Raw genomic sequence first — 56,833 nt, 5'->3', positions numbered from 1 at the left:
CCAATATGTGGTGGGAGATGCAAAACTGAAGGTTAGGAGAGAGGTTAGGGCTGGACAAATAGAATTGAGAATAGTTGGTATAGAGGTGATTCTTGAATCCATGGGATCTGATGAGATCATCAAGTGAAATCATATAGAAAGGAAAAAGGTCCTAGGATAGAATAGTGGCAGATACCCATGGTTAGCAAGAAAGACTGTATGAAGATCCAGCAAAGGAAACTGAAAAGAAGCAGTCAGGTAGAAGAAGTCAATCTTAATGCACTTTTTTTTCCAGCCAAAGATAGCATTTATTAAAGATCTGCCATATTGGCTAGACTCTTAAGGAATCTAAGCATTTGTATTGCTAGTGCAAGTGGGCAAGATCTGAAGAATCTGAGCCCTTCACTAGACTCTTAAAGAATCTGAGCGCCTTAATAGAGGCCAGATGGACCTTATATACAGAAAGACTGTGGGAGAGATCTAGAAATGGCCAAGTAGTCTAGGGTCACTGTGAGGTAATAGAACACCAGGGACCTGCACCAGAATGGAGCCTAGATAGGATTGAGGGTGGGAAGTGGCCAGGGGCCATAGGGAGGTATGACAATGGAGAGCAAGGAACAGAGAACTGGGAGATTGGGTTTAGGTGATAATGACAGGCCAGTTGATAGGATTATAGCCTCAGAGATTTGGCCTTGTAGGAAAATTCAGAGCTTTTCTTTTTTGGGGGTCCAGATCCCAAAGACATGGTCTTTTCCTCTTAGGGGTTCAGATTCCATCCCCCTCATTCCCTTCCTCAAACAAATAGGACCAGATTCTTTTGGGGTTGGGGGGGGAAGATCTTGGCTTCTGAAACTGCTTCCTGTTGGCAAGGGGCATAGAGCTGTTCCTGGCTCGAGGGGGCCCCAAAGGGGAGGTTGACTGGTCAAAAAGGAGGACTGAGAAAAGGTCAGTAGATTGGGTTATTAAGGAGTCATTGGTAACTTTGGAGGGAGAAGTGTCAGTTTAAATGATAAGGCTGAAAGCCAGACTGTAGAGATCTATTGAAAGAGGAAAGGAAATTGGAGCATAACTATAGATGGCTTTCACAAGGACTTAGGCACAACAGAGAGAAGAGATTTAGGCAAAGGTGTGTTGGAATGCTTGAACCCACTCATGAGAGGAAATTTTAAAATGTGCAGTTCGAGCATTTACACCTTGGAAATTGATATGTACTACAAATCAAGGCTTAACTTATTACTTTCTTGGTTGATTGTCAGGACTTAATAAAGTGATGCAGACAATGTTAATAATGCAGATTAAACTTAAAAGTGTGTTGTATGTTTTTTCCCTCAGAAAGCCTGTTGTTAAACATTTGCCAGCATACCCCTGAATATAGGACAATGTGCAGATTTAGTGAGGATTGGGAAGATTTGGGTGTGTTTGTAGTAAGCAGCCACAGCCATTAACAGCCATTAGTAGACAGAGAGAAAGAGAGGGAGAGGGAGAGGGAGAGGGAAAGGGAGAGAGAGAGAGAGAGAGAGAGAGAGAGAGAGAGAGAGAGAGAGAGAGAAGAGAGAGAGAGAGAGGAGAGAGAGAGAGAGAGAGAGAGAGAGAAAGGAAGTAATCTGCTGGGAAAGGTGGGATGTAATGGAATCACTTGTGCACACAGAGAGGTTTACTTTATCAAGGAGAAGGGGCAGCTCTTTATGGGAGAAAGGTGAAGCAGGGTATAGTGAAAGAAGGGAGCTGATTGATATGAAACAAGAGAGAAGAGGGAGATTTCACCAAATGGCTTCAATTTTTGCAGTGAAATAGGAGGCAAGGTTCTCACCAAAAAGGGTGAGTTCAAGGAAGGGTAGCCACGGGAAGTTTGAGGAAGGATGAAAAGGTTTCAAAAAGCTGGTGATCAGGATAGTGAATGATTAGGGAGGTATAAAAGGATTATCTTGCCATAGTGAAGACCCAGTTCAGATTCTGTAATAAATTTGTAATGGACCGAGTCAGCACAGTTTCATGATTCTTTTCCAGCTCTGTCCAGCAGATGGTGGGAGTAATCCAAGGCTGAACTTTGTCAGGGTAAGATCTTTGATAGCATAAGGAAGCAAGAGGTTTCAAAGAAGAGGGCAGTGTAGAGTTGAGCTAGTTCACCAAGGTGTCAAGGGGAAGGAGGGAAAATTTCCAGTACACCACCTGGGAAAGAACTGAAAGATAGAAGGAGGGATTGAATGTCATGATGAAGATGAAGAACAGGGTTAGGGGATGCAAGGCAGAAGGAGAAATAGAAAGACAACAGGTGATGGTCAGATCCAAGGAATTTCTGAGTTCATGAAAAAGGAAGCTGAACACTTGTGAACAAGATTATGACCATCTGTGTGTAGCTGAAGTGGGGTGGAGCAGTAGGTCACAGGAAACGATTGCTACCAGTAAAGCTCATCAGAGACAAAGGGCTTAGAATCCAAATCTGGTGGTTCTGTAGATATTGGAGATGAATGAAAATGTTGTGGTTTTTTAAATAGTGATCTCGACAGATCTGATTTAGTTTAAGTTTGCTCCTTTTCCTTTTTTTTCCAGCTTCATCTGTAAAGGTTCTTAGTGGGATGTGACATAGTTGTATATCACATCAAGCTTTCTGCTGATTCATTGTTCTACCATTCCCAATGACATCTTGTGCATATAAGCTACCACCCATTTCTTTCTCTATAAGATTTTGCAAACAAATTTATATTCTAAATTGGTATCACCCTTGGTTACCAGGTATCTGGTTGACAAAAAGATAAAGTGTTTCTGGAGATTATTGATTTCTAGACCCCTTTGGTTCCTTCGTGGTGATTGCTTTACGCCAGATAAAGAGCTATGGGAAATAGGGAGCTGGAGTTGATAATTTTTCTTTATCAATTTCTACCTCCCCTCTCTCTCTTTTTTTTTAAGCATCAATAGCTTGTTTGAATAGGTCACATTACACCATTGTTGTGATCATATGCTATGTGTTATCTTTATCTTTTCTTCTAATTTGTAGCCTCAGCTGAGAGGTGTCTATAGTTTTTATACAAGACCAAGAAAAATGGTAAAATGAAACTAAGAAAACCACTGGGTCTGATATACTATTCAACATTCCGCACCACACCCCACTTCCTTTCTATAAAACACCTCAAGGCCCCCCAAAACCCTTCCATTAATGACTTTCTTTAACACAGTCATTTTTAGAAATGGGGTTACCTCCTCTCCCTCACTGAAACTTCTTTTATGTATGTAACCTGACTCTCACCAAAACTAGAGGGAGGAAAGGACAGCTCTCTGCTGCATGCTAAATCTAAAACAAGACTCTGGATTGGTAGAGAGAACACTTTTTTAAAAAAATTCAGCACTTTATAATTTTTTCCCATGTTCACACAAGAAGGAGATTCAATATGAAACTATGAATCTCCATTTCACACTGTTTACTTTTTTAAAAACTATGTGATAAACATTATAAATTACTTTCAAAACTACCCTGCTTTTCTATGCTTCCTTCTGAGTGTTCTTTTGTCCTCTGCTGTGCACTTTCTATTTTGTTTTTCTCCCCTCCTCCCTCCCTCCTTACTCTACACCAGAGAAGGCTATCATTAGACACACACACACACACACACACACACACACACACACACAAAACTATACTATACATACTGCTGTTTATCAGTTCTTTCTCTGGAGATAGATAGCAGCTTCCTCCATAGATCCTTTGTAGTTGATTTAAATATGTATAATACTCAAAATAACTTAGTTATTCAAAGATATTCTTTGAATGATATTGCTGTTACTGTATATAGCATTTTCTTGATTCTGCTCATTTCACTTCATTATTTCATGGAAGTCTTTCCATGTTTTTCTAAAATCAACCAGTGGTGTTTCTTTTTTTTTTTAAACTTTATTTTGATTTATCAACAATCACTTCCATAAGCTTTTGAGTTTTAAATTTTTCTATCCCTTCCTCCTCATCTCCCTCCCCAAAATGGCACACAATCTGATATAGTCTATACATATACATTCCTATTAAACATATTTTCACAGTAGTGATGTTGTAAGTAAGAATTAGAACCAATAGGAAAAGCCACTAGAAAGAGGAAACAAAACACATAAAAAAATAGCAAATAGTATGTTTCGATCTGCATTCAAATTCCATATTTCTTTCTTTGGATGTGGATAGCATTTTCCATCATGAGGCCTTTGGGGATGTCTTAGATCCTTTTATTGCTGAGAAGGGTTAAGTCTATCAATATTAGTCATCTCACAATGTGGCTGTTACTGTGTATAAAATCTGATAAGAGTAAGGTTCAAACAATGCTCATCTCCCTCCTTTCTCTCTACTGTAATAGGTTTTTGTACCTTTTCCTGTACTGTAATTTACCCTTGTCTGCCTCCTCCTTTCCTTTTATCTCAGCACATTTTCTTAGTTAGATCAGATTAATCCACTTACTTGGCTCCCTTTAACCCACTTGATTAGATTTTTTTTAATCATTACATCAAGGTCAACTTATACCCACCCCCCTTATGCATACTCCTTTAACATGGTGTAATAACTCTTGAATAGAGTTCTCAAGGGTTCCAAGTGTCATCTTCCCTTGCAGGGATGTAAGTAGTTTGCCCTTATTAATAACATGTTGTTTCTGTTCTGTTTACCGTTTTTAGGTCTCTCTTGAGTCTTGTATTTGATGACCAAATTTTCTGTTGAGCTCTGGTTTTTTTATCAGGAAGGTTTGGAAGTCCCCTATTTCATTGAACATCCATCTCCTCCCCTGAAAGATCACTGGGTATCAACCAGTAGTATTTCACCACAATCATATATCACAACTTGTTTAGCCATTCCCCAAGTGATAGGCATCCTTTCAGTTTCCAGTTCTTTGCCACCATAGGGAGCTACTATAAATACTTTTGGAAGGTTCTTTTCCTTTTTCCCTGGTCACCAGTTTAATAGTGCTATTGCTGGGTCAAAGGGTATTTATAGTTTTATAACTCTTGGGGCATAGTTCCAGATTGCTCTCCAAAATGGTTGGGGCAATTCACAGTTCCACCAACAGTATATCAGCATATGTCAATTTTTCCACATTCCTTACAACACTTGTCATTTCCCCCTTGTATTATTTTAGCCAATCTGATACATATCAGATGATATCACAAAGTTTTTTTAATTAGCATTTCTCTGATCAATGATTCAGAGCATTTTTTCATATGACTATATATAGTTTTCATTTCTTCATTGAAAAACTGCCTATTTGTATCCTTTGACCATTTATCAACTGGGGAATGACTTGTACGATTATAAATTTGATTTAAAAATCTATATATTTGAGATATCAACCCTTTATCTGAGAACTATCTATAAAGTCCCCCCCCCACAATGTTCTGCTTTCCTTCTAATCTTGGCTACATTGGTTTTATCTTTACAAAACCTTTTTAATTTAATGTAATCAAAATTATACATTTTATGCCTCACACTGCTATCTCTTATTTATTTGTAAATTCTTCTCCTATCCATAAATCTGATAAGTAATATGTTTCATTGTCTTCTACTTTTCTTATGACATCTGCCTTTGTCTTGAGATCATGTATCCACTTTGACCTTACCTTGGTAAATGGTAAAAAGATATTGGTCTATGCCCAATTTCTGCCATACTGCTCTTCAGTTTTCCCAACAATTTTTTTTAATCAAATAGTGAATTCTTATCCCAAAAGCTTGAATCTTTTGTTAAACACAAGGTTACTATAATAATTTACTACATATTATATTATATGTATTATTCTTATACATATTATTATATGTATTGGTGTATTATATGTCTACTCTGTTCCAGTGATATACCTTTCTATTAGTCAGTACAAAATAGTTTAGGTAATTACTGCCTTATAATCTAGTTTAAGATCTGGTACTGCTAAAATTCCTTCCTTTACTTATTTTCATTAATTCCTTTTATATTCTTGATCTTTTGTTATTCCAAATGAATTTTGTTATTGTTTTTTCTATCTTAATAAAATACTTTTTTTGATAATTTGATTGGGATGGCATTGAATAAGTAGATTAGTTTAGGTAGAATTATAATTCTTATTATATTGGCTCTGCACACCCATAAACAATTAATATTTCTCCAAGTGTTTAAATCTCCAATTTCTATTGTTTATTGGTATAAAAACTGTTTTATGGTTATGTTCATGTAGTTCCTTGGTTAGTCTTGTCAGGTATGCTCACAGGTATTTTACACTGTCTACAGCTATTTTAAATGAGGTATCTTTTACTATCTCTTCTTGCAAGATTTTGTTGGTGTTATATTGAAATGTTGATGATTTATAAGGGTTTATTTTATATGCTGCTACTTTGCTAAAATTATTAATTCTTTAGTAATTATTAATTGTTTAATCTTTAGTAAGATTTTCCAAATACATCATCATACCATCTGCAAAAAGAAAGTTTTATTACCTCATTGCCCATTCTGATTTCTTCAGTTTTTTTCTTCTCTTATTGCTATTGCTAGCATTTCTAATACAATATTGAATAATATTGGTGATGATGGGCTTCCTTGTTTCACTCCTGATCTTATTGGGAAGGTTCTCACTTATTCCCATTGCTTTCTGATGGTTTTAGGTAAATGCTTCTTATCTTTTAAGAAAAAAATCCATTTCATATGTTTTTAATAGGAATGAATGTTGTATTTTGTCAAAAAAAAATTCTGCATCTATTGATAAAATAATATTATTTTTGCTACTTTTGTTATGTGGAGAAAACATTTAAGTGAGGCTGTAGACCAACATGAAGGGCAGAGCATGCTCCAGACATTGTTTGGGAGGGCCCCTGTGATTCCAGACATTCTTCAGAATCGACTCCAAAGGAGAGAAAGAGAAAGACTTTAGAAGTTGCAGGCATGTAGGGGAAGCTGTCTTGGCAACATGTTCCTGATTTCCAGCTTGACTTCCTAGAGACTTAGAAGACTGAATTTCCCCCTTGGTAAAACCAGGTTTTCTCTCTCCTTTTCTCAACTGAGACATTATCTTGCTTCTATCAGAAGAGCTAATTAACTTGTTTATTTTTCTAGCATGTTCTAATATAGAGCTATTCAAAAGAAGAAGGAACTGCCTAGAAAGGTTTGTGGGTTCTCTTGCTATGCTATTGAGTCATTTCCAACTCGTTATGACCCCATTTGGGGTTTTCTTGGCAAAGATATTAGAGTGGTTTGCCATTTCCTTCTCCAGCTCATTTTATAGATGAGGAAACTGAGGCAAACAGGGTTAAATGACTTGCCCACAGTCACATAGCTTAGTAAGTGTCTGAGGTCACATTTGAACTCAGGAAGATGAGTCTTCCTTACTCCAGGACTGGTGCTCTATCCATTGCACCACCTAACTGCCCCATTCAATATAGTATTGTTATGTAAGGAACAGCAAATAAACCAGTGTAACTGGATAGAGGGGAGTTAAGTATATAGAGGAAATAAGATGTAAGAAGACTGGAAAAATAGGACGGATCAGCTTATGAAGAGCTTTGAATGCCAAACAGAGGACTTTACATTTGATACTGGAGTTTATAGGAAGCCATTGGAGTTTCTTGAGTGAGGGTGACATGGTCAGACCTGTTGGGTTTTTGGTTTTTTTTTTTAGAAAAATCTCATTGACAACTGAGTGATAGACTAGAGTGGGGAGAGAAATGAAATAGGTAGAACATTTAGAAGGCTTTGTATAATTCAGGCAAGAGGTGATGAAGGCCTGAACTATGGCGACTGTATGAGTAGAAAGAAGGAGATACATATTGGAGATACTGAATTGAAAACTTATTTGTGAAATTGTGACACGAGGGCAGGCACACCCAGTTCTTTGGATACTTGCCAGGAAAGATCACAATGGCAGCAAGAAATGGGTTGACAATCACACTTTAATAAGGCACAGAGGGCATGGGGGCAAACAACACAGAAAAGACAGATGAGTGGCAAAGGGGGTTCAAAAGCAGTTGGCATGAGGAAAGAGGATGGGATGGTGAAGGAAGGCAGGCAGCAGTGGGGAAGAAAGAAGAGAAGCACAGAGAATCCTTCACATAACCGTGAATTCGAGTTGGGAGCACTCGGCAGCATGGACCCAACGGAGCTGGCAGAGTGCTGAGGAGGCAGGAGTTTGGGGTCTCATTTCTACAGAGGTCTTTTTGTGGGGGGGACAGGCTAACTCATATGTGCTGCATCCAAATTATTTCAAAGTTGTCAGTAAAATGTACAAGTTAATATGTTGACATCATCTCAAAATTATCAGCACCATTTGGTGATTTGCTGGTCCTTAATGCAGAGGTCGGGGATTTGTCTGAGATTTCATGTCATAGGACCAAAAGGTCCTGACAGCAAAGTCTAGATGGCTTCCCCTGAGCCAGCACATGTTACCAGGATATGCTTTTTCATTCATTGTGCTCTTTGATCCTTGGGATGGTTATACATGACTGTTGGGGATCTGTAAGGATGTAGAGGGCCACAGGCTGTTCATGAGGTCTCACTGATGGGCGGAGGCCCCTCTCGGGTGATTGATCTATGAGCAAAGGTTGCCTGGTTCGGTGCTCCATTCTATGCATCTCTAACTTCCCTAGTTACTCATTAGTCATTAACAGTGTATTTGTGATTGGTGGTAGGTAAGTGCACGGACTATGCATGCACTGTCCTGGAGCACACAGCATAGGTTATACGTCATTATAACTTGAGAAAGAGTTCCTGTTATTTTACTATATAAGTAAGTGATTTGCTAAAAATAAACAGAGTCGCTGCCATCTTTTCTCCCGCCTCATCAATGCAGGCTCGGATTGAAAGATCAAGCTGGTCTTGATTCTTCAGGTGACTGGGAAATCCTAGGTCCTAGGTAGGCTCTGTAGCCTAGTGAACTAGTTGTACACAACACATGACTTCCAGGATCCCCTTTGCAATCTTACTTCCTACTATTGCTATTTATAAACCTATTTATTATACTGACTAGAAGGGGTGGGGGAGACCGGAGGACCAGAAGATGCAATTTTGAAACATCTTGTAAAGGTAGAAATGACAAGATTTTGTAACAAGTTAATATGTGAGAGTGAGGAATTGAGGACTGCACAAAGGTTGTGTGCCCAGATGACTGGGTGGATGGTGGTACCTTTGACCATAATAGGGAAATACGGAAGAGGGGGGCAACTGGAGGGAAAGATAAGTTCAGTTTTTGACATGTTAAGCATGAGATTCCCTGAAGACAGTGATGCATAATTATAGTCCAGGAGAGGCTAGGGCTGGATATATAGATCTGGGAACCATCTTCTTAGAGCTGATAATTGAATCCATGGGAACATCAGCTGAAATCAGATGATAATGCAGAGGGAGAAGAGAAGAAAGGCCAGGACAGACCCTTGGGGGACACCCATGGGTAATGGGCCAGCAAGGGAAACTGAGAAGTCATGATCAGACAGATAAGAAGACTACCAGAAAAGGGAAAGGAAGAATGGGGGAAATTATATTACTTATAAGAAGTGTGTAAAGAAAAGTTTATATGATGGAGGGGAAAATAAAGGAGAGGGGAGTGGGCAGCACTTGAACCTTACTCTCATCTGAACTGGTTCAAGGAGGGAAAACTATATACACACATATAGTTGGGTATAGAAAGTTATCTTATGCAACAGGGAATTAGAAGGGGAAGGGGCTAAGAGTCAGGGAAGAGGCATAAAAGGGAGGGTAAATTAAGGGAGGCAGCAGTCAGAAGCAAAACAGACTTTTGAGGGGGGAAAAAGGGTTAAAAAAAGGATAAAAGAAAATAGGTTGGAAGGAAATACATAGTTACAAATCATAATTGTGAATGTGAATAGAATGAACTCACCCATAAAATGGAAGCAGACAGCAGAATGGATTAGAACAGAGTCCAACAATAAGTTTTTTACAAGAAACATACTTGAAAAAGGACACAAAATTAAATATAAAGTTAAACTAAAGGGCTGGAGCAGATTATTATGCTTCAGTTGAAGTAAAAAAAAATGCAAAGGTAGAAATCATGATTCCAGACAAAGCAAAAGCAAAAATAGAGCTAAGTAAAAGATACAATCGGGGAAAAACATTTTACTAAAAGGTACCATCAATAATGAATTAACATCCATACTGAACATAAGTGTACCAAATGGCATAGAAGCCAAATTCTTAAAGGAAAAATGAAATGAGATTCCAGAGAGAATAGATGGTAAAATTATAATAGTAGGGGACTTCAATTTACCCCCTCTTGGACCTAGACAAATCTAACCATAAAATAAGCAAGAATGAAGTTAAGGGCATATGTAGAATTTTAGAAAAATTAGACATGATAGACCTCTGGAAAATGCTGAATGGGAATAGTAAGGATTACACCATTTTCTCTGCTGTACATGGTACCCTCACAAAAACTGACCATGTATTAGGGCATAACTACCTTAAAAACAAATGCAAGAAAGCAGAAATATTAAATGTACTTTTTTCAGATTATAACAGAATGACAATTACATTCAATAAAGGCCTTTGAAGCATAGATAAAAATTAATTGGAAATTAAATAATCTAAAAAGTGGGTCAAAGAACAAATCATAGAAGCAATCAATATTTTCATTAAAGATAATGACAATAATGAGATACCTTACTAACATTTTTGGGATATAGCCAAAAGCAGTACTTAGGGGAAATTTTATATATCTAAACAGATTAATGAATTGGGCATGTGACTAAAAGAATTTGAAAAACAACAAAATTAAAAATCCCCAATTAAACACCAAAATAAACATTCTGAAAATCAGGGGAGAGATTAACAAAGTTAAAAGTAAAAAAAAAATTGAACTAATAAATGAATTGAACTAATGAACTAATGAACTAGGAGCTGGTTTTATGAAAAAATAAACAATAAAATAGACAAACCATTGGCTAATTTGATTTTTTTGAAAGAAGCAAACCAAATTATCAGCATCAAAAATGAAAAGGGTGAATATACAACCAATGAAGATGAAATTAAAACAATTATAAGGAGATATTTTACCCAAATATATGCCAACAGAACTGATCATCTAAATGAAATGGATGAATGTTGTCAAAAATATAAATTGTCCAGATGGACAGAAAAGGAAATAGAATACTGACATAACCTTAATTTAGGAAAAGAAATTGAGCCAACTCATAAATTGTCTCTTTAAAAAAAATATCAGGACTATATGGATTTACAAGTGAATTCTACCAAGCATTTAAAGAACAATTAATTCCAATGCCATATGAAGTATATGAACAAAAAATATAGGTAAAGAAGGAGTCCTACCAAATTCCTTCTATGACACAAATATGGTTTTGTACCTAAACCAAGGAAAATAAAAACAGAAAAAGAAAACTATAGAACAATCTCCCTAATGAACATTGATGCAAAGATTTTCAGTAAAATTCTGACAAGGAAATTACAGCAATATATCACAAAAATAGTACGATATGACCAGGAGTGCAGGGCTGGTTCAATCTTAGGGAAACCATAAGCACAATCAACCATATCAATAAGAAAAACAACAAAATCATGTGATTATATCAATAGATGCAGAAAAGGCTTTGACAAAATACAACATCTACCAAAAACAGTAGAAAGTGGAGCAGCTAGGTGGCACGGTGGATAGAACACTGGCTCTGAAGTCAGGAGGACCTGAGTTCAGATCTAGCCTCAGACCAAACATTTGACACTCACTAGCTGTGTGACCCTGGGTAAGTCACTTAACCTCAATTGCCTAAAAAACAAATGAACACCCCCCCCCCCCAAAGTCATTAGACAGCCTAAGACCAAGTGGAGCTTTTATTTTTTTTAAATGATGAGCAGTATTTGTCTAAAACCAAAAGCAAGCTATATCTGTAGTGGGGATAAACTAGAAGCTTTTCCAGTAGAATCAGGGGTGAAGCAAGGATGTCCATTACCACCATTATTATTCACTATTGCACTAGAAAGGCAATGACTGGGAAAAAGTATTACTTTTTTTTCCCTTCTTTAAAAGTTTTTTTTTGTAGAACTTTATTTGATTACTTCTTTCTTCTTCATACTTCTTTCATTTTAATCACAATGTTCTAAAATTGGGGTGTTGAAATTTTCTATTATTTTTTTCAAAATGTTTTATTAATTTATTTTGATTTATCAACAATCACTTCCATAAGATTTTGAATTGTAAATTTTTCTCCCCCTCCCTCCCTCCCCAAGATGGCATACAATCTGATATAGGCTATACATATACATTCCTATTAAACATATTTTCACATTAGTGATGTAAGTAAGAATTAGAACTAATAGGAGGAACCACCAGAAAGAGGAAACAAAACACAAGAGAAGGAAAAAAAAGCAAATAGTATGCTTTGATCTGCATTCAAACTCCATAGTTCTTTCTTCGGATGTGGATAGCATTTTCCATCATGAGGCCCTTGGAGATGTCTTAGATCCTTGTATTTCTGAGAAGGATAAGTCTATCAAAAGTCAGTCATCACTCAATGTGGCTGTTACTGTGTACGATGTTCTCCTGGTTCTGCACGTTTCACTCAGCATGAAACTATACGAGTCTTTCCAGGTTTATCTGAAGTCTGCCTGTTCATCATTTCTTATAGCACAATAGTATTCCATTACATTCATATATCACATTCACAGTTATGATTACTATCTGTGTCTTTCTCTCTAGCCTTGCTTTCTCCCCTCCCCTGCCCCATTTATGCTTTTCTTTCTCCTTTCTCCTTTTCCCTCCTCACTAATGTTTTGCTTTTGACTGCCACCTCCCTTAGTTCACCTCCTTTCTATTAGCTCCCTCCCTTTTCTTTCCCCTTTTCTTTCCTACTGCCTATAGGGCATGTTAGATTTCTATACACTAACTGATTGTGTTATTCCCTTCTTGAGCCAAATCTGATGAGAGTAAGGTTCAAACAATGAATGCTCATCTCTCTCCCTTCTTTCCCTCTGCTGGAATAAGTTTTTGTGCCTTTTCCTGTGATGTAATTTACCCTTGTCTTGCCTCCTCCTTTCCTTTTCTCTCAGTACATTTTCTTAATTAGATCAGATTAATTCACTTACTTGGATCCATTTGACCCACTTGATTAGATTTTTTTCATTATTACATCAAAGTCAGTTTATACCCATCCTCTTTATGTATACCCCTTTAACATGGTGTAATAACAATACAGCTCTCAAGAGTTACAAGTGTCATCTTCCCTTGTAGGGATGTAAACAGTTTGCCCTTATTAATAACATGTTTCTTTCTGTCCCGTTTACCTTTTTATGTCTCTCTTGAGTCTTGTATTTGAAGGTTAAATTTTCTGTTAAGCTCTGATCTTTTTATGGGGAAGGTTTAGAAGTCCCCTGTTTGGTTGAATATCCATCTCCTCCCTTGAAAGATCGTGCTCATTTTTGCAGGGTAGTTGTTCCTTGGTTGTAATCCAAGCTCCTTTGCCTTATGGAATATCATATTCCACACCCTATGGTCTTTTAATGCAGAAGCTGCAAGGTCCTGTGTAATCTTGACTGTGGTTCCATGATATTCAAATTGTTTCTTTCTGGCTGCTTGCAGTATTTTCTCTTTGACCTGGTAATTTTGGAATTTGGTTACTATATTCCTTGGTGTTTTCAATTTGGGATCTCTTTCAGGAGGTGATCAGTGGATTCTTTCCACGGCTATTTTACCCTCTGGTTCTAGGACCTCAGGGCAGTTTTCCTTTATGATTTCCTGAAAGATAATGTCCAGGCTCTTTTTTTCCAAAGTGATTTCAGGTAGACCAATAATTTTTAAATTATCTGTCCTGGATCAATTTTCCAGGTCAGTTGTTTTACCAATGGGATATTTTATGTTTTCATCTATTTTTTCATTCTTTTGTTTTTGTTTGACTGATACTTGCTGTCTCATAGAGTCATTGGCTTCCATTTGCTCAATTCTAATTTTTAATGAGTTGTTTTCTTCTATTAGATTTTGCACCTCCTTCCCCATTTGGCCAATTGTACTTTTTATTTTCAGGGACTTGTTTTCGTCAGTGTACTTTTTTTTTCAGTTGGCCAATTGTATTTTTTAAGGACTTGTTTTCTCCAGTTGATTTTTGTCCTTCCTTTTCCAAGCTATTGACTCTCTCTTGCATACCTCTCATCTCTTTTCCCATTTTTCTTCCACCTCTCTCATTTGACTTTTAAAATCCTTCTTGAGCTCTTTTTTTCCCACTGAACATTTTATTTTTTTTAATTTTTATTTTTCAACATTTACTTCCACAAGTTTTTGAGTTCCAAATTTTCGCCCCATCTCACCCCTCCCTCCACCCCAAGATGGCATGCATTCTGAATATCCCTTCCCCTAGTCTGTCCTCTCTTCTATCTCTCCCCCCTTCTCTTATCCCCTTCCCCTTCTATTTTCCTGTAGGGCAGGATAGACTTCTATACCCCATCTCCTGTATTTCTTATTTCCCAGTTGCATGTGAAAACATTTTTTTAAACATATGTTTTAAAAACTTTAGGTTTCAAATTTTGTCTCTTCCTCCCTCCCCATCTACCTTCATTGAAAAGGCAAACAACTCAATATAGGTTATGCAGTTATGCGAAACACTTCCATAGTAGACATGTTGTGAAAAACTAACTCTATTTCCCTTAATCCTATCCTGCCCTCCCATTTATTTTATTCTTTCTTTTGACCCTGTCCCTCCTCAGAAATATTTCCTTCTGATTACCCCCTTTCCCAATCTGCCCTCCTCTCTATCATCCCCCTGCTCTCTTGTCCCCTTCTCCCCCTGTCTTCCTGTAGGGTAAGACAGATTTCCATACCCAATTAAATGTGTATGTTATTCCCACCTTAAGCCAAATCCTATGAGAATAAGATTCACTCATTCCCTCTCACCTTCCCGTGCTTCCCCTGTAAGAGACTGTAAGAGATAATTTACCCCATTGTACCTCTCCCTTTCTTCTTCTCCAAGTATCATCCTCTCTCATCCCTTAATTTTATTCTCCAGATATGACCCCTTAATCTTCAACTCACCCTGTGCCCTCTATCTATCTGTCTATCTATCTGTCTGTCTATCTATCTATCTATCTATCTATCTATCTATCTATCTATCTATACACACATATAATTTTTTTCCTTCAACTACCCTAATACTGACAAAGGTCTCATGAGTTATAAATATCATCTTTCCATGCAGGAATGTAAACAGTTCAATCTTAATAAGTCTCTTATGATTTCTCTTTCCTGTTTACCTCTTCATGTTCCACTTGAGTCCTGTATTTGAAAGTCAAATTTTCTATTCAGCTCTGGTCTTTTCATCAAGAATGCTTGAAAGTCCTCTATTTCACTGAATGACCATTTTTTCCCCTGAAGGATTATACTCAGTTTTGCTGGGTAGGTGATTCTTGGTTGTAATCCTATCTCCTTTGCCCTGGAATCCTTTAATGTAGAAGCTGCTAAATCTTGTGTTATCCTGATTGTGTTTCCACAGTACTTGAATTGTTTCCTTCTGGCAGCTTGTAATATTTTTCCTTGACCTGGGAACTCTGGAATTTGGCTATAATATTCCTAGGAGTTTTCCTTTGGGGATCTCTTTCAGGAGGAGATTGGTGGATTCTTTCAATTTCTATTTTGCCCTCTGGTTCTAATATGTCAGGGCAGTTTTCCTTGATAATTTCTTGAAAGATGATGTCTAGGCTCTTTTTTTGATCATGGCTTTCAGATAGTCCAATAATTTTTAAATTCTCTCTCCTAGATCTATTTTCCAGGTCAGTTGTTTTTCCAATGAGATATTTCACATTGTTTTCTAATTTTTCATTCTTTTAGATTTGTTCTACTGTGTCATGATTTCTCATAAAGTCACTATCTTCCAATTGGTCTATTCTAATTTTTAAGGAAGTATTTTCTTCAGTAATCTTTTGGACTTCATTTTCCATTTGGCTAATTTTGCTTTTTAGGGCATTCTTCTCCTCATTGGCTTTTTGGACCTCTTTTGCCATTTGGGTTAGGCTATTTTTTATGGTGTTATTTTCTTCAGTATTTTTTTGGGTCTCCTTTAGCAAGCTGTTGACTTGTTTTTCATGATTTTCTTGCATCACTCTCATTTCTCTTCCCAGTTTTTCCTCTACTTCTCTTACTTGCTTCTCAAAATCCCTTTTGAGCTCTTCCGAGGCCTGAGACTGATTCATATTTTTCTTGGAGGCTTTGGATGTAGGAGCTTTGACTTTGTTGTCTTCTTCTGGTTGTATATTTTGACCTTCTTTTTCACCAAAGAAAGATTCTATGGTGTGACTCTTTTTGTACTGCTTGCTCATGATCCCAGCCAGTTACTTGAGTTTTAAACTCTTTGTTAAGGTAAGAGTCTGCTTCCCATGTGGAGAATGTACTGTCCCAAGCTTAGGGGTTTGTACAGCTGTTTTCAGAGATACTTGTAGGGACCTGCAAATTTTCAGTTCTTCCAAGGTGGTATGATAAGGGGCGAGGTGTTTACTCCTTTCCTGACCTGTGACCACAAGTACTCCTTTCTGTCCTGTAACTGTGAGGAGGGGCTCCTCTCCAGAGCCACCACAAACTCCTCCACGTCAGCACTCCTTCTCACGTCAGCACTCCTCCTTACCCCAGCACTGCTGCCCAGAACTGTGACCCAGATCCAAAAATGGGCAAAGCAAGAGATTTCTGCCTCAGCACTGACAAAGAAATCCCTGCAGTCCCTCTCTGATCAGCCACTGGATTCCCCCTCAGTCTGTGGGCTGGAACCTCAGGAAGCAGCTGCCCCACCCCCCCGCCGTGCTTTTGGGGAATGGAGCTGAGACTCAGTATTCCCTCTCAGCACTGCAGAAACAGAGTTTTCCCACTGATCTTTGGCATTTGTTGATTGAGGAGTCTAGAAACCTCCACAGCTGCCTGCGATTCAGTCCTCTGAGGCCTGCTCCAGGTTCGCTGTGGCCTGCAGGCCCATGCCATGCTGCACTGGGCTCCACCTTTCTGATCAATCATCCAGGTTGTCTTGGCCTGGAGACTTGTTTCACTCTGTCTTTTTGTGGGTTCTGCTGCTTCAGAATTTGTTTAGAGCCATTTTTTATGAGTATTTGGAGGGGTTTGAAGGAGAGCTCAAGCAAGTCACTGCTTTCACTGCACCATCTTGGCTCTACCCCCCTTGAGCTCTTCTAAGAAGGCTTTTTAGGCTTCAGACCAGTTTATATTCCCTTCTAATGTTCCAGATGTAGGTTTGTTGACAATGTTGTCCTCTTCAGAATTTCTGTCTTGATCTTCACTCTTCCCATAATAAGAATCTATCATACGTTTCTTTTTACTCATCGTGTTTGCTTATTTCCTGGCTTTTAAAGAGACTGGGTTCTCCTGCTGGGGAGCAGAGGGCACTGAACCAAGCTTCTTGTGCTGGGAGCTGAGAGCCTGGTCATGGCTTTGTGTGCTGGGGCCTCCTGTGTTGGCAGTTGGAGGCTTTAGGATTCCAGCAGCTTACCTGGTGTTGGGCTGGAATCAGCAACACTGGAAGTCTAGGAGGAGGATTGGGTAGTGTGGCTCCTGGAGATTTCCTGCTCACCCAGTCCTTTCCTTTCTTTTGGTTTCTTCAGCTCCTTTCAGATGGATGTTGTAGGGTGTTTATCTGCATAGGGGCCCTTGGAGCACTGCTTCCCTTAGTTTTGCTGAGGCACTGGGAAAGCTGGTTGCTGTAGAATGCAGAGGCACCTAGCGGTTTTCTGAGCTGGTTTCCACCAGTTCCCCCATCCTCAATGAGGCACTTGGGGGTCCAAGTGTTAGTGTTTCCCTGCTCCATCACCTAGGCTTCAGGATCTCCTCCTGGTATGCTGAGATGGGGTTTTTTGCTAGCTTGCTGGGACACCGCTCATTCTGTACTGCTCCCCTTCCCCCAGGGTAATAGGCATCTTTCCAGTTAATCCCTCAAACTATCTGGGCTACTGGACTGCTGCTCCACATCTTTCTTCTGGTTCAGCTGTTCCAGAGTTTTTCCTGGGGTGATACTTTCTGGATTTTCAAGGGTTAATAAGGGAGGGTAAGAGAGACTCACCTCTTACTCTGCCTTCTTGTCTCCCAAAAAAGTATTACTTTTTACAGATGATATGGTTACTTAGGGAAACCAAGAGAGTCTACTAAAAATCTAGTGAAAACAATTGTAACACTTCAGCAAAGTTGCAGTATATAAAACAAACCCATGGAAATAACCAGCATTTCTATATATTACCAACAAAATCCAAAAGGAAGAGATAGAAAAACTTCATTTAAAATAATTGCAGAGAGTATAAAATACTTGGGAATCTATCTGCCAAGACACACAGGAATTATATAAGTTAAATTAGAAAACACTCTTCACACGATTATAAAGATAGATTTAAATAATTAGAGAAATATTCATTGTTCTTTTGTGGGCTGAGCCAATATAATAAAAATGAAAATGCTACCTAGGTTAATTTGCTTACTCTTCAATGCCATATCAAATAAATTACCGAAGAACTACTTAATTGATCTAGAAAAAATAATAACAAAATTCATCTGGAGGAAAAAAAGGTCAAGAATATCAAGGTAATCAATTAAAAAATATGAAAGAAGGCAGCCTAACAGTGCCATATTTCAAACTATACTACAAAACAGTAATCATCAAAACAATATGGTAGTGGATAAAAAATAGAATGGTTGGCTAATGGAATATATTAGATATACAGCATACCGAAGAAAATGACCATGTAACCTAGTGTTTGATAAACTCAAAGATCTCAGCTGTGGGGCAGGAACTTAGTATTTAATAAGAACTTCTGGGAAGTTCTTGGAAAGTAGCTTGGCAGAAACTAGGCATAAATCAGCAACTCACATTGTACACCAAGATAGACTCAAAATGATTTAGACATAAAGGATGATGTCATAAGCAAATTAAAGAGCATAAAAGAAATTATCCGTCAGATCTTTACTTAGTGGAAAAGGTCATGACCAAACAAGCAAGATAGAGGTTTATAGGAGGTAAAATGGATAATTTTGATTCCATAAAATTAAAAAGTTTTTGCACAAACAAAACTGGTGTGGCCAAAAAAAGCAGGAAACTGGGGGAAATTTTACAGCAAGTTTCTCTGATAAAGGTCTCATTTCTCAAATATATAAAAACTGAACTAAATTTATAAAAAAAAATATAAGCCATTTCCTAACTGATAAATGGCCAGAACTCAAAAAATATAAACAAGCAGTTCTCAGAAAAAGAAATCCAAGTTTCAAATAAAAGAAATAAAATAAAAATCATATGAAAAATGTTTTAAATCATTAATAATTAGAAAAAGGCATATTAAAATAACTCTGAGTACTACTTCTCACCCATCAGATTAGCTAGAATAACAGAAAAGAAAAAGGACAAATACTGGAAGGAATGTGGGAAAATAAATACACTAATGGAACATTGGTGGAACAGTGAACTAGTCCAATCGTTCTGGAGAACAAATTGGAACTATGACCAAAGGGCTATAAAACTGTGCTTACCTTTTGACCAACCCAGCATTACCACTATTAGGTCTGTTCCCCAAGGAGATCAAAGAAAAAGGGAAAAGATCCATATATGCAAAAATATCTATAGCAGCTTTCTGTGATAGCAAAGAATTAGAAAATGAGGGAATGCCCGTAAATTGGGGAACAGCTGAACAAGTTATGGTATGGATATACACATGCCATAACTATATGAGTGTGTGTGTGTGTGTGTGTGTGTGTATGTGTGTGTATAGATATAGATATAGATGATGGCATAGTATTGTGCTATAAGAAATGATAAAGGGAATGGTTTCAGGAAAACCTTTGAAGATTTGTATGAGCTGAGGCAAAGTGAAGTCAGCAGAACCAGGAGAACAATGTACCCAGTAACAGCAATAACGTAAAGAAATGCAATCCTGAAAGACTTAGTAACTGATTAGTTCAACAATCCATCACAGCTCCAATGAAGCCCAGTGTAGTAGTGGTGTTTACCATAATGATGTCAGCATATTCTGCTGAGAAAAATATGGTGGCTAGTTGTGTGGCATATTCTACTTAAAAGTCAGATACTAATTCAGAATTCCCCCGTGCTTGGTTAGTTTCAGCTAGAGTAGAAATAAACATTATTGCAAGAAGTCACAAGATGGTTAATCCTATGTATTCTTGTGTGATAATCAAACTTATTAGAGTAAGGGAGCCATAAGTGAGCGTGTTTGGACAAAAGGATAATTACTAAGATGACTTCACATGAAATTGTTTGGTCAATTGCCCATAGGGTGCTTAATAGTGTGTATCCAGAGTGTAGAGGCTTACCCTGCTCATAGAGTTGGGTAGGTGGATAGTCCTGAAATACCATGCAATCACACCAGTTAAACACCAGCTTTTTAAAGCTAGGTTTTCGTATAGGGAAGCAGTTTGGAATCTTTCAAAACACCCAGCAGTTTCCTAAGTCATCCAATGCTCATAAAAAGTTGGCAACATTTTGATCCATGTTTCTGACAAAGTATTTTGAGATGGAAACACTTAAATTCAAATCATGAAACAAAGGCGAATTTAAGTATCTCCCTTAAAATACTGTTTCAGAAACATGAATCAAAATGTTGCCAAATTCATATTGCAAGAAGTAAGAGTGCTACAGATCCAGTCAGTGAAAGGAGGGTCTATAGGAACGACTATATTTTAAGTGAACGATGACTTTGGAAGATGAAAATTCACCTTTGTTATTGACTCCTTTACTTATTTGTATGTATCCTAGCTCTTTCTGTTCATACAAATACAAGACTCTAAGCTTCCTAAGGATAAGGACTACATACTAATTAGCTTTGAATCATCCCCTCCCCCATAGCACAATGAATTGCAGAATCAGCTTTTCTCCGTTTGTGGAATTGATTTAACAAGTTAGTGAATCTTCGGATACCCCTGTAGGCATAGTGGTTCTGCACAATTTCTTTCTTGCTATATTTTGATCTGAAGTGTAATAAAACTGGCTTATTTTCCTTCAGGGCCTAAGCTCTGGATATCAGTCTTGAATATAATAGGTTGTGTTATTTATTTTTATTTGACTTTACTTTGCATTTGGGGAGATAATCTGGTGGTCGTAATTTATGAGATCCTGTTTGCTGAGATTAGTGTTTTGTAGCACACTTTGAATCAGAGGACATGGGTTTGAATCTTTCCTCAGACATTTAATGATTGTGTGACTCTGGGCAAGTCACTTAACCTTCAATTTCCTAATTGGTATAGCGAGGACAATAACATATACTTCAGAGTTGTGAGAATCAGATCAAGTGGGATATGTAAAGTGCTTGGCACACCTTAAGGTGCCTTATAAATGTTAGCTATCATCTGTTTCACCTTGGGCAGGTCTAAACCTCTCTGGGTTTCATTTTGCTTATTTCTAAAATGACAATTGAGTGCTGGACTTGGAGTCTAGAATACCTGGGTTCAGATCTCACCTTTGCCATTTATTGTGAACTGTGTGACCCTAGGCAAGTCACTTCATTTCTCCGTTGTTCAATTTTCTCATCTATAAAATAAGGCAGTTGGACTGTCAGAAAGCATTTATTAAGGGCTTACTATGTATCAAGCACTGTGTTAAATAGTGAGGATACAAAGAAAGGCAAGAACAGGGTCCCTTAAGGAGAGACAACATGTAAAAACTATATACAAACAGGATATATACAGGGTAAAGAGAGGTAATCACACCAATCTCCAGACTCTGGGTACTTTCACTGGCCAGCCCCCATGCCCATTACCTTTCTTCTTCCTTATCTCTATGTCCTGGCTTTCTTCAAGTCTAAGTTAAAATCCTACCTTTCTACGAGAAACCTTTCATGCCCTAATCTTAATGCCACCCCTCTGAGATGATTTTTTTTATCTTGTCTGTATTTTATCTCCTTCATTAGACTGTGAGCTTTTGAAGGTAAGAGGCTTTTTGCCTCTTGGAATTCTCAGAGTTTAGCACACAGCCTGGCGCATAGTAGGCTCTTAATAGATGTTTATTGATTCTTGGATTATTTGTACATAGTTGTTTGCATGTTGTCTTCCCCATTAGATCATGATTCGAGGGAAAGAAGTGCTTTAATTTTGCCTTTTTTTGTAGCTCCAGAACGCAGTGCCTGACACATGGTAGGCACTTACTAAACACTTACTGATTTAATCTAAGAAGAAAGACACTAGTATTAAGGAGGGGCTTAGGAAGGTTTCTGGACTGGATGACTTTTTTATTTTTAATTGGACGATTTTCACTAACAACAACATCAAAAAACAGTAATAACAACCAGCATTTACTTAGGGCAAAGCACTTTACACGCGCTAACTCATTTGGTCCTCACAACAACCCTAGAAGTAGGGGCTACAATTACTCTCATTTTACAGATAAGGAAACTGAGGCTGAGAAGGCCAAAGTGATTTGTCCACGGTCACGCGGATGGAGTCTGAAGCAGGATTTGAACTCAGCTTTTTGACCCCAAGTCCACAGCGTCACCAGGACGCCTTTACAATTTCCTTCCACCACCAAACGGAGATGCCTCTGGGTCAGGGAAGGTGCACGCAGGAATCCAGCTTTGCCTAGTCGCCTTTAGTGGCGCGCCTGCGCGCAGCGCTCCTTCTGCCCAATCAAGGGTGAGGCGCGCGTGCGCGTGCGCGGGTGCGTGGTGCGGGAGGGGAGTGGGGGAGGAGGAGTTCTTCCCTGCGCCTGCGCGTACTCCGGCTCTGGCTGGCCTCGCGCTCGCGCTCCCGTTCGGCTCGGCTCGGCTCGGCTCGGCTCGGCTCGGCTCGGCTCGGCTCGGCTCGGCTCGGCTCGGCTCGGCTCGGCTCGGCTCGGCTCGGCTCGGCTGGGGCTCGGCTCGGCTCGGCTCGGCTCGGCACACGCAGCTGCACGCCGCCGGTCCCGGCCTTACCCTGCTCTGCTTAGTGTCAGGCTGAGCGGCGGCCGCTGCGGCACCAGGACGATGAGGTTCTTGCTGCTCCTGCTCATGGCGGCGGCGGCGCTGCGGGTCGAGGCCTCGGCCAACACGGGCGGCGTGCCGGGCAAGCGGCTCAAGATGCAGTACGCCACGGGGCCGCTGCTCAAGTTCCAGATCTGGTGAGCGCGGTGAGGGCCGGGGGCGGCCGCGGAGCCGGGCGAGGCCGGGGCTGTGCGGCCTAGTGGGGGCGGGGGGGGGGCGGCGGAGGAGAACGCGGGTGGGGGAGGGGGCCCGGCTGCCGGCGACACCCACGTGCAGCGGAGGGGAGGAGGGGGATGGGGGGGACGCCTCCAAACTTTGACAGTTGGTTCCCTGAGCGAGTGATGCTCCTCGGACCAGCCCTAGCCCTGCTGCCAGGGGGCCCTGGGTTCGAATCCCGCCCGCGGCCTTGGGTCCCCGCTTCGCCAATGCAGGGCCCGGTCTGGGTGACCCCCGGGGTCCTGCCCAAGGCCGCCCTCCCCACGCGGGGCTTCCGAACCTGGGCACCTTGGCCTTGAAAAAAGGCATCCCGAGCTCCTGTAACTGCTTTGGGGTCCCTGGTGCATTCAGTGCCTTCCTCCAGAAAGGACCTCCCCAAGGGGGCCCGTGACCCCCAAAGACCCCCAAAGACCGAGAACCCCGGGAATAAAGGGAATGAATGGGGTGCAGAGGCAGAGCTGGAAGGCAGCAGAGAGGGCACCAGCCCAGCCCCCTCATGCTACAGATGCCAAGGGATGAGGGAGTCGAGGGCCTGGGACCCAAATGACTGACTTAGCCAAGGTCACCCAGGTAAACCAAGCCTGGCATCTGAACCGCCTTGGTTCTTTGACTCTAGATCCAGGCTCATTCCGCTGGGCACGGAAAACAAAACCAACCTTGTACATTTTGTTAAAACCTCGAACCAAGGCGGCTTAGAGTTTTTTTGGCTTTTCTCATGGATGACTTAGAAAATTACAATACTTAGCATACTAAAATAAGATTCAGTTGGGAAAACAAAGGGCATGAAACCAGAGGAAACAAAACGCAACTTGCAAACTGCAGTCTCATTCATTCACATTATGTCCATCAGTGTCTATCATTTCAACCTTCACCCCCGGAGAATGCTTTCTAATAAAAATGTCACCTAATAGAAACGCTCACTTTACTCTTTCTGAATACAACTTATATGCAAGTCCCCACCCCCCTCCTCCTAGAAATGCTCAAATGACATAGATCCTGAGGGATCTCTTTTTCTGCTCTTCAGAAACTTGAGATATCCCAAAGAACAAGGGCCCAGGAAAGGCAAAATCGCGTGTGAACAGAAGAGTTTGTGTGCTTGAGCGTAGATACATGAATTCTCAGATTGGTGGAGTGGAAAAAATCGGGGTACTGCCTTGCTGTGCCTTACCTTTGTGACCTTGGCCAACCCATCTCACTTCTGGGTCTCAGTTTCCTTATTTCCAAATTGAGAGAGATTAATTAAAGGATCTCTAAGGTCCCTTCCAGCTTTAAATCCTTGATTCTATTTTTTAAAGTTCATCCTTTTCTTGTCTTCACCAGCTTTTATTTCTCAGTAGAAAGAAAAAAACACAAAACTAAGAATTTGAAATATTAGGGCTTTAAAACTTGGTTTTAATGATGCTGTAACATCTGCTTCAGGAAACTGACTTTTTTTTCCCTTAATCTGTGATTCTGCTTTTGGTATTTTACAGTTTCAGTTTAGTTTAGTCATTGACCTGTCATATTTATAGACACTCTCCTCCATAAAGTACATATTGTAATGTAAGTGGTTGTAAACAAATATGCACCTGGCAGGGAAGACTCTTTACTAGGTTGGCTTTTCACTTATGATTTAAAATGTTGCACTTTGTTCCAATTGAGTGCTTTTAAAGCCTTATATGGCATTGGTTAGGGCTTTCCTGCTTTTTAATTTTGACCCAAGAAGTCATTTTCAACTTTGCCCCTGTTGTGCAATCTAAAGTAATGTATATGATAGCAGTACCTCCATTTCCTTTCACTGCATATGGAGGGTTTTTGGTTTTTGGGTTTTTTGTTTCGCTTTCATAAGCAGGTAACCAATCTAGGACTTTTTCATTCTTTGCAATTCTTACCTATGTGTCCTCTCGTTGAAGTGGAAAATACCTTAATGTACTTTACAAAATAGCAAGTAATGAAATTAGCAAAAGAATATGCATTTTAAAGTCTGTAGCTACTGCCTTCTCATGGTGGGTGAGGGGTGGCTTGGCTTGTGTTTGGTCTTTTAATTGCTCATGGGATGGGAGGGTGAGGCTTGGGTCCCACGTTAGACTTACCCCTTCTGCATTGATTGTTTGCCCAAAAGAGAGGAGAAAGAAGAGGAGTTGGCATGGTGGCCCCCACTTGGCTTAGGCTTGGGAGGCCAGAAAGGTAGTTCACACACTCAGGCTGGCCCCTGCAGAGACTGAACTGGCCACCTCCAGACTGCCAAGGGCTCCCTTAAGTCTGTTGAGCCACACTCACATCTCCATGTAGGCAGCTTTTTCCTTGGTTTGCCCACCTGTGACCCTGGGGCAGGTAGATGGATAGAGCCCCAGGCCTGGAGTCAAGAAGATTCGTCTGGTTTCAAATCTGGTTTCTGATGCTTACTAAGCTGTGTGACTATGGGCAAGTCATTTAACTGCCCCAGTTTCCTCATCAGTAAAATGAGCTGAGAAGGAAATGGCCAAGCACTTTGGTGTCTTTACCAAGAAAATTCCAAATGGAGTCATGAAGAGTCAGACACAGCTGACACAATTAAACAACAACAAAATTTGTGCAGCATGTTCTAGTGGATAGACAGCCGTACCGTAGAGTGAAGAATAGCTGGGTTCGAGGCTTGCCTCTGACACATTCTGGCGCTCTGGTTTACAGGCAGTTCCCTTCACCTCCATGCCCATACTTGCTCTGCATTGGTGGAAGGGTTCCCTTATTGGGAGCTCCCTATCCCAAGGAAATGGCAGGTCCAGTCAGTCCCCTCATACCTATGCTATAGGGGGTGATATTGGGAGCAGGTAGAATGAAAGGGAAAGGCTGGGGGGGTGGGGCTTAGAGAAGAGCAACAATCATAGCTCACTTTTTTTTGTGCATTCTGGATCCTAAAATGCTTGCCATACATTCTCATTTAAACTCCACAACAATTCTGTGAGGTAAGCTTTACAATTATTTTTATACCCATTTTACAGATCAAGAAAGTGAGACCCCAAACACTTTAGTGACTTACCCTAGATGGCCACTAGTAGGAGATTTGGGACTTAAACCTGGATCTTCTCATTCTTAATCAAGTGTACTCTTTCTAATACTGTACTGCTGCCATTAGTTTCATTTGAAACATTAAAAGGAGTCATATAAACTTAAATGTTCATTAATTATAATTATGAACAAATTCTATAAACAAAGCATAAAAATATTTTCACAGTGCTGTAAAATTGTTTTTAGGGCACTTTTATTTTTTGAGCAATTTGTATTTAGCATGAATAATTTTTCTGTAAATTTGTTTTGAACTTGACATTGTTTTTCAACTTTTAATAGTACTGCTCTGGTGTACTGCTGTTACATCAGCATAGCAACACAACACACAAATGGGACCAGAGGGACATTATAGTGTTATTGGTTTGTTTTTTTAAACCAGACAATACTCTTCTGTCATTATCATTACTAAATGCCACAAAATTGCTATAGTATTTTTGAGTATTTGGTTTTTAATTGTAAATTGATGGAGGAATGAAGTTAGTTTGTAATTTTGATGGTGACACTGATTTTATATATGGAAAATAAAATTGTAGTTATTTGAGCTTTTAAATATTGATCTAAAATAAATTTTCTTAATTGGAGCATAACCTATGTTCTTTTTGGTTTTTTACATTTGTGTTTGAAGTGAATTTTACTATGTATAGATTTATTTCACACCCTAGTTAAGGTGGTGCAGAGAAAGAAAAACAAAAATAGAAGTTTGGCATTATTAAGGGCTCTTCTGTTCCCTGCTTTGACCTCTACCATTTATTTATTTATTTGATACTAATAAAGCCATAATTGTCAACTTTAGATAGTTTTTAGCCTTCCTTCTAATTCCTCCTACAAATTTAAGGCTTTATGTAATTAAGTTTATAACATTTAATTGACTATTGCAGCTTAAAGGGATGTTGTTCTACCTTTGAGGAGATGATTATTTAGTTACTTACAGTTTTGAGAAGTTGACTTGCTTCAAGAGTGTTAAAACTTTTAGTTACCAAGGGATCAAAACAAACATAATCTATAATTTTAGCATTTTTTAAAGCTCACTAATAATGAGCTTAAGAATCGAAATCCTTTTTCTTGTGCTACTTATGACTTCAGTAAAAACACCTTCCAAACGGAGTTGGCCAATGGAACAACCCCTTGCAAAGATTTTTTTAAAAAATCTTTTGAGTGTTATTTGGAGTCAGGAAAATAACAACAAAAATAGAGGCTATGGAATCAATATGTGGTACCGCAGAAAGAGTGCTTGACCTGGAGTCTGGGACCCAGGCTCAGATGCTGGCTTGGCCACTTTTGTTACCTGGGTGATCTCAGTGAAATCACTGGGCTGGTTTGGGTTGGATTGGACGACTATAGGGTGACCATCTTGATTGACATCTTTGAGCCTATCAATGCAGGTGCACTGCAAATGCTCATTGCAGAGAAGTTCTGCTGGAGGCTAGGTTAGTCACTATAGATAAATATTTTCACTTTCTAGAGTCAAGAAACTCTTAATCTGTCAGTAACTTGCTATTGAATTTGGTTCCCAAATAAGGAGAATGGTAAAAATAATTCAGTAATGAAACCTCATGTAACAGCTACCACACTTTTCAAATTGAGGTTTTAAGATTTTTTAATATTACCAGAGTATGCAACAGCTTTTCTAAAAGCAAAATCTGTAGCATTGAGTTAAACAGTGTATCCATAGTAGATGCTATTTGCTTATTTTTAAAAATACAAGATTTATCATTACAAAGTGTTATAGGATACATGTTAAAAGAGTTTTGATTGGTTTTACATTGTCGTCACCTTTTAAAGCCTCTAACTTTAGTTTAGGGCAGCTAGGTGGCAGTTTGATGCTATGCTATTTTTTATCATTTTTTTGTTGTTGTATATATCTTTCCATAAAGGATTCCCCAGTATGGATCTTTCAGGGACATTAGTGTAGGGTCTTGGCTCTCCATGTGTCGTTCCTCAAGCAGCTAGGTGACGCCATAGTGCATGGAGCACCTGGCCTGCTGTCAGGAAGACTTATCTTCCTGAGTTCAAATCTGGCCTCAGATGTTTACTAGCTGTGTGACCCTGGGTGAGTCCCTTAACCCTGTTTACCTCAGTTTCCTCATCTGTAAAAGGAGCTGGAGAAGGAAATGGCAAAGCACTCCAGTATTTTTGCCAAGAAAACCCCAAATGGGGTCATAGAGAGTCAGACACGACCGAAAAATGTTTTAACAGCAACAAACATTAGTTTGCCAACTGGTAGAAAATTTATATTACTTTATATCACTTGAAAATACTTCCTAATGTAAGTCAGTACCTTTTGATGTCTAAGATCCCTTTTAGCTTTAACAGAAGTGTGAAAGTACTCCAAAGTCTGACTTCACTGATAAGAGAATAAACCCAGGAAGCTTGTGCACTGGTTCTTCTCAGAAGGCAAAGTCTGATATTGGCATGCATTGCCTCCTTCATCTATAAATTGCAGGAAAGGAAACTACCCCATATTTCTTTCCTTAATGCCAGCAGTAAATTTCCCATCTCTGTGCTAGGGAGAAAGAAACTTTGTAACTAGGTTTTAACATGAACTATTAATAAGCCTTGAATGGTTCCAGAACTTTGGAGAGCTCTTCTGTGGAGGCTTTGTGGGAAAACTAGGTGTATGGTCTGCATCATTGGGAAGAATTTCTACAAAGTACTTTATAAAGTCTAGATGTCAATGATATTACATTTCCTTAGCAGCATTTCTGAAACTGTGCTATGGAAACCTGATATTCTATAAAGTGTGAATAGACATTCCATGAGAAAATCTTGATGCTAGTGAAATCTCCTCTTAAAATGAAATTATTTTGATCACTCAGGTATTATAAATAGCGATTTTTCAAAATGACAATAGGTCTAATTTCCTTTTACTGTTACAAAATTTGCTCAGCCCTTCTTTTTTTTGAGGGGATATTCCAGATAACCAGGATCAACATTTATGACTTCCTGTAATCCTAACGTGATGGATGCCAAATGAGTTTGGGAAATTCTTCTTTGCTGAAGTCTTTGCCCCTGCTCACCTGCCTTTCTGTATTCTTTCTTCCCTTTCCAGGATAAGTAAGATAACATAAATTTATTTATAATACTTACCCTGCTATCTCTGATTGTTGCATAGTAGTCATGATTGGATGTCTGTACTATTAAAACTTTGTAAAAGACAGAGGTATAAATATCTTCCCAAAATTAAATCTCACAGAAAAACTATGAAATATAGAAATTAAATGAGTTTTTAAAAAGTTTCTTATGCCATGGGATCTAGAACTAGAAGGCATTAGAGATCATCTAGCTCAGCTTCTGCATTTTACAGATAAAGAAATTGAGGCCCAGAGAGGGTGTGACTTGTCCAAAGTTATACAGTTAGTTAAAAAAAAATTGAAACTCTAACCTCATCATTGGAATCCAGATCCTCCCTTCTTCATTATACTCTGCTGTTTTTCTAGCTGAAGGAAAAAGAAGACTAACAGAACAAATCCTTTGTCAGTACATTAGCTCATCGTTCTTTTAGAGTGCTGTAGGGTTTACCAGATGATAGCTTAATTGTCTGGCATGGCTTGGCATTTGTAAGCAAGTTCATAGGAATCACCTGCCTTTTTCTGTCTCTTGGGGAAGAGGTTATATCACTGATCTGGAGCTATTTATTGCTGTTGACTTGAATTTGTTGTTATAGAACTATCAGGGACAGGTAAATCTCCCTCTCTATTGTTGTCAACATGGCTTCCATTTTTGTACTCCAGCGAGCAGATTGAACTTCCCAGCATTCATAGCTCAGGTAGGGCTTAGGAACCGACTAAAGAGCAAGAGCTTCTGAATGCCATGGTGAAGTTCACACAGGAAATAAACAGAACAAAGTTTGAAATGAGCTCCTTTACCTCCAGGTTACCTGTTGTTTTCACTGTGTCATGGGGCACACTGTGGGATCCACATATTGCATGTGTTTCAGTTCAGTTTTAGTAGAAAGAGCGAAGAAGATTTACATAATTTTAGGTAAAGCACAGCTATTGAATTTGAGGTGGAAAAGGAAGATTTTTTTTTTAATATAAATTTATTTATTTTTAGTTTTCAACATTCACTCCCACAAGTTTTTGAGTTCCAGATTTTCACCCCATCTCCCCCTTCCCCCCACCCCAAGATGGTATGCATTCTGAATGAACCTTCCCCTAGTCTGTCCTCTCTTCTATCTCTCTCCCCTTCTCTTATCCCCTTCCCCTTCTATTTTCCTATAGGGCAGGATAGACTTCTGTACCCCATTTCCTGTATTTCTTATTTCCCAGTAGCATGAGAAAACATTTTTTTAAACATATGTTTTTAAAACTTTAGGTTTCAAATTTTGTCTCTTCCTCCCTCCCCACTCACCCTCATTGAAAAGGCAAGCAACTCAATAGGTTTACATGTGCAGTTATGCAAAACACTCCATAGTAGACATGTTGTGAAAAACTAACTCTATTTCCCTTAATCCTATCCTGCCCTCCCATTTATTCTATTCTTTCTTTTGACCCTGTCCCTCCTCAGAAGTATTTACTTCTGATTGCCCCTTTTCCCAATCTGCCCTCCTCTCTATCATCCCCCTGCTCTCTTGTCCCCTTCTCCCCCTATCTTCCTGTAGGGTAAGACAGATTTCCATACCCAATTAAATGTGTATGTTATTCCCACCTTAAGCCAAATCCTATGAGAATAAGATTCACTCATTCCCTCTCACCTTCCCCTGTTTCCCCTCCACTGTAAGAGACTTTTCTTTTCTGTTTTTTTTTGTGAGATAATTTACCCCATTCTACCTCTCCCTTTCTTCTTCTCTGAGTATAATCCTCTCTCATCCCTTAATTTTATTCTCCAGATATGACCCCTTAATCTTCAACTCACCCTGTGCCCTCTATCTATCTATCTACATATACATACATATAATTTTTTTCCTCCAACTACCCTAATACTGACAAAGGTCTCATGAGTTATAAATATCATCTTTCCATGCAGGAATGTAAACAGTTCAATCTTAATAAGTCTCTTATGATTTCTCTTTCCTGTTTACCTCTTCATGTTCCACTTGAGTCCTGTATTTGAAAGTCAAATTTTCTATTCAGCTCTGGTCTTTTCATCAGGAATGCTTGAAAGTCCTCTATTTCACTGAATGACCATTTTTTCCCCTGAAGGATTATACTCAGTTTTGCTGGGTAGGTGATTCTTGGTTGTAATCCTATCTCCTTTGCCCTCCGGAATATTATATTCCATGCCCTGCGTCCTTTAATGTAGAAGCTGCTAAATCTTGTGTTATCCTGATTGTGTTTCCACAGTACTTGAATGTTTCCTTCTGGCAGCTTGTAATATTTTTCCTTGACCTGGGAACTCTGGAATTTGGCTATAATATTCCTAGGAGTTTTCCTTTGGGGATCTCTTTCAGGAGGAGATCTGTGGATTCTTTCAATTTCTATTTTGCCCTCTGGTTCTAATATTCAGGGCAGTTTTCCTTGATAATTTCTTGAAAGATGATGTCTAGGCTCTTTTTTTGATCATGGCTTTCAGATAGTCCAATAATTTTTAAATTCTCTCTCCTGGATCTATTTTCCAGGTCAGTTGTTTTTCCAATGAGATATTTCACATTGTTTTCTAATTTTTCATTCTTTTGGATTTGTTTACTGTGTCTGATTTCTCATAAAGTCACTATCTTCCAATTGCTCTATTCTAATTTTTAAGGAAGTATTTTCTTCAGTAATCTTTTGGACTTCCTTTTCCATTTGGCCAATTTTTCTTTTTAGGGCATTTTCTCCTCATTGGCTTTTTGGACCTCTTTTGCCATTTGGGTTAGGCTATTTTTTAAGGTGTTATTTTCTTCAGTATTTTTTTGGGTCTCCTTTAGCAAGCTGTTGACTTGTTTTTCATGATTTTCTTGCATCACTCTCATTTCTCTTCCCAGTTTTTCCTCTACTTCCCTTACTTGCTTCTCAAAATCCCTTTTGAGCTCTTCCAAGGCCTGGGACTGATTCATATTTTTCTTGGAGGCTTTGGATGTAGGAGCTTTGACTTTGTTGTCTTCTTCTGGTTGTATATTTTGATCTTCTTTTTCACCAAAGTAAGATTCTATGGTCTGACTCTTTTTGCGCTGCTTGCTCATGATCCCAGCCAATTACTTGAGTTTTAAACTCTTTGTTAAGGTAAGAGTCTGCTTCCAATGTGGAGAATGTACTGTCCCAAGCTTCAGGGGTTTGTACAGCTGTTTTCAGAGATACTTGTAGGGACCTGTAAATTTTCAGTTCTTCCAAGGTGGTATGATAAGGGGCGAGGTGTTTACTCCTTTCCTGACCTGTGACCACAAATATTCCTTTCTGTCCTGTAACTGTGAGGAGGGGCTCCTCTCCACAGCCACTCCCAAGCTCCACCACACCAGCGTTCCTCCTCAACCCAGCACTGCTGCCCAGGACTGTGACCCAGATCCAAAAACGGGCAAAGCAAGAGATTTCTGCCTCAACACAGGCAAAGAGATCCCTGCAGTCCCTCTCTGATCAGCCACTGGATTCCCCCTCAGTCTGTGGGCCAGAAGCTTGGGAAGCAGCTGCCTCCCCCCAGGGCCTCGCTCTTGGGGAATGGAGCTGAAACCCCACCTTCCTGTCTCAGCACCGACAGAAACAGACTTTTCCCACTGACTTTCTAAGTTGTCTTTGGCATTTGTGGATTGAGGAGTCTAGAAACCTCCACAGCTGCCCGCGATTCAGTCCTCTGGGGCCTGCTCCATGTGCGCTCGCTGTGGCCTGCGTGCCCAATCCGCGCGGTGCTGCGCTCCCAGCCCAACGTGATATACCTTTCTGATCAATCATCCAGGTTGTCTTGCGCTGGAAATTTGTTTCACTCTGTCTTTTTGTGGGTTCTGCTGCTTCAGAATTTGTTTAGAGCCATTTTTTATGAGTATTTGGAGGGGTTTGGAGGAGAGCTCAAGCAAGTCACTGCTTTCACTCTGTCATCTTGGCTCTGCCCCGAAGATATTGTTAAATGACAGAAAGAAGCATCAATACATTTTCACCCAGTGGTCCTTTTCTTTTTTTGAACTGATCTCCCTCTCATGCCTGGGCTGGAAGGCCATGGTTACTCACAGTGGTCATCATGGAAGGTTTGACCTGCTCTGTTTCTAGACTGGGCCAGTTAATGCCTCTTAGGCAGCCTGTTGCCCCCCTCCCCTTCCCTGACTCCCTGGGGTTTTACCCTATGGGTGCAAGATTCAGTTCAGACACCCCAGAAACCCACCCTGGTTTTCTCCAGCAGTAGGGATCATAGGTGTGCACCATGTCATCCTGCGTGGGCCAGTTCTTAAGTTTGTGTGTACAGTTGAGACGGTGCAGTGTAATGGAAAGGACAGTGTTCTGGATGTCATAAAGGTTGGATGGGGTCCCCCCTTTACCCTTTACTAGTGTGTGACCTTGAACAAGTACTAGTGTCTTTGAACCTCAGTTTTCTCATCTCAGAATGAAGATATTTGTCTGCTTACCCATGGGGTGTTGTGACCATAATAAATAATGTATGTGAAAATATTTTGTAATTGTAAAGCATGCTATGTGTATAAATGCCTTTAATTGTAGTTGGCTGATTTCCTGTGGGCTTGTTTTGCCTGTTCTAGACTTAGTTCCTAGAAGGTAGGGACCATGAAAACGACTTGAACTTATTGGTCTGGATGTTCTCTAAGATTCCTTCCAGTTTTAAATTGTATGGTCCTGTGAGGTTGGGGTTTTATTTATTTTTTTATTTTGTTTTTTGTTTTAAACTACTAGGAATTTTCTTTTTACCTATTCTTGATTATAATTTGCTCTATATTGTACCAGTACAGTATACCGTCTCACATCATTCTTCTTGTTGGAAAAGACCAAGTCAGGCTATGCTTATAGTTTCATATGACACTATATATCTGTCCTTATCATTTGTTATGCCTCCTCCAGATGGGCAGTGTGATATAATGGTAGAATGCTAGATAGGACTTGGGAGAGATCTCATTTTGAATTCCATACTTGACACTAGTTGTGTGACTTTAACAAGGGACTTAACCTCTCTGAGCATCACTTTACCCATCTTTCAAATGGGGATAATACTATGTAAATAAGTTTGAAAACCTTAAGTTGCCACATAAATGCCTTTTCATTTTATGTGTGGGCATTTCCTTATTTCCTTTGCCCTCTACAATGGATTCTGTAGATCAGAGGTTCTTAACTTTTTTCTGCCATGGACCCCTTTAACTGTTTGAAGGAGATTATGGACCCTTTCTCAGAATAATGTTTTTAAAATGCATAAGGTTACAAATGAAGTCAGTTATAGTAAAATATAGCTATCAAAATGTTTTTAAAAAGAACTACCCAGACCCAGGTGAAGAACCTTGTTTCAGATGCTTTGCCTTTCCTCTGGTCATGATTGAGGAGACAGTTTTCTTCTAAAAATAATCACTTATTTCCCATGGTCTGTGTACACTCAACACTGTAATCGGAGGATCATATATATCTTTGAATTTTCTGAAATCAGGTTTCTTAAAGTCTAGGTAGGTATCTGCCAGAGTATGCTAGATGTTTTTATTCCTTTCTATTATTACAACTTAGATGAAGTCCCTTTCTCTTAAGTTTCATGCCATTCCTACACCCACAGTTTCTTTTGACTTAGAGCAGCAGTTTCCTTTGTTACTTCTGTCTTTTTTGAGATGAAACTGTCAGCAAGGCAAGAATTAATCCTATTTCTGCTTCTAACAGACTCTGACTTGCAGCAGATGTCAGGGTAGTTGAAGTTTCCCCTCATTACAGTAGTTTGCCTCTGTGTGGTTTTATAATCTGTATTCATTCACTTGTTGCACAATAGATGCATTTCACCTGCTTCGGAAAATGACATTTAGTGACCCATCCAGTTTCATACTGTTATTTTTGTATATATCTTTCCACAAGGGATTGACCCAATATTGAGGATTCAGAGGAAGATCTCTGATTCTTTAATGTTTCAGGGATATTAGCATAGTGGTTAGGCTCTTTCCACATGTCATTCCTTACTCTGTCTGTACTTCATGACTGACCTGCCTCTTTTTCCAGTGATATATAGCCTTCATGAAATCCTTTTACACCATTTCTTGCAACAAGTCAGTAATGACAGTGTGTAGTGTACTCATCCCGTTAATTAATTGCCTTTTGGATCACCAGCAGTTTTTAAATGCCAGTCATGCCTTGCCAAGCCCAAATCTGGGTTTTCCCATTGTGATCTTCTTTTTCCACTTCTACTCATATACTACTGGGCATTAGAGAAAGTCATGTAATTATGCCAACTGGGTTGAATACAGATTTGTTATGTAGTCTCATTTGGGCTCTTGCTTTTGCATGACTATTCTTTTGTTCTTCCCTGATTTTTCTGACATTCTCAAGAGCAATTCTCAATCTTTTCTTCTTTCTTCATACCTATGTCATCTCCCTTCTTCAGTAAGGATTCACCTCTTATTTTCCTGAGGAAAATATAGGCCATTGGTAGCAATCTCCTTTTTGTCCTCTCTTCCACAATTTAGGAGCCCTCTTCATTATATCCAGTTCTCTCATATTTGAAAACAGCATTCTTTGCAAGAATTTTTTCCTCCTGTCCATCAGCAAATCTAAAGGTTTTCCTATATCAGCTGTTTTGGATCGTTTTGGATTATCTGCAGTTTCACTGTCGATGTAAGTTCAATCTATTTCAATCTATTTCCTCTTAATCTTCTTAAGAGAACATAAAGGTAACAAAAATATTTGTTTGATGTGTCATCAGCCCTAGAGTTATGTATGCTATAATCTAAATGAGATGTTCTGTAATCCAGTAGTGCAAACAAAGAAAAACTTTATTCAATCTAGAGGCTGCTGATTCAGCAAAAGAATAGAAGAAAAAATTATTGTAAAGAAAAAGATTTTTTTCTGTGAACTTTGAGCTTATTTGTGGGAGGGTGGGGTTATGGTTGAACTATTTTGGTTTTTGGATATGGGAAAATGTTAATGATATTTCGATAGTTCTTTGTATCCCCTTTTATCAAGTGATAAGATAGGGATCCTCTTTCAAGCTCTCCTCTCCCTACCAAAAGCCCATCATATAATACTGATTGGTTGAAAGTGAACCTGGAATTGTAGAATGTATGAATGAGCACCCTGTTGATTGCATCCTAAATCAACAAAGAAGTGGTGTTTTGATGTGAAAGGACCTATTCTCAGGATAGACCAGGACTGGAGCAGCAGACAATATTGTGGAATCCTAGGGGATAATGAGGGGTAAAGTCAGTCAATGAAACATCAATTAAAGATGAATTAGTATGGTCTGGATAGTTACTTTCATATGCACTTCTGATATATTATCTATGAATTTTTATATACTATTTTTCCCTTGTGAATAAACACCAGAAAACAAACTCGAGTGGTCTAGAGCATGGTATGGCAAGGATAAGAAGGGAAGAAAGAAGTGCCTTAGGTGGCCAAATGACAGTGGTAGCAATGGAAAAAGGAATGATTATCGACAAATTGGGACTGCTTATTGACTAGAGGAAAATAAGCAGTCAGAAAGGTCAGGGATGAGGAGGATTCTGCCCCAAATTGGGGTGTAGTGAGTAGTGAAGTTTAGAAATAAGTAGAAAGACTTGGGGTCAAAGGTAAGGCCTCCCTGGGTAGGTTTTGAAAGGAGCTGCTGTCCCTGGGAAGCTTGACTTGGCTCAGCAAGGGTTAAGTTCCAGATCCTTTACAGGAACATAGAGTATCATAGATGATGATCAAAAGTGTGGAAGTTGACTTGCTTCAGAATTAAAGGACAAAAGGTAGTTGTAAAAACAATGAATGTGGTGCCAGCATATTGTAGGGCTGCCATCCATTACACCACATGTGTTAAATGATAGTCATGTTTCTTGTTTCAGTTATCGGTCTTGAACCTTTGAGAAGTCCAGACTCTCTGCTTCTATACACATTCTTGTATCCCCTAAAGCTTGCTGAGAGCAATGAACAGTTAAGTATAGAACAAACAAATAAGGTAACTTCCCCCTTCTCCCCCCAAAAAAGACCCCCCAAAGCCCCAAGCTAGCGAAGAATAATTCCCAGGCTTGCTACTTAATCATTGTGGAACAATATTGAACCTGTCTGTGTCTCATTGGACTGGTGATAATCATGTTGTGACAGACCATCAAAGGACTACAACTAGTACAAGTGTGAGGGTGATAAAAGGACAGAGGGAGCTGTTAAAGAGTTCTAGAACTTAAGAGAGGCCCTCAGTATCAAAAACCCCATTATCACATAATTCTGGAGCATCATTGGTATCTAGAACATCTGTGAAAGAGAACAGCAGTGTTTCAGGGGACAAATGACAAAATACTGAAGGTTCAAGGAGAATGTACCCATTGGACACCCATCTGGATATGTACAGGCATCTCAGACTCAAAATGTCCAAGACAGAACTATTATGCTTCTCGTTAAACCCAACTACATTTCTTCATAACTTGTTTATTTTTGTCAAGCCCCAGGCTTCTGGGTTTGTAAGTATAGAATCATCCTAAACTCTTCCCTTTCCCTCATCCTATATCCAGTCAGTTACCAAGTCTTGTAAATTTGAACTCTATAATATATCTTATGTCCACCTCCTTGTCTCCACTCACACAGCCATCACCTTCATTAGGGCCCTTATCACCTCTTGTATGAATTATTGGAATAACTTCCTAATTGGTCTCCTTCCTTTCAGTCTTTCCCCTTTCTATTCCATTCTCCACACAGCTATCAACTTGACATTCCAAAAAGGCATCTGTCACCCAAATGTTTAAAAGTTTCACTTTTTTCCTCTTGCCTCTAGGGGCAAAGACAGACTCCTCTAATTGGCATTTAAAGCTCCTCACAGTCTGGTTTCAACCTGTCTTGACATACTCATTTCATATTATTCCTCCTTACTGTGTTCTAACTAATGACTCTGGCCTGTTTGTCCCTTCCCATATAGGACATTCCATTTCCCACCTCCTTTCCTTTGTATAAGCCATCCTCTATCTGAAATGTACCTTGTCTTCACCTGCTTCTTGGAATCCCTGGCTTCCATCAGGGTTCAGCTTCGGCATCACCTTCCATGCAAGGGCTTTTCTAGTTCCCCTGGGTGTTCATGTTTCTGTCCACTCCTAGTGTGCTTCCAGGAGACTGCAAGGTTCTGGAAGGCAAGGACTGTTGAGTTTTTTGTCTCTGTGTTCCCAGCACCTAGCACAGTGACTTACTTGCATGTAGTGGGCACTTAATACATTCTTAATGAATTTATTTGTTCTAGGATTTAGATCCTTCCTTCACAAAGTTCTTCTCAAATACCTTGTTGTGGTATGGTTCTGAATCTGGAGTTTTGAAGAAGTCTTCATCCTATAAAAGAATAGTGACTTGCCCAGAGTTGTACACTGGCAGAGTTCAAAGGGAAGCTAGTTCTCCTAACCCTGTTTTCTTGTATCAGCAGTTTCTTACTTTCTTAAAAGTCAGTCAAACCAACAAGCATTTATTAAGCACCTACCGTATGCCAGGCTCTGTGCTAAGTGCAGGGATACAAAAAAAGTTAAAAGACAGTTCCTGTTCTCAAGGAACTCAGTCTAATGGGGCAGATAACATGCAAATAACAATGTACAAACAAGATAGGTACTGGATAAGTGGGGGATGATCAAAACAGGAAAGGCTCTAAGTGCATGAAGGGGAATCTGCAAGGGCTTCTTGTAGAAGGTGAGCTTTTAGCTGGGACTTGAAGGAAGCTGAGAGAAGAATCCTTGATATGTGAGAAGTTACAGTGGAGATTGTAGGATACCATTTGTATGTGCTTGTGTGTAAGATAGGGACAAAAGTAATGGAAAGAAGTCTGTATAGTGATTCAGTTCAATGTAAATTCTGTGTGCATTTGTTAAGCACTTAGTATGGGGGAGGCCTAGAGATTCAAAAGTGGAAACCCAAAGTCCCTATTCTCAAGGAACTTACATTCTGTCTCAGATAATGATCAGTTCTAATCAATTGTAGGATGGCACTGTCACCTGGTAAGGCCCCATTTCCATGGCTTTCAGTTAGCTAACACCACCCCAATTTTTATACTACCTCCTACACTGAGCCTGTTCAGATTTTTCACTGAATAACTCTCAGAACAGTCTAAAATACATTTTTTTGAAAATTCAGCAAAAGCTTCCTTAAAAATAATTGAACCCTATGTGTTCCTCTTTATATTTTAAAATAATAAAATCAAGATGACAAAGATTAAGATTAAAGTGATTAAGATTAAGATTTTGGATATAGGTTGCTACAATAAATGTGTATGTGTGCACAACATATGTAAATGCAATTCTTTTTTCAGATACTGTATTACTTATTCAGGGAAAAACTTCCTTACAATTAGAACTGTCCCCAAGTGGAATGCATTGCCTTTGGAAGTCATGAGTTAGCACTTATTGGAGTCTTCCAGCAGTGGTGGGATGACTCTTTGTTGGGAATATCCTAGAAGGGATTATCAGTGAGATCTGAGTAGGATTTGATGGACTCCTAGATCCTTGACAGCTTTTGGGTCCTTTGTGCCCTAATTTTAAGAAAAAAAGTCACACCCCAGACAGTTGTTCCCTCCAAACTATTTTCTCCCTTTAAAACTGTAATTACTGCTACAAAGGTTTCTCAGAATGGAACTTGCTTTTCCTTGTATCAAGTCAGACAGCTCAATAAAAGGAGAAACTCAACTGAGTGTACAAGAGACAGTGCAAACTAGTCAAGTTGTTGCTGTTGGCTTTGCATCTAGTTAGTACTCAGTGTCTGTTTGCCCTCCCAGTTGTCTTTATTTTCTCCCTTTTGACCACTGTTAAGTCTTCAGTGCAAGGCAAGCAGAGGACTGACACAACCCTGATACAACTTAGGAAAGGTACCAGAAGTGAGCTCTAGCTACAGCAGCTTCTGTGTCATTCACCTGAACCGAAAATGCTTCGACCCTAAACTTGGCAGGAAAAGGAAATGTGAACTGTAACCATGAGTTGCCTTCCAAGCCTTTTCTCCTTGTTGCTGTTCTTTATTTTTTAAAACATTGCTGAAGAAAGGAAAATGTTATTCTAGCTTTGAATTAACTTCAGCTCTTATATAAGAATGAATGAGTCATTGCTCTTTAGTAAATGGAAGTGAAAAAAGCAGATTGGCTGGAGTTGCCATTTGTGTTAAGGAGACCAGGACCCAAAAATGCATGTTCTGGAGTAATAATGTAATGAGATTAGAAGTATATGTGCAGCATAATCAAAAAAAATTCAGTGGTTTAATTTAGGAGAGAATAGTACATACTAAGAAATGATGTGGTTTAAGGATGCAGGGACCCCAAAATACTGAGGTTCAAGGCAGAGTTGTCTGGAAAGAATTTGCGGACTCAATCCATCTTCCAGTCTAGTGGCAAAAAGTTTATTGTAACGCTAATATGGTAGGCAGAGCTCCTTTAGGGAACTTGCAGCCTAACAGAAATGATGTTAAAGGTTATATAGAAAAAGTTCAGTGAGTGGTGTGCCAAGTATACTAATTAAGTGGTGAATAATAAGTTAACCTTTAATCAAGAGTTTTTTCTCCTTGCAGACTCTACTTTATTTCAAGTAACTTTTACTGCCTTTCACCCCGTTCCATGTCCTCACCTTTCTACCAAAAATGTGTCAGAATAAAATGGTTAGCAAGCACAATTTGGTTGAGGAAAAGTCCACTAGTATTTCCTGAATTGTAATAGAAATAATTAATTCAAAGGAATGTCACTGAGATGCTTCTAGAAAACTCTCATATAATACATTTACTGCCCTTTTTAAAAACTTCAGACCGTGGTATGTTTTTTAATATTAACTTGTATTAACACAGCACTTTAAAGCACATATAAAGTCAGGTTTTTCATTGACTGGAGTCATAAAGTTGGGTCACAGTCTTACACAGTGTTACTTCTGTGCTATCATTTCATTTCTTTCCTTCTTTTTAAATAAGTTTGTATTGATGTCTTCTCTTATAACCTCATAGTTATCTCAAGTATCCCTTCCCAGAGAGCCATCCAATATAACATAGTATTTTTTTTAGAAAGGAAAAAAAATTAACACAACTGATCAATTACATTGAAAAAGTCTAAAAATATGTGCAATGTGTAACATGTGGGGACCTCCTACCTCCACAAAGGGGGGGTAGGTGAAGGTGTCCTCCCATCTCTTCATTGGAGTCTTCCTTGATCTTTAGAATTTTGTTACATTCGCTGTCAACTTTTTGGTATGTTCTTTCCATTTCCATTGCTGTAGTTGCCTTATATATTGTTTCCTTGGCTCTGCTTATTTCACACAGCATCGGTTCCATGCTTCTCTGTATTCAACACACATACCATTTCTTTCAGTACAGTAGTATTCCATTACTTTCGTGTACCACAGTTTGTTTAGCCATTCTCCAGTTGATGGGCATCTACTTTGTTTCCAATTTTTAGTTATCAGAAAAACTGCTGCTGCAACTGTTTTGGAGTTATAGGGACTTTCTTCCTATCAAAGGCTTCCTTGGGTATAAGTTCAGTCATGGAGACTACGATTCAAAAAGTATGAACATTTTGGTCACTTCATTTGTGTAATTCCACATTTCTTTCCAAAATGGTTGTGCCATTTCACAGCCCCACCAACAAGTCATTAGGGTTCCTGTCTTCCACTACCCCTCTGACATTGGCTACTGTCATTTTTCCAGGGTGTGAGGTAAATAGTCTTGCTTTATTCAAATTTTCTTTCTTTTGTATTTGAAGGCCTTTCTCTTGCAGAGCTTGTTTCTAAATTGAATTGTTAAATTTAACTACTGTGTGTCTTGGTTTTTGCAGTCTTGGTTTTTTTTCTGGAGATGATCTGTGACTTCTTTCAATTGGCATTTTATTTTCATTTCAGAAGTTCCAGGCAGTTCTCTTCTATTAATGTCTTCATTATAATGTTAAGGGTTTTTTGTTCTCTTGTTTTCTTCTGGGAGACTGGTGATCCTTAGGTGGATTCTGTACCCTCTGTCCTTGAGATCAACATGTTTCCCAAAGTGAGGCTTTTTTACTGTTGCTGTTTTTGCTTCTCTCATCCTAGGTTGCTTTGTGTTTGCTCCTCCAATCTGTTTTTTCTTTTGTTTCTTTGATGAGGTTTGTCATTGAAGAGTCCAGCTTTTCTATTCTGACCATCATTTTCTGTCCTAAATTCTGCTCTCCTGATGATCATTTCTCTTTCGAAACACTGGGGAACAGCGTATTGTGGTTCCTTGTCCTCACATTCTACAGGGTCCTCTGTTAAATCAAGGGCTGGATCTTTTCCCTTCGTTTCACAGTATTTATTCATAGATTCCTGGTCTCATTTACTAGATCTGGAGGCCATGTTTCCTTCTGTTGTTAATGTTTTCTCTGTTGATTTATCTGGTTGTGTTCAAGGTCTTTGAGTTTTCTTATTCTGAGATCTTTGGTAATTTTAGGGGTTTTTTTTTCTTTCTGATTTTACCCTATCCACTTTATGACCCTATGTCATCTGATCCCACCCTTTGGGGCTGGATCTCAGGGCATCTCAGCTTCCTCCCATCTTGGGTAATCCACAGTTCACCAGCCTAGGTTTCTGCCCTGAGTGACTGTTGGGTGGTCAGGTGACCCCAGCTGTATACTGTGCTTGTTCCATCATCCCCCCCCTCCCCCCCCCAGTGCACACAAAGTCCTGCGCTTCGTTCTCTGGCCCAGCAGGGGCAGTTCAGAGAGTTGCCATTCAGTGCTACGGGCTTGTCTGCCCCAGCACAGGTGGGATTGTCACTGGTGCTGCATGCCCTTGCACTTAAGCTTCTGAAGGGCTGTCTGTGGGGGAGAAAATTCTGCAGCTTGGATTTAGGGTCTCCACAGCACTGGAAAGGGGGGGGGTCTTCACTGTGGGGTTGAGTTTTGTTGCAAGCCCATGTTCCAGATCCTTGTGTCTGCTAGTGCAAGGGAAGTACTGAGTAAGCTCACAAGTCAGTGAGCATCAGTTCATAGGTTTGGTTGTTTTGTTTTGTTTTTTTAATCTTTTTGATTCTGAGTTATTTTAGACCGTGGAGACAGCTGAAGTTGCATTATTTTGGATGCATAATTTCTGTTTTAGAGAGCTTTGAGAGGTCATGGGGATCATAGAAAATGTCTTAAGCCTCTATCTTTTTGCTCTTGTGACCCAGAAGTTGTCACTTCATTTCTTTGTATAAACCACAGAGCCATAACTGCTCCCTGAAGACTATCCAATTGGTTTGTAGCTGGAGGCACAGTAGGTTAAATAAAAAACTTACAACACTTTCTTTTTGCAGAAAATCAGTTCTCCCTTAGGGAAGATTTTCCACATAAATACTTTCAGGGAATAGGGAGGGCTAAAAAAGAGATAGCAAACAGTGGTTAGCTGACTCATTCTACTTTGCCCAGTGACCTTTCCACAAACTACCTTTATTTTTCTTCCTTCTGTTTGCCTTGATTACTGTTCCCGGTGACAAGGTGATGGGCATTTCTTCTTTTTTGAAGTTCTAATCTACAGATTTATAGGGATAATCTAGAGAAGTGAGTTTTGGTTGTAAACAGCTGCTTGGTCCTTCTGTACCAAAGGGGTTCAAATCCCAAATCTTAAACATAACAAGAAAGAAAATCCTGAATAAAAACAGAAACCAAGTCTCAATCATATTTTATCTCCCCAGTAGAATTTAATCTCCTTTCCTTATTTTGTCTTTGTATTCCAGTGCACAGCATAACAACTTTGTTCTTAATATTTTAAAAAATTGAATCACTTGAGTTTAAACTAGATTATATTAGGTAAATGTAAAAAAAATCTAGAGATTATTTTCTGAAAGCATTTATTGCCCTTTAAGAATATAGATGTATCTTCCTCAGAACTTTAGATATATTTTTGAAAGTGGATAAAGTAAGATTGTAAAATTCACTCGGTTTTTAAATGTAAATAGACGTGTAAATGTCTAGAATGTCTTGCATTGACTCAATATTAGGATATTGGTCTGGATATAAATCGTTTTACTGCCAAGCTATATACTGTGTACTGGCTCCTGAACAGGCTGTGATCTGTTGGTTTGCTCTAGGATTCCCAGATTCAAAAGGACCCTAGAGCTAGACTAGATTGGAACAGAATTTTAATTGGTGATGATATCCCTAAATGATATCCTCATAGTCTGAAAGTATATTTCCAAAACACTTGGACTTAAAAATAATCTTATTTTCCAGGTGTGTCTGTCTCATTTCTCTGTTTTCCCCATCTCTTTGTAGTTCCAGTGCCTGGCACATTGTAGACACTCAATAAAAGCTTGTAGAATTGAATTGATGATACTGTTCTCTACTACATTTCCATTCTCTTGACATTACTTAGTAACTATCAGGTGAATCAGTTGGTGCCTTATTACAAAGCTAGAGGGTGTTAATTGCTGCTGATTTTCTTTATATACTTCTATTTTCTAGATTAATTTTCTAGATTATCTTTTTGTTGAGTAAACCAGAATCTTAGAGGTGGAATTATCTAATATAATTAGCTAGATACCCCTTAGCCGAAGGTCACATAGCTGATTAGTGAAAGAGCTTGGTACTCCTGACTTCCAATCTGGTATTCCTTGTACTATAAAATTGGAAGACAAATATTTCCCCCACTTATTGTCCTTTTCTACTCTGTGCCGTTACCTTTTTCCCCCCTTTCATTTCTTGCTTAGTCATTTGTAGAACTCTGTACTTTTAATCTCATCACTTCCAAGCTCAAATTTCAGAAGAATGACATGAACTAGTACAGCATTTCTCCCATAGTGTATGCTCTATGAAAGTAACTAATGCCCCAAAGGGCTATAATTTGTGTGAAGACTTTATTTACTGATGCACTTTTTAAAAACTAAAAATATATCCCTTTTAGTGAGAAAGGATGCCTAGCCATTGTTGGCTTCAAGTCCATTGTTTAATGTGCTTTAACTAGAACCATTTGATATCGACAGAGGTGGTAATTACTGGGCTTTTTACAACTGTGCCAAGATAAATCTTGGTAAATATTTCTAAATCATTTAACAGAAATACCATTGTTTTTCTTGTTGGTTTTTTTTTTTCTTATAGTGTTTCCTGAGGGTATAGGCGGGTGTTTGAGGAGTACATGCGGGTTATTAGCCAGCGGTACCCAGACATCCGCATAGAAGGAGAGAATTACCTCCCTCAACCAATATATAGGTGAGTATGTTATAGTAAAACTGATAAGAAATAAAGAAATTGACTTCTGAGCTTAATGGTTTAATTAAATTAGTTAAATTTAATTAAATTGAAGTCAGTTGATAACCCAGTGTTTTGGTCATATTTAAGCCAGTTTGCCTTGTATTTTCTTTACTTTTTTCCTCATCACTGTAACAGTATTTCTTTGCAATTAATTTAAGCATGTTTATATAAATAGAAGATTTTTAATATTTAAATTTTTTTAAAAGAGAATTATCTTCAAAATAGAATTTTACTTAAACATTTTACTCATACATTTTAAAAATATATTTTTCACTTTTTCGCTTAACAAGCTTTTATTTTCTCTCCCTTCCATCTACTCCTCCCCTGTTCCAGCAATTGGAAAAAAAAAAACAAAACCAAAACTCCTCCTAACAAGTATGCATAGCAAGCAAAACAAATTCCCAGATTGATCATATCCAGAAAAATATACGTCTGATTTTGCACTCTGCATCCATCACTTCTCTGTCAAGCAGTTGTTAGCATCTGAAATCATAGTTGGTCATTTTGTTGATCAAACTTTTTAAGTTAGAGCTCTGGCCTTGGAGTCAGGAGGAACTGAGTTCAAATCTGGTTTCAGACACTTGACATTTATTAGCTGTGTGACCCTGGGCAAGTCACTTAACCCCGATTGCCTCATGAAAAAAAAGCAAAAAAATTTTTTTGAAGTTTTTCAAAGTTGTTTTTCCTTATAATGTTGTTGTTATGATATAAACCAGGCCTGTACAACATGGCCTGTGGCCTGCCAAAGCAGCCCATCAAAGTGGCCTTCGAGTGGTATGTTGTCGTGTAGGCCTGGTATAAACTGTTTACCTGGTTCTGCTCACTTCCTATATGTCAGTGCATACAGGTCTCCCTGGGGTTCTTCAAAACTGTCTGTTTTATCATTTCTTCTAGAATAACGGTATTTCATTACATCAACATATCATAGTTTGTGCAGCCATTCTCCCAATTATGACTCCCTTAGTGTCTATTTCTTTACCACCGCAAAGAGTTGCTATAAACATTTTTTGTTCATATGGATACTTTTCCTCTTTTTTTTTTTTAATGAGGCAGTTGAAGTTTTAAGTGACTTGCCCAGAGTCACACAGCTAGTGAGTGTTATGTGTCTGAGGCTGGATTTGAACTCAGGTCCTCCTGACTCCAAGGCCAGAGCTCTATCTACTGTGCTACCTAGCTGCCCCTAAAAATGTGGGGGAGTTTGGGGGGCAATTGGGGTTAAGTGACTTGCCCAGGGTCACACAGCTAGTAAGTGTGAAGTGTTTGATCCTAGGCCAGATTTGAACTCAGGTCCTCCTGACTTCAGGGCCGGTGCTGTTTCCACTGCACTGCCTAGCTGCTCCTGGTGACTCTTTTTTCATAATTCTCTTGCATCACTCATTTCTTTTCCCAGGTTTTCTTCTTCCTCTCTTATAATTGTTTTTGAGCTCTTCCATGAGTTCTTTCTGGCCTTGAGACCACTTCCCGTTTTCCTCTGGGGCTTTGCCCATAGGTGTTTTAACACTGCTGTCCTCTTCTGAGTGTGTGTATTGATCTTCCTTTTCATCATAATAATTTTCTATGACCAGAGTATTTTTTGTTGTCGTTGTTGCTTTTTGCTCATCCTTTTTGGCCTTTTTCCTTTCTTTTAAATTTGAGCTCTGCTGTTGGGGTATAAGGGGCACTATCTCAGGCTTCTCATGCCAGGGGCTGCAAGCCCTGGCGGTTTACCTGGTACTATGCTGGTGTTGCCCTGAGATCCATGGAGGGACCCTTGTGTCTCGTGCTGCACTGAGGGGGTGGTTGTAGGGTGGTTGGTGCTGTTGGAGGCCACGGGGGTCTGGCAGCTTACCTGGTGCTAAGCCAGAATCCTAGTGCTCGTGTCTGGTGTGTGCAGAGTCCGGAAGGGTGTTTCTTTTCCCGGGCTGTGCTGAGGCACCTGGAGGTTCTCACAGCCGAAGCTGGAGTCTGCCTGTTCCCCTGGCTATATGCTAAGGCACTTGGGGGGTTCTGGTGTTGGCCTTTGCCTACTCCACTGTACTAGACATGGAAGTGGGGCCATTTTGTTGAACTTTTTTTATACACATGCATATATATATATTTATGTACACTTAGTATAAACTAGAAATTTTAAAAAATATGTAGTTTTGTGTATAACCGTATTTGCGTATTTGAATGTCTGATGGTTATTACATTATAATAAAAATGAATTTTTCTCTTCTTTTGATAGACACATAGCATCTTTCCTGTCAGTCTTCAAACTAGTATTAATAGGCTTAATAATTGTTGGCAAGGATCCTTTTGCTTTCTTTGGCATGCAGGCTCCAAGCATCTGGCAGTGGGGCCAAGAAAATAAGGTATGTAGCTGGTTCTTTATTTCAAGTTGACAGTGAAAGTGTGGGATTGCATTGTTCTTGGAAGAGCTTGGGACTTAGCCGTGGGCTGGTGGTGGTGATTTTTGTTTTGTTTTAGTTTTGGGAATCTAATGATTTCTCTTCTTGCATTAGGGATGACAGGTAGCTTTTAGGGTCTTCACTTGGAGGCAGAAGACCTGGGTTTGGATCCTAGACCCAACACTAATTGACAGATCACATAAGATCTCTGAGGCTCAGTTTCCTCATGTGGAAAATGGGGGTAATAATCCTTGTACTGCCTACCTCGTGGGGCTGTTGTGAGGAAAGTGCTTTGTGAATCTTAAAGCACTATAGAAATATTCATTATCATTTGTTTTTTCTCTTAATCTGTCCCATTGAGTATCTTTCCTTCTGAAGGACTAAGTTTCCTGCTGTCTATGCCTTTAGAAACCCATCTTGTGCCTTTTCTTAGTTTCTTACTGGGACAGAATTGCCAAAGCTCCCTTCTGGACAGCAGAGAAGTATCTTCTCTCTTGTTAGATCTTCTTGGCCCTGCCCAAATTTTAGAACCTGAGAGTTAAAGCTGTTTCAGTAGGAACTGAGGAGGGCTCTTGCAGAGAAGGGGTCAGCTGGCATTCATGAGGTGGCAGAATGTACCTGTAGTTATCAGTAACTCTTATCCTAAGTGATTTTTCTCATGAGCTTAAAATAATTTTCTAGGAATGTGAACCTGGTTATGTTTAGTCTTTTAATAAAGTTTGAAAACCCTTGAACAGGTCTCTACATGAAGTTGCCAAATATTGCATCACTATTCCTTTGTGAATACTTTTAAAAGGTGTTCAATGAACTGTGTATAGTTCTTTTTTAAGCATTACTTGGACTGTTGGTGTTTCTTTTAGATCTATTTTCGCTAAGTCACAAATGGCTTCTTAGAATCTTTGAACTGAATTAGAACTAAGCTTTTTTAAAATTTCCTTACTATAATTGGGTGGTGGCAATAGAAGTATTAGTTTGTGTGTAAACTGTAGAAATGTGTGAAGGAAAAATAGAATTTATCAGATGAAAAAATCATTTCAGAGAGAAAATGTTGAGAGTTTGCCACATCATGTATTAAATGTTTTCTTCTTAAAAATCACTTTGTCTGAAATACAATGGCAACTCTGATTTTTTTTCTTTTAGGTCTATGCATGTATGATGGTTTTCTTCCTAAGTAACATGATTGAGAACCAGTGTATGTCAACAGGTGCATTTGAGATAACGCTAAATGGTGGGTTCTAAATATTTTTCATTTTGTAATAAACTGTATTATTTTAATCTTTAGTCAACATCAAGCAGCATAAAAATGTTTTTCTTGTCATAAATTATAATATGAGAAAAATTGTTTACTAACATACCTATGAGAGAATAATACCTATTAATACTGTTGCAGGGACCACCATCTTGGTTCAGAGGAGATTGTTGAGTTCTTTGTAGATGTTATCAACTTCTTCATCCTCTGTATCAAAAGTTGGTGTGTAATAATAGCTAGCATTTCTATAGTGTTTTAAGGGTTACAGAACACTTTACAATCATTATCTCATTTTATCCTCACAGCAACCTTGAGAGGAAGGGGCTGTTTTTGTCCCCGTTTTATAGATGAGGAAATCGAGGCAAATAAAGTGTAAGTGACTTGCCCAGGGTCACATAACTAGGAAATTTCCGAGGCTGGATTTGAACTTAGGTTCAGTCAGTCTTCCTGATTATAGGTCCAGCTCTCTGTCCACTGTGGCACCAAGAGGCCTTGAGAAGTACATTAGGAAGTATTTTGATTATTTTTTTTAATTTTTGATGCTTCCTATTATAGAGTGAAATTTTCTGAATTGTAGTTGGCCATCGAATTATCTTTAATTATTTGGATTATGTTCTTTTTGTAGATGTACCGGTATGGTCAAAGCTGGAATCTGGTCACCTTCCATCCATGCAGCAGCTTGTTCAAATTCTTGACAACGAGATGAAGCTCAACGTGCACATGGATTCAATCCCACATCATTGATCATAGCCCCATCTTTCAGCCCTGAAAACTCTTTTGTAAGTAGTTAAAATGTACATGCCTCAGCTAACCTGCAACAAGCAGCAAAGGCAGGGTGCACGTGTATTTCCATGGTCTGTTTCTCTAATGGCTTCGTAGGATTATGAACGCATAAAACGTCATTTGTGGAACCCACTAACCTGGCAGGCTGTGTTGCATTTATTCTTTTCCCTCCTGGCTCAGATTTCTGACCATGGCCTGGTCCCCTAAAACCAGACTGAGAATGAGCCATCGACGCAATTACCAGGGGCTTGCTTGCCCAGTTGGTAGATGCAGAGAAGGTCAACCTACGAATTGATAAAAAGTTACTTTGTAATAAGATAGTTAAAGAATGATGTAGTCAGATCATTGTATTGAACTGTATGTTTAGTAACTGCTTAATAAGGCAGCTTAGTAGGGCAGCTAGATGGAGCAGTGGATAGAGTACCAGAGCTGGAGTCAGGAGGACCCCAATTCAAATCCAGACTCAGACACTTACCAGTTGTCTGACCTTGGGCGAGTCCTTAACTTTGTTTGCCTCAGTTTCCTCATCTAAAAATTGAGCTGAAGAAGGAAATGGCAAACCTCACTTAGCCACTGCATTTGGAATCTACTATGGTAGTCCCTCATAGTCTACAGAAAGAGATAGAAATGGCAATAAAGCAAGCAAGGGTGGCAGACACCACCTGGACTGGACTGAATTTACGCAGAAGAGGTCTCTGTGGGAAGAGACACAATTTTAAAGATATTAAAGGTTTGAGTCTGAAATACCTGAAAGCGGGCGAGTATGCCAAACACATGGAAAAATCATCTGTTCTGCTATTACAGAAAAGGTGATCAAGAAAACATCAGTAAGTAGCTACCCATATGCCTTCTTATCTCTATAAAAAACTTCCAGGAAGAATCCATACAGAGTACTGAGCATCTCCTTGAAGATGATATGAGAAAGGGAAATAAGCAGCCTGTAACAACGTTCTGCATTTCTACATCAGATACATCCTGGTAGTTGTATAATCGACTGGAAGGTGTGCAGAGAAGAATATCAGTTTTCATGTTTGTTCCATTATTGTTTGTTGACCATAAAAAATAGATTCGGTATAGCCAAATGTAGTCTTAGAGGTTGTCCTCCAATGCGGTGACTCGCACATATATAGTAAAATCACAAGATTCCTTGAAAGATGCAACAACTGAGGAAATTTTGGCTCCAAAATTATTTGTACTAATGAAAGCATCAAACCAAATGTATGTTTACGAAGAGTGTTTACCACTGTTTGAGACTGTCTAGAGCAGAGTCCACATGGAAGCGGGATTCCCTGTGAAGATGCTTTTGTTTATGGGTAACTTTGTGCTGGGTGCGTTGAGCCTAGGCATCCTCACAGTTTCCTAAACAGGATCTGCAGTCTCACAAACGAGTTCATCCTAACAGATGACACAGGAAAGACCACATGCGTGAAGAATGCCTGTATGATATGCAGTTGGCTAGAGAGCCCATCAAACTGGTCCGTGAGCACAGCTTGGGCAAAGTGCTGTGAACACTGAGCTGGGCCCAGCATTGAATCAGGAGGAGGAGACTGGGATAGGGGTTGCATCTGAGGTCCTTTACAACATTATCAGCACTTCGAGGCTTTTCCATCTCTTTATTATACTTTTCCTCCTCGTGATGCTTTGTTGCTGTGAATCACAGTTTCCAAAAAAACCAGAATTGCCTGTGGTCCAAAGAGTGATGGAGAGATGTAGGGTGGGGAAAAATAGGCTGAAGTGTTTCACTGGTGGCAGCTTCTGCCAGGGAGCCAAAATGTATGATGACAAAAGGAAGTGGGCTGATCCCATATCAAGGGTGAGGGTCATCAGACCCAGCAAGTGCTGCCTGCGTTGGTGGCGGGTGTCCCAGTCTGCGAGGGTGCACGTCTTTGTGAAAGAGTGACAGGAGGACATGAACAAGAGGGACCCCAGATGACAGCCGGCACTAAGGGAAAACCCACCTTGGGGACATCACAGACGTGCCAACGATGCAGATTGGGAGGGGAAAAGCAACCTTCCTATGGATGAATGGAAATTTTAGCATCAGGGTAGTGAGCGCGTTTTTACTTTTGAAGAGACGTGTTCCTCTTCTTGCCTTGTATCTGATTCAGGGGGCGGCTTTTCTGAAATCTGTGGTCTGACACAACATTTTCTTTAATATATTTCAGGCATTAATGGATTTTTGCGAGAGCAGCGTGGTTGGCACCAATGAAGGCCTGTACTGAAGACAGCATGCTGTTAGTACAGACCAGATACTTATTTGCAGCCTCGTTGAACTTCTTGGAAAACCTCAATGCAAGACAGTCTTTCATTGTTGGCATGTTTTGGAATACTGCACATTCATGGAGTGCAATAATACTGTATAGTTATATTTTTTTTAAAGGGTTAATTCAGCCAGTTAATTGTTTTAAAATGCAGGCATTACTACTTGTAACTTTATTTCTTAGTCATGTTTGGGGGGGGAGAGTGGCAAATTGACTTAATATCTGATTTTTTTTTTCTTTGAGAGATGTCTGTTACATCTGTTGTGATTTTATATGAATTTGTGTTCTTTTTGTAGTTTAAAATGGGTATTTGGGGAAATAGCTGACATTCCCAAGTACTTTACAAAGTCTGTCAAACACCTCTAATTTGGCTATGTCCTGTTTGTATGGTTTTCAAAATATTGCAAATTGTGAACAGTGCATTATACTAGATTATGAAAAAAAGACCCAATATCCTGAGTACAATACCATTTTTGTGATTACAAGAGAACTACTAAAAGACCAACCGCTTTTTAAACCCTGTTGTCTAGCTCAAATGTCTTGCCTTGACCAGTCTAATGAATTGATTAACTGGGCCTTTATACTTATCCTAAATATAAAAACTAAGCAAATTTAAGTTAAATAAAAAGTTTTCATTTCCTGTGTAATGTGCCTTTAAGCATTATATTTAATAACTACCTACCTAAATCTTTCTTTGCTTCCAGAAGATCAGAGAATGCGCACTTCAGTTGTCTGAGAAACTTCATTCTTCTGTTAGCTGAAGTGCTTATTTTGTTCAGGAAAATCCCGTTGGGCCCGAATAGGGGAGTAAACATGTTGTCTCAGGCTGTTACCAGATCCTCTCAGTTTGCAGGAATAAGAATGTATAACCAAACCAGATTATAATGGGGGACTACTGTTAGTGTCATCTCAAGGAATTCTAATGTTCCGCTTTTATTACAATAGTTCTATTTTTATTCTTATATTGTGATGACAATTATTTGTTAGATTAATAAAAACCCTGTCCCTTGGTGACTAGTACATCATTGATGTAGTGACCAAATTTGGGTCCTGTAGAAAGTAGCATGGGTGATATTTAAGCAAACTTTTGAAATTCAAATTCGGCATATATTTATGGGCATTAATTGACCTCATGAAGGCAGTTCTTTTAGCAAATGATTAGCCTTGACAATAGAGTGTAAGAAGACTATGATTAATGAATTGGATCGTTTTTCTTTTCTGCTTTGACCTTTAGCTGGTTTTGGTCTTTAACTGGTAAAGTCTCAGCACTTATATTAAAAGTAATTCATCAGTTTGTCAAAAAACAAATTTAACTTGGTGATTTAGATGTTGAATTTGACATTAGCAATCCATTGGGCAGGTCTAATGGCCTATTCCTGTTTATGAGTTGGAAAATTGAGAAAATAATTCCGAGGTTATCATCATTAACAGGTAGTTATTGAGAGCCTACCACGTACAAGATATCAGATAGCTCTCCTTCACATTCTGTTTGTACTCTTGGTGGAGGGAGAAGGGGTGTGTGTCTAGGAAATGCCATCTATGGCTTCAGTTGTGGCTAAGTGACAAATATGGCAGCGATTGTAAAGGAGGTGGGTGCGCCCGGAGGCACTTGTGCAGTGGTCCATGGATGGAAATGCAGGTTTGTAGATTTGAGAGTTGGAAGGGACAACAAAGACCCCTTCTCATTTTACAGTTTGAGAAACTGAGACCCAGAGGCACTAAATGATTTGCCTAAGATCACAGAGGTAGTCAGTAGCAGTACCAGGATTCCAGCTCAGGACCTCTGCCACCAAACCCAGCATGCTTTCTGCTGCATTCTCTTCCTTATTGCAGGAGAGGAGGCTTCAGGGGGCAGTGAAAGTTACCTAGGGTTTTGATAGGGTGGATAGAGGGCTGCCCTTGGAGTCCAGAAGAGCAGAGTCAAAATCCCACCTCTAATATGGACTGGTTGTGGGACTGAGCAAGGGCACGAACCTCTCTGAGCTTTGGCTTCCTCATCTGTAAAGTGGGGATAATAGTCATGGGACCTACCTCACAGGGTTGTTGTGAGGCTCTGAGTTATGCAAAGCGCTACATAAATGTCGTTTGTCTCTCCAATGGGTTCCTGATCTCTTTGATTCAGAAATTCTTTCCAGGGACACAAGTCATAGTCTCTCCTTGCAAGCTCACCTTGGACAGCTCTTGTCCGTGTCCTCCCATAGTTTCATTACAGGGGATCCACCCAGTGTGCTGGATGCCTTTCTCACTTTCCCCTGACATCATGAGGGCATCCTGGAGCCTTAGGCCATCTTCCTGTGGCTAACCCACATTGTCCTTTATCACTGTTGTCACCTGCTCCTTGGCTTATACCAAGAGGAGTACATTTTCCTAGGCTCCATGCACGCCTGATTCTTTATTGTTAGAAATGCCCTGAGTCAGGAGAAAATAGCCTTATTATGAAAAAGTTTGTAATGTTTTAATGGTATTTTGTGAGGGGCAGTATCTTTTCTTGCATCTTCATACATGTCAATTTTAGTTAACACGTTAGTTTTTCTGAATGTTGCATCCACATTTTTAGGTCTTATTTATTTATACAGTATGTTTCTATTTTGCCATTCTCCTTGTAAGATTTCTTTGTTATAAAAGGTTATAGCCTATTAAGATATCCTAAGAAAGTTTTGCGTTCTTAACTGCTGGGAGCTTCTCTGCTCCTAGGGAAAATGACTACCCACTGACTTAATAAATATGTTGTTTCAGGCTTTTACCAGATTCCCTCAGTTTGCAGGAATAAAGTTTGATCTGTGGTCTGTTTGAATTCATGTTGAAAACAAACCAAATTACAATGGGATCCTGTAGAGTTCTATGTTTATGCTTATAATGTGATGGCAATTATTTGTTAGGTTAATAAAAACCCTGCCCCTTATTTAGAAGTACATCCATGTAGTGACCAAATTTAGCTCCTGTATAGAAAAGTAGGATAGGTGATATTTAAGCCTACTTTTGACATTGAAATTCAGCATGTATTTATGGGCATTAATTGCTGTAATAAAGACAGTTTATTTAGCAAATGGTTAACCTTGATAATAGAAGTGTAAGTTTTGTAGTTAGTGGATTGGATCATTTTCCCTTCCTGCTTTGGCCTTTAGCTGGTTTTGGTAAAGTTCGGGTAAAATTTTAACACTTATATTAAGTTTTTCATCAGATTGCCAAAAAAATAAAAAATTGATTTGATTGATTTAAATGTTGAATGTGACATCAGCCATCTAGTGAGCAAGGCCAGTGGCCCCCTCTTCCTGCTTCATAAATTAGTAATTCAGAAGTTATTAACAGGTAGGTTATTGAGAGCCTATGACGGGCCTTACAGATTTTGATAGAAAGGGTCAGCTTCCAGTTTTGACATTGACTAGCTGTTTATGACCTGGGAAAGTTGCTTTCTTAGCCTCTGTTTCCTTATTTAGAAACTAGGAAGCAGGGTTTGTTCTAAATAACTATGAGTGAAAGTGCTTTGAAAAGCTATAAAATGTTATAGAAAGACCATTATTTCACTCCTTGTTCTTGAAGACCAGTATATCCAAGTCCCAGCTATTGACCTGATGGTATCCTTTCTTGGGTATCCCTGTTCCCCAAAGCTCCTGCTTCTGTGTATTTTACTGTGAGTTGTAATGATTATGACCAATGTCCTCTAATGGCAGAGAGTCGAAGGGGAACCCTATATCTACACAGGAATATAGGCTTCCCTGGTGTTAAATTTATTCTTATTGGGGACCTGATTGCTTCTTTCCCTCATTCCAAGCTCTGCCTCATGCTCTTTTTACTTGTCTTTGCACTGCCTCCTACACATACTTAGACCTTATCAATTAAATATTGTTGGCATGGTGCCTATTTCAAGAGGGGAAAGTGGGCTGAGACTATTATGCCAACCTGACAGTCTACCGGCTCCTTCTGTGGAATTTCACAGTACTTTATGAAAGTCCCTGGCAATCCTGCTGCAACCTAGAGGAAGTCTGCTTATATGATAAGGGATTTATGGCATTGAAGGCCACCCTAATATAAATCAGTATAAAAACATAATATAAAGATTATGGGTCAGGTTTGTTGCAGTTGGCCCTTAGCCCAAGGATAAAAGATGAGACCTCAAGACCTGGAGAACCAGGTTCATGTATTGATTTCTTAACTTCCCTTAGGAGTTCACAAAACTCAGCAAAGAACCAAAACTTGAATAGATCCAAGAATCAGCTACATGCATGACTGAGTAGTAAGGTCAGTTGGCAGGGAAGCCTCAGCAAGTTTCTGCGGTTCAAGTACAAGGACTGAAAAGCAGATCTTGGGACTTGGGCATCTAGGAGAATGAGTCTCCCCCCACCCCCAGTGAATGTCCCAGCACCCTGACATCCTCACCTTGCCCACTAGGGGAGAAAGAAACCACATCCCTCTCTCTCCCTATGGTCCAGAGTCCTTTGAATTTTTTCCTGTAGATTCTTTTGTAGTTAGTTATGATGACTCCTCCCCTCTTGCAAGTTTTAGCTGGTAGTGAGTGATTAAATGAATCAAGGATTGTTAATAAATACTACTTGCCAAGAAAAGGCTGATAGACTTAAAAGACTACATGCATTCGTCCAAAGCTGCCTTAGTCAATGAGCTGTGACTTTTCTTCTCTTTCTGTATGGTGAAGGAGCAGATTGGGTTAACTAAAAGCCCCTGACTTTTTTTTTTTTCCTTTTGGAAACCTTCACTGGGACTCTTAAATTGCTACCCACATACATACCCTTAGCCAGGAAAAATCTATTGGCCTGCTTCATAACCATCTGGTGACTTAGGTGGTCAACAATCTTTGATATTGATAAAACAACTATATTGATTCACAACTGAACCCTTGGGTATCCAGATTTTTTTTGGTGGGGTGGGGAGGAAGGGGAAGGATGCCAGAGTTTTCTC

General features: G+C 39.3%; 1 protein-coding gene across 1 annotated transcript; it reads left to right on the top strand.

Annotated features, from left to right (window-relative positions):
• The first annotated feature begins 22,737 nt into the window (after window positions 1-22,737).
• On the top strand, window positions 22,738-52,566 carry SELENOT (selenoprotein T). Its single transcript, XM_020980886.2, has 6 exons — window positions 22,738-22,978; window positions 45,105-45,215; window positions 47,464-47,590; window positions 48,767-48,854; window positions 49,501-49,654; window positions 51,824-52,566. Exons 1-5 carry the CDS (start codon window positions 22,845-22,847, stop codon window positions 49,617-49,619), a joined length of 579 nt encoding a protein of 192 aa, XP_020836545.1. The 5' UTR covers window positions 22,738-22,844; the 3' UTR covers window positions 49,620-49,654; window positions 51,824-52,566.
• Window positions 52,567-56,833: the final 4,267 nt, after the last annotated feature.

Source organism: Phascolarctos cinereus, unplaced genomic scaffold (genome assembly GCF_003287225.1).
Source record: "Phascolarctos cinereus isolate Bilbo 61053 unplaced genomic scaffold, phaCin_HiC Scaffold_7;HRSCAF=346, whole genome shotgun sequence".
Taxonomy (NCBI): domain Eukaryota; kingdom Metazoa; phylum Chordata; class Mammalia; order Diprotodontia; family Phascolarctidae; genus Phascolarctos; species Phascolarctos cinereus.
Note: the sequence above shows the minus strand (reverse complement) of the source record. Positions and strands in the feature narration are given on the sequence as shown.